General features: G+C 46.0%; 2 protein-coding genes across 3 annotated transcripts; one reads left to right on the top strand and one right to left on the bottom strand.

The window, feature by feature from the left end:
• Window positions 1-22,811: 22,811 nt before the first annotated feature.
• On the top strand, window positions 22,812-30,237 carry LOC111157200 (A-kinase anchor protein 17B). The gene is made up of 4 exons (XM_022518493.1): window positions 22,812-23,564; window positions 24,974-25,101; window positions 26,563-26,830; window positions 28,596-30,237. Exons 1-4 carry the CDS (start codon window positions 22,812-22,814, stop codon window positions 30,207-30,209), a joined length of 2,763 nt encoding a protein of 920 aa, XP_022374201.1. The 3' UTR covers window positions 30,210-30,237.
• Window positions 30,238-35,374: 5,137 nt separating this feature from the next.
• On the bottom strand, window positions 35,375-44,208 carry LOC111157251 (progesterone receptor membrane component 1). Of its 2 annotated transcripts, XM_022518526.1 has the most exons (3): window positions 43,773-44,208; window positions 39,779-39,934; window positions 35,375-36,713 (listed from the first exon to the last, which is right to left on the bottom strand). In XM_022518526.1, exons 1-3 carry the CDS (start codon window positions 44,098-44,100, stop codon window positions 36,610-36,612), a joined length of 588 nt encoding a protein of 195 aa, XP_022374234.1. In that variant the 5' UTR covers window positions 44,101-44,208; the 3' UTR covers window positions 35,375-36,609. The 2 variants fall into 2 exon arrangements, with proteins under 2 accessions (XP_022374234.1, XP_022374235.1); XM_022518527.1 differs by lacking the exon at window positions 39,779-39,934 and having other exon boundaries at window positions 43,773-44,172.
• Between the last annotated feature and the right edge of the window lie 26,843 nt (window positions 44,209-71,051).

Raw genomic sequence — 71,051 nt, 5'->3', positions numbered from 1 at the left:
GCAGGATATTGTGGAAATTTTTTTGGGAATCCAACTCGAGGAAAACCAAAAGAGGATAATTGCTGTTTTAAGCTACTACTACGAAAAGAAAAAAAAAGTGTAAGTGTAATAATGGGGAATCCTAGGGTGTTAGAATGTTAGACCCAAAATAGATTATCTAGCCCAATTCCCCTTCATCTTACAGATGGGAAAACTGAGCCCCAGGGAAGGAAAATACACCCCTGCAGGCCACACAGCTACTAAGGCAGAGTCTGGACTAAATCTGGGTCTCCTGATTCCTCCATCTCTCTGTTTTATAAAACTTCTGAAACCCTTTAAAACCAATTAATTAATCATTGTAAGAACTCGGTGAAGTAGGTTAGCGTTATTTATTCTGACTTTAGAGCCATTTACTGAAAAAATGACAGACGTCCATAATTGAAAACTGATTCTACTGTAATTAAACATGTTTTTAAACACTCCAAAAAGAACAGAAGATTAAGCAGGCTTATCATCTTGGGAATTAGCTTTCTTTTTCTTGCATAACCAGTTTAAAGATCACCACTTCTCACCTGGCAACTTAAATTCCTTTTATATTAGACATAAAGCCTGTCTTTGCTTAGTAAGATTAAGCAAACACGGAGTCATTAGATTAGCTGTATCTCAGTGCTCTCAGCAAATGAGCTAGTGGGGGAGGGGTAGCAGGGCACCCCACGACTTGCATAAATTATTAGAATGCGTCCATTTGTCTGCTGATTTTCCTTCCCAATGATTTCCTTAGGCTGCAGTTTCTTATCTGCCCTTTTGTTATATGGAATAAGCAGGGGGATGCACAATAGGCTTATGGAATTGAGTGTGGTAATTTGTATCTCAATATGATAAAACAGTTCACCAAAGCAGACTTTAATTCAGCTTTACGTAGAACATTCTTTCACCATTAGAGCAAATGAGTTGGAATTTTTTAGCACAAAATTTGAATTGAACTGCTTGCATTAGAGACCCAAGGAATAGGTAAGTTTGGAGTTCAGGGCATCTTGTGGTGACTTTCTCAGATTTTCTTCCTTCTAGTATTCTCTGCTCTCATGCTGGAGGTCTCCTTTCTAAAATGTACCTCTAATGGCCACAGTTATTTCCTGCCACCCTTAAAAAGGCCCAGGGCCCCTGTGTCCTGATCTTGGCCTGTAGGAGGGGAGAGATTATAGAGCTGAAAGAAACCTTGGAAAGCATCTCATTTGATTTTATTGATGGGGAAACTGAGGCCTAGAGTGACCCAGTCTCTTGCCCAAGGTTAAGAGCAGAGCTGGGATTTGAATACCCCGAGGAGTGATTTAACGGAGATGAGTCTCAGCTTCCTCCCCCGTAAAATGGAAATCAAGAGATCTTACTCAGGTTATTCTTTTTTTTAAATAACATTTAAAAAAATTAACATATAATGTATTATTTGCCCCAGGGGTACAGGTCTGTGAATTATCAGTCTTACACAATTCACAGCACTCACCATAGCACATACCCTCCCCAGTGTCCATCTCCCAGCCTCCCCATCCCTCCACCTCCCCTCCCCTCCAGCAACCCTCAGAACTCGGGTTATTCTGAGGATCAAATTTGACAACATAAGTGATACCACTTTGAAAACTGCACCTTCAAACGTTTCTATTGAGCTATGCTGCTTTCCTTATGCTAAATAATTAAAAAATGCTAGCATGTGGCTCTTCCAAGTGGGGTTTGCATTTTGAAAGGGGGGGATCCCCAGGATACATCTCACTCTAGAGGAAAGAAAACAGTGGACAGAGAAGCATTCTGGGTACCCCTCAAATGCCTTAGTCATGTGGAGACAATATTTTCACAGTGAGAGCACAGCCTGCTTCCAGAGGCCGAGGAGCTAAGAAATTTAGCTAAAAAACTGCCCACATAGTAGTTTCTAGCATTAGCGTGGGGTTTGATTAAACTAACTTAAAAGTCCCTTCGAACACTTAAGTTCTGTAATTACATGATTCCAGTGGATTCACTTTTAAAAGCTTTATCTATTTATTTAAGGGGGGAGGGGCAGAGGGAGAGGGTGAGAAAGTCCCAACTGAGCGTGAGTGCAGAGCCCAGCATGGGGCTCCATCTCACAACCCCAAGATCACAACAATGTGTGCTGAAACCAAGAGTCGGACACTTAACCACCTGTACCACCCAGACGTCCCTGGATTCATTTTTATAACATACAGTCAGTCCTGTTCATGTGCTTTCTCTTCGGACCCAGAAACATCAATGCCTACGGTATGTTATAAATTGCTATCCTGATCTGTTTATCTAATTGCTTAAGATATAATTGACCTATAACGTTGCGCAAGTTCAAAGCGCACAGCGTTGGTCTGATTGATCCTGATCTTAAAAAAGAAAAAGGAAGAGGAAAAAGAACCCAACATAGGCAAAAAGCACGGACTCTCTCACACACCGAGCATCTTAACGAGTTGGGGTTTTGTAAGCTAAAGTGAAGGAAATGAAGGAAAACGGCCGTGACCTCTGGCCTTCAAACCGTCAACCTTAATGGAATGAGGCTGACTAGTATTGAATGATACTCTGCAAGGAAGACAATCCCAGTCTCAGCTGCCTGGAGGAATCTGAAGTCCAGTCATTAGAAATAGTTGCGGCGATGGGAATGGAAGCAGAATCATTACCCTCTCCTGGGAAGCACCTGATGAAGGGATCAAGCCAGATTTTTAAAAATCACGTTGTTATACCTCCCTACTCGACACATGTAGGTGCTCAGGGTAGTATTCAGTGAATGAATCAATAGGTCAGGATTAACGGGGTAGGGAGCAGGTTATTCCAGACTTTGTATCAAAGGCATAGAAATGGTTAGAGAGCGCGGCTCATTCGAGAAACAGCAGGAAGTCAGTGGATCTCAAGTATTGAGTGCTCTGTGTTGGAGGTAAACCAGTGAGTAATGAGGCACTGGCGGGTGAGGCCAGATCACTAAGGGTTTCACATGCTCTGTGGGGGTTCTGAAGCTCGTCCTGGAGGCCAAGTGGGGGGTGTGTGTGTGGAAAAGGAGTAGGAAAGGTTTTGAAGCTGTGGGTGGGCTTTTAGGCTGGGTGGGGTGACGGGATTATTTTCGTGTTTTAGAGACCACTGTGGCTTCTGGTGTCAGATGGATGAGGACAGGAGCCCTGGAAGGCACAGGGGGGTACAAGCCGAGGTGTAAGGTGCTCTGTGAGGAGCCTGTTTGGCCGTTCCGCACACAGGGTGAGGGCCTGAGCTTGGCGGTGGGAGCAAGACAAATGGACAGAGAGAAGTACAGTAGGAGCCGGCAAAGAGGTCTTGATAGAAAAGAGTGAAATTAGCACACTCCCCCCCAACAAAACCCAATGACATTTACCAGCTAATCAAGTAGAAAACAGAGCCTTGTGTCAGCAGCAGCAGTGAGAAAGAGCCCTGGGGGGGTTAGCTGACAGTAAATCTAATATTCTTCAGCTATGATATGGCAGTCAGGAAAGCAAATGCCATCCTAGGGAGATGGAGTAGAAAAATCTACCGTCTAGACAAGGGATGTGGCGGTCCGGTCTGCTCTATGCAGAAGGGTCTGTGTCCTGGGGTTTGGCGGTTGGGGGGCCCGGGAGAGACTTCTTTCCCAGCTTCTGCTTTTGAAAGATAATAAAGGAAGTGGCGTAAACTCAAAGAAGAGCCTTGAACTCAGTTCTTTGGAGCAACAGAGCCTGGAAGAACTGTGGGGCCAGATTTGTCTTCAAATTGTTGGCCCCTTGTGGGAAGAGGGGCAAAGCTGGCTTTGTGTGGATTCAAGGGGGCGGAAATTATCAGGGGGCCGGTTTCACTAAGCCTCGTGCTACCCAAGGGGCTGTTCAAGGTGTCAGTGAGTCTTTGTCACGGGAAGTCGTCCAGCCTAGAGGGCAGAGCCCCTGTACACAGGACAAACAACAACAACAAAACGCAAACCAAACACGCAGCATTGCGGGGACAGAGTCAGTGGATGACCTTCGAGATTCCTGCTGACCCTGTGATGTGCAAGTACTGGCCAGGCGCGCGTACGTTTTGCGGCAGCCCTGCTGGGGAATGAGAAGGACAACAGTACCTCTCTCATTAGCTTTTGAAATACTCACTTATTCAAAAGAACAGGTCGCGTGGGGGGTCGGCAGAGCAGGTGAGCTGCAGCCTTGAAATCACTGTAACTTCGTGCGGGGGGGGGGGGGGGGGCGGGGGGAGCCTGGGCACAGCCTCGCCATCGTCAGGAGCAACCGCGCAGTGGGATAAACTTTGGCTGCAGCTTTGCCGCACGAGAGGGGCGGCGTTACTTGAACGGGTCCTCAGGAGCAGGAGATTGGCCCCGGGGGAATCGAGGGGGCGGGACTAGCCCATTGTTGCCATTGGTCCTGCGGGCCAGTTGAGGGATGGCAGCGAGGGGGCGGAGCCGGCCAGAGGAGGCAATTGGTTTGGCGAGAGCCCACCAAGGGGAGCGGGCGGGCGGGCGATTCCGCAGCTAGGAGCCGGGAGCCCGGGGCCGGGAAGCCGCCGCGGCCAGCCCGCTAGGGCCGCAGCGGGGCGAGGGGTGCACGGGGCGTTGGCACGGGGGCACGCGCGTGCGTCGCTGACTTGGATGCGGCGGGGACGCTTGTGCGCGGGGTGCGCTCGACGCGAGCCATTCAACAGCTGGCCTCGCGGGCCACAGTCGCAGGGAGCGACCGGGAGCGTTGGCGGTTGCGACTGCGGCGGCTGGAGAGAGGCGGCGGGAGTTCCGCCACCCCAGCGGGGACCCGAGTGGAGACGCGGCGGCTCCTTAGACTCCCGGTAAATGTTCCCCGCTCGGCTCGAGGCAGGCAGGCGGCCACGTCCCGCTGCGTCTCGGCCCGCTGGGCGCCCCGGCCTAGGGGAGCTGCGGTCCCTTGCAGCCAGAGCCACGCGGGGCCCTCGGTGGGGACAGGGGAGGGGATGCGCGGGAGACCCGGGCCACCCCAGCTGCCCCTGCAGCGTCAGGTTTTCTGGAGATGTGCTTGGGCTGTTCCCCTGGTCCTTTCCCTGCTCCCTCAGACCGTGCCGCACCTCCTCAGGCCCTGGCGCCGCACTAGGGGGCGCTCTCGCACCCTCTCCGGGGCTCCCTTGGGCCCCTCTTCCAGCAGAGGTCACTTGAGGCACTCCTCTGGGGTACGCTGTCTGTGGCATCCCGCTTATGGGAACTGAAGGTGCCCTCTCCTGTTCGATCCACATGCCGGGGGCCAGGGCTTCCTCCCCCTGCTAGGCCGGCACTCATTCAATTAATCATTAGCAGGGCTCCTCCCCCTCTGCCTCGCTGAAGACCCGGTCCATGGCTTCAGGGACTTGACAAGAGTATCGTTTGAGGTTTTGGTACAGGTGGAATAATACCATTTCCAGTCTGACTGGGAGAGCAGGACTCACCCACAAGGCTCGAAGCACCGGGTCCTGAGCTTGGGTTGGGGGTCAGCGGGGCGAGGGGAAGAAGCAAGTTGGAGAGGCCCAAGCTGTAGGGGAAACTACCATTCTCCAACTGGGGGGTGGTGCGGTGGCGGGGGGGGGGGGGGGTGGGGGAATTGGGGGTAGTCTTGGGCCTTGGGACCCGCGTCTTCACATTTGTTCTCCTGCCTTTTCTGCGTTTTTTTTTTTTTTTTTTTGAAGCCAACCATTACTGGAGAACTTTCCAGCGCGGCTAACGCTGAGGCATGACTTACTTGTGTTGGGAACACTGGCTTCTTATCTTTCAGGTCTCTTCATTTTCCCTGTGTCTTTTCTAGTTTGAGAATAGGGTCTCAAAGATCATGCCCACGTTGTGCTTTTTTCCCTGCCTACCTCTGCTCATAACTTTGCAACTTCCTGCTGTGGAAGTAGTGCGAACTTGTACACCATGATCCACGGAGCTCAGTCCTCAGGCTGAGGAAGCCACTCCTTGGGATCCTCTGGTTGGGACCTCTCAAGGGTTTTTGGGCGTTTGTTTGTTTTTTGGTTGCTTTTTAAAGAACTCGGCCTTCCAGGAGTCACATTTTTCTGTGCCCTGTTTTTGTTTGTTTCGGAGGGAGTCACTCAAAGCCCTGGTAACTGGAAACATGGGCTAAATTGCACAAAGGTGTTTTTACTCCAATTCTTGTTAAGCCCAGAGAAAAGTGAAAAGTGACAAGTGGGATAAGCCCGCAGGCACCGGGGCCCAGGAGATCCCAGCCATGGTGCTTGTTGGAGGATGAATGGGCCTGACTGGAGGTGGAGTCACACTGGGGGTGGGAGACAGGACCTGCAGAAGCCATCCCGGCTCCCGTTGTGAGCCACGGGCTTTCCATTTAATCCCAGCCAAAGTGACACTTGCTGTGTGGCCCATTTGTCCAGGGTTACCCCCATCGTACACTCGTGTGAAGAGAGTGCACCCTGACTGGATTCGTGTCTCATCTCCAGCATCAGAAGGAAAGGTGAGGCGCTGAGAGCAGGGACTGTGAAGGTGGTGGTGTGGGGGAAGGGGAGAGGCTGTTTCTCTCTGTCACTGGCTCTGGCTCCGTGTGGCTCTTCCCAGCATGCATTTCTGCTGCTGCTCGAGAGGGGGACTTCTACGGAGTCGTTTCAGAGCCAGGGTCGTGTTACTTGTGCAACTCTCGGATGTGGTGTCCGCTTGGGCCTCTGTGAGTTCTAGGTTATAGCCAACATGCTCCTGGAACGTTAAGAAGCGTTAAAGCCAAGCTGGGAACTGAGGTAGACCAACGCCGGGGCTCAGCCTGAGCAAATGGGGGCCGTGTGGAATCCACTGGTGCTTTGCCCAGAAGAGACAGTGTAAGGCTGCAACACTTAGAGGAGGAGGGGGAGGTCGACCATAATAGGAAGAAGGGCTCACAACAGCTTAAGGATGTTATTTGTATCGTTTGCCTAATCCTTCCCGATTTCCGGAAGGTAGGCACTATGATGAACCATCTTTGGAAGCTCAGAGAAGTTTGGTAAATCATCCAGGGGCTTGAGGGCAGAGCCTGGATTTGAACCCGGGCCTCCTTGACATGAGCCCTTGAGCTCAGAAGCACTGTCCTGTTTCTTGCAACAAAGGCTTCCTAAAGGAGGCGGGAGGTGAGCCAGGCTTTGAAGGGTGGGTGGGATTTATATACCCAGAGAGAGAACGTCTGGCTGAGGGGTTCACTGGTTTTGAGTTTGGAGGAGCTCAAAGAAGGCTGGCCCAACTAGAATGGGGAAGGAACGCAGGAAGACGATGAACTGTAAGGCTGCTGAGGTGGAGGGGAGGGGGGAGCTTCTGTTTTGGAGAGCCTGGCCAGGAACTTGGGATTTGATGTCGTAGGAATTAGGGAGTTGCTGGGAGTTTTTCACCAAGGAAGAGCACAACGAAACCAGTGTCAGTCCCTGGGCGGGCCCTCCTTGGGTCCCTGAGCCTATCCCCCATCCCACTGTTTCTTAAGAAACTTGCCCGGTTGTCAACATATTTAACTCTTGTTTTTGAATTTCCTGAACCCTCAGGGAGTACCAGTTGCCTGCAACCAAACAGATTCCAGGGTTCAGTGTTTAGAAGGAGCAAGCTAGGAAAGGGGCCCCAGGTCAGCCTCAGATGGGTGTGCCTCAGCCTGCACAATATTTTTAAAAAATATTTATTTATTTATTTGAAAGAGTAAGAGTGAGAGAGATCACACAGGGAGAGGGAGAAGCAGGGTTCCCATTGAGCAGGGAGCCTGACACGGGGCTCGATCCCAAGACTCTGGGATCACGACCTGAGCCGAAGGCAGACGCTTAACCTAAGCTACCCAGATGCCCCCAGTCTGCACAATATTTTAAAAAGCCATTGAATTAGGGGTCCACACTGAAAAACCACAAGACTGGCTCAGTCAGTGGAGCGTGCAACTCTTGATCTCAGGGTCGTGAGTTTGAGCCCCACGTGGTGGGTAGAGAGCTCAATAAAAATTGGGATTTCCAGTTTCTCTAGAAATATCAGAAGGCTTGATCCACGTTCTAGCTGCAGGGGGCAGAGCTGTACGCGGCAGATTCCCTCAGCTGGGGCCCAGTCCTGGGACACCCGCCCCCCACCGCTGTGGGCCCCAGACCACTGCTCTAGGGAAACAGGCCCCCGCTCAGGAAAACTGATTCAAGGTAAGCTTCTGGTCTTACTAATCACTGAACATGTAGTAGAGCCGACTCTGGAATGGGAATAAAGGCTCCCACATAGGGAGGTCGGTGTCTTTGGGGACGGTCTGGTCTGCTGGCCAGGGCCTGAACATTACCCACAAGGGTAACAGGCTGGGGCTTTGAAGCCCATGATGCGAGGGCCCCAAGGAGACATTTCGGCAGGCCTTGCTGTTCCCGTTCTCATCCTTCACTTGAGCTCAGGTTTTCTTTCTGCTGCCTACCTGGTGGGTAGAGCGGGTAGGTGGAAATGGTAAAAAGAATTCGGGGGGAGAAAAACAAGTCAGGAACAATGACCTAGAGACTAGCGTGTTCAGCATGTTAATCCCCAAGTCCCCGGGGGTGCTCCCTGCGTGCTGGAGGGACAGGCATAAGCCGTTTCCCCACCCTGGCGTTTGGGTGGCGGGCTCTTCATTGTGCGGAGGACGCTTAGCACCTCTGGCCCCCAGCCGACCACGTGGCAGCGGTGTCCTTCCGTCTTCCAGCTCCTGGGACAACCTGTACAACCCCCTGTTGCTACACACGTCTGGCGGTCTTGAAGCGGGCGGTACTAGCCCTTTGGAAAAGCATAGAAGCATATTCCTGGGGCCTCCGACACCCCTTTCGCGTGAAAGGATATTCACACCCTTTTCACTTCCCTGTGGCCCAGAAGTATCCTCTGCGTGTCATGGCACTGGCCATTTTATTCCTCACGTTCCGGTTTGTCTTCATTTCTTTTTTTTTTTTTTTTTTTTTAAAGTTTTTTTTTTTTTTTTTTTCAGAGAGAGAGAGGGAGAGAGAGCGAGCACAGGCAGACAGAATGGCAGGCAGAGGCAGAGGGAGAAGCAGGCTCCCTGACGAGCAAGGAGCCCGATGTGGGACTCGATCCCAGGACGCCGGGATCATGACCTGAGCCGAAGGCAGCTGCTTAACCAACTGAGCCACCCAGGCGTCCCTGTCTTCATTTCTTTTTTTCTCCAGACTCCATTCTTTGGGGGTGACTCCTCCCCATAGCCCCCCCCCCCCCCCCCCCCCGCCCCGCCAAAGGGTCTTCAACGGAGTAGTTGCTCCGGAGGTCCACTGGGTGGCTCTTGACGACATTCCTTCCCTGATGACCATGGATAGCTCCAGGAGCCTGAAGGAGCATTTCGCCGTTCAGCTCTAGGCGCTGTCATTGGTATTTTCAATACAGAAGTAACACCATCGAAATGTAGCAGACGTGCCTCGTCTCCGAGGTAATGGTTAGCCTTACGAAGTTCCCGCCACGTGCCAGAACCCCAGACATGGTTCTAGGCTCTGAAGATGAGCTGGTGACCCAGACCAATGCCGTCCCCGCCCTCAGGGAAATTCCAGACTGGGGATGAGGGCTGGGCAGGTGCATGGGACAGGCCACGTTAACAAGCACACGTGATACTTGAGCCTGTCGCTGTTACAGTGGAAATAAGATGGGTGCTCTGCTCCATCGGGGTTGGGGGTGAGGCAGGGGGGCTGGGCTATTTAAGATAGTGCTCAGGGAAGGCTTCTCTGAGGAGGTGATGTTTAAGCCAGAGATCCGGAACAGTGGAGGAGAAGGGTACAAAGTGAGTAGAAGCAAGTGAGCAGGGCCTGGCTGTTGAGGGTGAGCAGTTTGAATGGTGTTCGGAGCATGATGAGAAGCCATTGGAGGGTTTTGAACAGAGTGACATGATCTGATTTGAGGTTTTTAAAAAAAATCATTTTACCTGTCACTTAGCAGAGACTCTGTGGGGGCGGGATAGCAGGAGAGACTAGTTGGGAGGCTGTGGCAGTAAGCCACATTCCAGATGGTGCAGGCTTGCACCCCAGCTGGGTGTGGGGGCAGCTGCAGTGGTGGATGTGGCCTTGGAATGTGGCAAAGCTGGGGTCAGGAGGACTCAGCTCAGAGGTCGAATGTGAGGGGAAGGGAGGGACAGCTCCTGGTCTCGAACCTGAGCGCCTGGGAGGAGGGTGGCTCTGGTTAGGGACATGGGAATCACTGGGTCGGGGTGGGGGGAGGCAAGTGAGGGCAGAGAGCAGGTTGCGGGGCCATGGAACTTAAGAGTTCTGTTGTACTTATTAGCTTGGGAGGTGAATGGGACCTTCAGCTTGGGGACATCGAACAGGCTGTGGATTATCAACATGGGCTGGGATCCAACCTTTGATTTCTATTTAAAAGCATAAAAAATGAAGTGCAAACTCAAGTCATTTCAGGTGGGCCCTTTAATACTGCTGATGTCATGATAAAGTGCCATCATCTTTCACAGGATCAGTTGGCCAATCTGTCATGAGCTATGTAAGCCCATTCATGCCCTTCGACGTGGTGACATGTTTTGAGGAAACGATGTGTTAAGAGACGTGAACAAAGAAGTTCGTAGTGGTCCCCTTTCCCATGGCGGTAGAATTAAGTAGCAGTGGTACCCCTTTGGAAGGAGTGCTCTTTCAGTCAAAAAGAATAATTGGGGGGCGCCCGGGTGGCTCAGTTGGTTAAGCAACTGCCTTCAGTTCAGGTCATGATCCCAGGGTCCTGGGATCAAGCCCTGCATCGGGCTCCCTGCTCTGTGGGAAGCCTGCTTCTCCCTCCCCCACTCTCCTTGCTTGTGTACCCTCTCTTGCTGTGTCTCTGTCAAATAAATAATTAAAATCTTAAAAAAAAGGAATAATTGGAAAATGCAAATCCCCAGAGATGGGGAATTAGCGAACCAAATACACAGCAAGTCTCTCTAGTACTTCCATATAGAGCTTCTCCCTATATAGAATTTCCACGGGAATTTGTGGTGGCCATGGAAAAGGAGAAGCACATTGACCATGTTGCTATTAAACAGGTACAAAAGCGAGATCGTGATGGTCTGTAAGCGCAGCTGTAAATCTCAGTGCTCTCTGTGCCCAAAGTCATCAAAATCCAGGTGCCTTATTTTTTCAGACCATTTCACCTGCTTTTGACTCCATTCCCCTTTCTCTCTGACAGTGTCCCCGCGGTTCAGATGCCACGACGTAGCAGGCTACCGTGATGAGTTCCCACGAACTGTGGCTTCTCCAGTCGGTCCTTCCTTGATCACATTTCCACCAGAAGGTATTGGGGAATATCGTCTTCTGTAGGACTTGTGGTCAAATAAGTTCGCCTTGGGATTATGAAAAGGTTGGGAGATAACTGCAGCTCTCAGGAATTGCTCAGTTGTGCAAAGCCCCGTCCCATGTAAGGCTTGCTTTTCCCCTGTAGGGGGCGACGGGCGGGCGGGGATTTTGCTGGTCATTTTCAGATGGGAAGGGTAACCCGGAGAAGGAAAACACTGGTGATGTCATGAGACGCACGGGATAGGCAAAACCTGTCCCGTGCCTGTCACGGGATAGCAGGAGAGACTCATGTGCATGTACATGCACACACACACACGCACACACACACACACACAGGAATACTACTCAGCCATAAAAAAGAATGAGATCTTGCCATTTTTAACAACGTGGATGGACCTGGAGGATATTATGCTCAGTGAAATAAGTCAGAAGGAGAAAGACAAATACCCTTTGATACCACTTATAAGTCGAATCTAAAAACCAAGCCACACGAAGACAAGCAGAATAAAACAAAGCAAAACCAAATTCCTAGATACGGAGAACAGATGAGCGGTTACGAGAGGGGAAGGGGGATGGGAGAGGAGCAAAAGGGGTACAGGGGGCCAAGTATAGGGTGATGGATGGTAATAAGATTTTTGGGAGCCGTCACTTTGTAGTGCGAACAGATGTCAAATGACAGGGTCATATACCTGAAACTTAATAATTTAAAAAAATGTTCCAACTGAACTCTCCCTTAGAGCAGATCTTCGTTGAGAGTCTCCCTCAGCAGGACTCCAGAATCCTGTGGTCATCACTAATTTATCATTGCTATGTGGCTGTGGGTCCCCAGAAGTCCCTTTCTGTCTGTCCCCAAAGCCCCCAGTGCCCCTCTAAGCCCGCTGGGACCATCTTGATTTGCAGTCATTTGATGGACCCCGTGTGGTCTCTGTTTCTGCTATTGCGACACTGAGTGCCACTCATTTTAATGATGTGATCTTTGATTATGTCAAGATCAGAGCATACGGTCAGCCTCAGTTTGAAAATTGTGGTTTGGGTTAATGATGCGTCAGACACATGAATGTTTATCCGTGACCTCTTGACTAGAGAGCTAGGGAATATTTCTCTTTGTTCAGGGGTCCCTGTGATTCTGTACTGGCCGGGAAACTGGAAAGTGGCCAGGAGGCTTTGACCTGAATACATTTTGGCTGCCCCACTGACTATAAATACATTGATATAATCTTATCCATCTTACATGTGTTCAAAATGACTAACTTTAAAGTTCAGAGGCCTGGAAGGAAACAGAAAGAGGATATGCAGTTGTGCAGATTGTCCATTTCCTCCCCCCCCGCCACTGTTTTTAAAAAAGCACGCCTCGTTGACGCGGCCTTTCTAGCACTCTGATAGCAAATATTTATGAGCATGAGGAAAAGCAAGAGAGGGTGAATGACACATCCTTAGCTTATGATTGAAATGCTTTTAAGGTTGTAAAGTTATACTTCTGATCTAGAAGCCCCAAGACATGGGGCGCCTGGGTGGCTCAGTCGTTAAGCGTCTGCCTTCGGCTCAGGTCATGATCTTGGGGTCCTGAGATCGAGCCCTGCGTGGGGCTCTCTGCTCAGTGGGGAGCCTGCTTCTCCCTCTCCCACTCCCCCTTCTTGTGTTCCCTCTCTCGCTGTCTCTCTTTCTGTCAAATAAAATGAATAAAAATCTTAAAAAAAAAAAAAGCCTGAGGCAGAATAGAGGACTCTCTCTGAGTATCTTCTGAAGAGAAAGAAGGTGTCAGAGTGGCTTTGGATGCAGACCTGGCAGAATTTCTGTAATATTCACTGCTGGTCAAAAGAACCTTTTTACACTTGTGGAGACATCTCAGGACCAGTTTCTTTTTTCTATTCTCTTATCCTATGCTGTTTGGTCAGTTTTGCCACTAGGTATGGAGACAAGGAGGATGAGGCAGATGGGTGACTAGAGAAAGCAGTCTTTTTCTCTGCGAATCTGCTAGAAACATTCTGGCATTGGGAGCAGGCTGAGTGAAATGCCTGTGTACACAAGATACGGCTGGAATGCATACTGTGTAAACGTTACTGAATGACTATCATTTTTGAAGGTTGGAGGAGCTCTTGTTTGACCCTGCAAAGCTGTTAAAGAGTAAGCTTCCTCAGAAGTGTTGCTTTTATTTATTTTTTTTAGATTTTATTTATTTATTTGACAGAGAGAGATCACAGGTAGGCAGAGAATCAGGCAGAGAGAGAGAGGAGGAAGCAGGCTCCCTTCTGAGCAGAGAGCCTGATGCGGGGCTCGATCCCAGGACCCTGAGATCATGACCTGAGCCGAAGGCAGAGGCTTTACCCCACTGAGCCACCCAGGCGCCCCAGAAGTGTTGCTTTTAATCACAGGACTAGAAGAAAGGTGTGGGCATGGGGTGGGGTAGAGGGGGAGATTGGGGAGGTCATGGTGGAACACAAGGGAATGTGAGAAGAGTTAAAATTACTATTAAAATTCAGCTTTCAAAATCTGTGGAGGCCTAATTATGGCGTTCCTTGCCATCTGGGCTTGGTTGATACAAAGCTCTCAAACCTTTGTCGAATAAAGTGATCCGGGCTGCTGACAGCGATGGGTGCAAATGATGGGAAAATTGTCAGTGAATTCTACCGTCACTGTCAGTGGAAGCACAGATATATGAAAGGGGAATTTAAAGCCAATTAGGTTGTGCTAGAGAACCAATTTTGTCATGGCCTAACAACTTGATCTCAGTGATTCCATCTATTTTAATTAGATATAGTTATATTCCTGTGTATAAATATGCATACAGTATAGAGCTATATTCTATTTATTCTACTAAATAATTGTCTCATTTAGAACAGATTGTCTTCTGAATGTTTATTTGGTTTAAACAGGGTCAAAGACAGGTATTGTATGGGGGAAAGCATAAGCCTTCTTAGATCTATTTTTCAAGAGCGAAGTAGGGCCCTGTACAGCTTTTAAAAACATTTTTAAATTTAAATTCAATTTAGTTAACATACAGTATATTATTAGTTTCAGGGGTAGAATTTAGGGATTCGTCAGTTGCATACAACACCCTTGCTCAGCCCAGCAAGTGGCCTCCTTCCTGCGCATCACTCAGCGACCCCAGCCCCCCAGCACCCATGGGCCCTCTGCAGTTTTAACTAGATTCAGGGACTTGGCACATTGAAACTTGGAGTTGAGAAACTATCGTGACTTCGAAGAAAGCATCTGTTAGTTGAGTGCTACATGTAACTCTGAATGTTTTCCAGAAACATCCGTGTGCTTTTGCTCTAAAATAAGCCAGTTGTGACTTAAACATTCTGCAGCCAGATCGGTGGTTGCTGGGGGCAGGGGAAGGGTTATGAAGGGGCACGAGGAACTACTGGGGGTTGGCGAGCATTTTCACTGTCTTGATTGTGGTGATGGTTCCGTAGGTTTGTGAACCTAGGTCAAAACTCATCAAAGTGTTTTGGTACAAGTGCAGTGTGTTATGTTATGAAACATGGCCAAGTGCTTCCTCGTTATCCGATGTTCTAATCTTCCAGGCTTCGGTCATAACCCACATAGACTTTGGTTGTGGGCGCGGGTGTCTGTGGGCCTTTCCGGTGATGGCAGATGGAGGGGTGTCTCCGACTGGAGAAGTGAGATGCTGTTTCATGACTGTTTTGATCCTTTCTGGGCAAGTTTAGATCAGCAGCTGTGAACTGCTTACTTTTCATTGTTTATCATCATGTGAGTTTCCTCTTTTTCATAAACAATTTTAATATTAGCCGTGGGCACTGGGCTGGCTCAGTCAGTAGAGCATGTGACTCTTAATCTCAGGGTTGTGAGTTCAAGCCCCACATGGGGTATGGAACCTACTTAAAAATTTTTTTAAAAACCCAAAACACAAAACAGCTTTAATACAAAATGAACACATGCTTTTTGCAAGTACCGCAAAATCAAAGCAATAAGTGTACAGAGTGTAAAGGGCAAACCCATTCCTTTCCTCTACTGTCAGTTCATTTCCCAGGGGAAATAGTGTTCACAATGGGATGTCCCTCTTCACAGACTTCATGTGTAGAAGGCATGGACACACCCATACATGTGTACTGATATTTCATTACTTTATTATATTACTTTTAAGAAACAAGATCACATTGTACATTATTATCCTGCAAATTGTTTTTTTTTTAAGATTTTATTTATTTATTTGAGAGAAAGAGCATGAGCAGGGGGAGGGGCAGAGGGAGGAGCAGACTCCTCGCGGGACTCCGTCCCAGGATCCCGGGACCATGACCTGAGCGGAAGGCAGACGCTTCACCGACTGAGCCACCCAGGCTCCCAGTCTTGTAACCTGCTTTTAGTTTTTCCCTGTAATAAGTATCATCGGCATCCTTCCATGTTAGGAAGTACAGAAGTAGTCCTCCCTCCCTTTCTTCCTTTCTTCTTTCTTCCCTCTTCTTCTCCCTTCTCCTTCTTCCTCCTCCCTCTGTCTCTCCTTCTTGTCTTCATGGTGGCAATCCTCCTCTTCTCCCTTTGTTTTTTGTTAGTTTTTGGCTGAGGTCTCCTTAAGGAAAAAGCATCACAACAGGAATTATTGGGCACCTATAAGCTAGGCACTGTCTAGTTAATTTTTAGTGATCTGTCAGAAGTTGCCAGTGATATCACTATAGCATTGAAGCCATTGAATCCATGACATACATAAAAAGCCTACTTCTTGGTACAGACTAGGTCCTATATAGATATATCTATAGTTGAGAGATGGGCGCAGAGGGAGAGGGAGAGAGAGAATCTCAAACAGGTGCCACACCCAGTGTGGAGCCTGATACGGGGCTCGATCTCATGACCCTGAGATCATGACCTGAGCGCTGAAATCAAGAGTCAGACACTTAACTGACTGTACCACCTGGTCGCACCCCTCCACCCCCCACCCCGCATGCGCACGTGTTCTCGCTCTCTCTATATATTCTACAAGTTTTTAATTGTAGTGTGATTAACATACCATGCTATATTAGCTTCAGGTATACAACATATCGATTCACCACTTTTCTATGTTACTCAGTGCTCAGAACAACAAGTATTGTCCCCGTCTGTCACCAAGGAACGTATGCTGTCATCCCATCCTGGGATTTTATCCTAGGGCAATAGTTAACAGAAGTCTGACTCTAGATTCACAAAGATACGTATTAATAATAATAATAATAATGGCCCATATTTATTAAGTGCTTACTGTGTGCCAGGCACCATTTTAAGCACATTACAATTAGTCCTTGCATCAGCTAAATTACACGCTGTGATTGTGGTACTTGTACTAAAATGAACACACCGAAGTACAGAGGACTTACACAGTTTGCCTCGAATCACAGAGCTAGTAAGTGATAAGAGTTGGGGCTTAAATCCCAGCAGTGCTGTTCTGGAACCCACAGTATTATCCCTATGCTGGGTACTACCTCAGCGTTCACGCTGGCAGTGTCCACAAGAGAAACAAAGTGAAAATAACCCAGACCCTCCACGAGAGGAGCGGTTCTAGAAATTATGGTAAGACCCTTCATAAACAAAACATTTCTAGAACAGTATTTCCAATTCTTGGCATCATCCCCCAAAATTCTGACTCAGGAGGCCTGAGGCGAGACCCTGGAATTTTTATTTAAGACAAGCCTATCTGGGGGGCCCTGGGTGGCTCAGTCATTAAGCGTCTGCCTTTGGCTCAGGTCATGATCTCAGGGTCCTGGGATCAAGCCCCGCATTGGGCTCCCGTCTCGGTGGGAAGCCTGCTTCTCCCTCTCCCACTCCCCTTTGCTTGCGTTCCTGCTCTCGCTGTCTCTCTGTCAAATAAATAAATTAAAAAAAAAAGACAAGCCTATTTGGATGCAGGTGATTCACACGACTGTATTTTGTGAAACACAGCAACAGACCATAAAGTGCTTGAGGTCAGACAATCCTTCTTAAAACCCCAGCACCGAAGGAAGCACATAGAGCAGAAGACATGCTCATCTGTCTTGAGCTGAACACCTCTGAGTCTCTTTCCCCACTCTCTAAATGAGGGTGTTCCCCAGGGCTGTGTCCCTGGCCATCTTCTTTCTGGATTTCTCTTTACATGTACATAGCAAGTTACAATCCAAATCACTTTCTCATACAGTATATCCCCTGATCCTTAAAGCCTCAACTGACCCTATAACATGCTCCTAATATTGCCCCCTTTCTTTCTCTCTCCTTCTTTTTTTCCTTTTTTTTTTTTTTAAATAGTGAGCTCTCTGCCCAATGTGGGGCTTGAACTCACAACCCCGAGATCAAGAGTCCCATGCTCTTCTGACTAAGCCAGCCAGGCACTCTTGCTCCATTTCCTAAAATCATAATCCACACACTCTCCCTGCTTCTCTACTTCTTTTTAAAACTTCAACTTACTATAATTTGGGTTTTTGCCCAAATTACAGCCTCTATGCTGCAAAATTCAGTGGACACTTCTTGGGGTACCTGGCCGGCTCGGTCGGTGGAGCATGTGGCCCTTGATCTCAGGGTTGTGAGTTCGAGTCCCATGTTGGGTGTAGGGACTACTTGAAAATAAATTTAAAAAAATTCAGTGGATGTTTCTCTATTCTCATCTTACTTGGCCTCTTAGGAATAGTTAATACCATTGACTAACCCCCTTTCTTCACTCCGACGTGTCTGGCTGCTCCTGTCTTCTTGCCGAGGCCTCCTCTGCTAGTGACTGCCAAATGTTGACTTTCCATGGTGATTGGTTCTTTGTTTTCTCATCCCAAGGAGAGCTCATCTACACCTGCCATAGAATTTGACTCATTTCTCTCCAAATTTGATAAGAGCCTTTTTGACATTGCAGGAAAATGGAGACATCTGGCTAAAATATAGACACTTGCTTTAGTCTGTAGAAATCACCCTTGTGAGGGACATGAGGCATACAGTAAATCTCAAAAGTGATGATTTTTAGTAGTCTTTGTGAATTTAATTTTAAGCAGAAGAACTTTTTATTTTTATTTTTTTAAAGATTTTATTTATTTATTTGACAGAAAGAGACAGTGAGAGAGGGAATACAAGTGGGGAGTGGGAGAGGGAGAAGCAGAATCCCCGAAGAGCAGGGAGCCCGATGTGGGGCTCGATCCCAGGACCCTGGGATCATGACCTGAGCTGAAGGCAGCCGCTCAACGACTGAGCTACCCAGGCGCCCCTGAAGCAGAAGAACTTTTTAAATAAGATCCATTTATACTTTGAAATGAGTGACTAAAAACGCATCAGTTGAAAGTTGGATTACATTAGCAGAACGTTTTATTAAAACTACTATACAAAAAGTCATAACAATTTCTGGACTTTATTCCCATATATACATGGTTTGGACAAAATTATATCCAAATGACACTGTAATAAGCAGCTTTGAGCATTTTTTTAAAGATTTTATTTATTTGCCAGAGAGAGAGAGAGAGAGAGAGTACACACAAGCAGGCAGAGAGGCAGGCAGAGCCAGCGAGAGAAGCAGGCTCCCTGCCGAGCAAGGAGCCCGATGCGGGGCTCAATCCCAGAACCCTGGGATCATGACCTGAGCCAAAGGCAGAGGCTTTAACCCACTGAGCCACCCAGGCGTCCCAGCATTTTTTTTTTTTTTTAGCTTTGAGCATTTTGTTTTTTAAAGTAGGCTCCACGCCCAACATGGGGCTTGAAATCACACCCCTGAGATCTAGAGTCACACGCTTTACCTACTAAGCCAGCCAGGTGCCCCATGTTTTTTTCTTATTTTTGATTATTTCTCTAGGATGAGTTTCTAGAGCAGGTTTCTTGATCCGAGGAGATGAGCCTTTTTATGAGTCTTGGTTTGTTTTGCTAAATTATTCTAGGAAAGAATGATGTACATTATCTCAAGCAAGACATGAAAGTGCCTGTGTTTTTCTCCCCAAAACTCTCCCAGAAATTGGTTTTTATTATTTGTATTCATTTGTGTAAAAACTATTAAGTGGAATTGTGTATCTTGAAATTAATTAATTAAGAGCTAGATGTTTGTATCAGTTAGCTATTGTGTAATAAACCAGCCCCAAACTTAGTGGCTTAAATAGTAGTGATTTATTATTTCTCCCAGGTCTATAGGTTGGCTGGACTGTTGGGCTCGCTCAGGGGTTCATGGTCAGGTGGTGGGTTGGCCAGGGTCTGGCTTGATGAGGATGTCTCATCAGCCACCAGGGGGCTCTTTTCCATTTGGTCCAGAATCCTCCAGCAGGCCAGCTCAGGCATGTGCTCCTGGCATGGCAGGGTTCCAGGAGATTAAGGGCCGCTTGAGACCTAGGCCTAGAACTGGCGTTCTGTCACTTTTGCCACATTCTAGTGGTGTGTGTGTGGGGAAAGCCAACTTACATTCAAAACCTGGGGGGAAATAGATTCTATCTCTCAGCAGCGATGGCTTGAAGTCACATTGCAGAGTGTGGCTATAGGGCTGGGTGGTAACCTGGGATTATTTTTGTAACTGTTCTACCGTGACATCCAAATGAATGTTGTCCTTCAGAGGTGTCATCTTTCAAAGCTCTAAACTCATTCAACGATGTATGAACAAATTAAAAAAGAAAGAATTAGAGCCTTTATTAGAATCTCCTTTTGGGGGGGGTGGTTATAAGGCAATTAAGAAAATCAGTTTTTTTTTAAGATTTTATTTATTTATTTGAGAGAGAGAGAGAGAGAAATCAGGAGGAGGGGAAGATCAGAGGGAGAAGCAGACTCCCTGCTGAGTGGGGAGCCGGACGTGGGACTTGATCCGGAGACTCCGGGTTCATGACCTGAGCCAAAGGCAGATGCTTGACTGACTGAGCCACCCAGGTGCCCAGAAAATCCGTTTGCTTTTTATAGTTACCCATTTTATGCAACATTCTTGATTCTAGGTAATTGTTGACAATTTCTAAATATCAAAGCCATGAAAAAAAGAATTTCCAAATTGACATCCATCAAGACTATTTAAAAGACGTAACCCAGACTTTGAAATCCATCCGAAAGGAAACATTTTGAGATGTTTAACACAGAGGCAATAGCGCTGGAATAAGTGGGAAGAGCATGACAAACCTGATTACTTTGAAGTGGTCAACTACTTTGTGTTTATTTTTTTCTGGAATGTTTTTTTAAAAGCTGTTGCTTTAAGGGCGCCTGGGTGGCTCAGTCGGTTAAGCGTCTGCCTTCGGCTTCGGGTCATGATCCTGGGGTCCCAGGGTCTAGTCTTTCAGCAGGGGACTCTGCTTCTCCCTCTGGCCCTCCCCTATCTCTTGGCTCTCTCACTTTCCCTCTCTCAAATAAATAAATAAAATCTTTTTTTAAAAAAAAGCCGTTGCTTTAAATTAGGTTGTATAAGCAAATACCTATTGACTATAGATAAATTTTGGAGTTCAGTATACCGTAGTTGGATATCAAATTAATTTTTCTCCTAAAGGAGCTTAGTGTTAACTCTTATTTAGGTTGCAAATTGCAGCAAACTAACTGAATTTTCTTCTTCGGTTTGCTATTTCGATAATGTTTTTGGAGAAAGAAAACATGCTTGTTTTCATAACATCCCAGTTCAGTGTTGCTATCATAAGAATTCTTAGTACCTTAGTATCTTAGATACAGCCTTTGGAGGCCTTTAAAAAAAACCAGCTTATACAAACTCAAGGAAATTGATATGGCTTGTCCTTTATGGACAGTTATTTTGTAAATGGATTATTATATGCAACTGATGAATCACTAAATTCTACCCCTGAAACTAATAATACACTATATATGAACTAAATTGAATTTAAATAAAAAAATTTTTAAAAATTATGCACCTATAAAGTTAACTAAGATTTATTAGTAAATTTTGTGTTAGAATTTCCATCAGCTACCAGCATATGTTTGAGTCTAAACCTCTCTGAAGTTGACATTAGTGAGAAGGTCGGGTTATATGGACTCTGAATGTATACACTTTAGGAAGAACTCCTTTATTGGGAAGTGCTCTTTGAAGTCAGCAAATAGGAGCAGAAATCCTCAATTCCCAGTATTAGGGATCTTACTCACCTCGGGGCAGCTTGAGAAAGTTTGTTAATAGGAAATGCCAGGTAGCACTCATGTTTGGAAGGTTTTCCAGTCCCAGAATAGAGGGCAAATTCATTTGGTCACTCATTAGAGGAGGTTGTCTCTCCTGTACTTGAACTTAGAGTTCAGTTTAGTTCATGTCAATAGACTGGAGGCATCCGAGCCGATGTGTCCACGTACGACCTAGAATGCAAAGTCAGGTGTGTGTTCGTGAATGCCCTGTTTCTGTAGCACCCCCAGCCAGTTCTTATGGGATTCTGCCTTTGAGAGCAGTCACTCAACAGGCTTGGCATCCTGCGGTCTCAATGTGTGGGCAAGTCATTTCATTTTCCGGAATCTGTGTGAATTTCCCCATCTGTAAAAACAGGCATGACAGTGCCCACTCACAGGTTGCTTCACGAACCAGATGAGATAAAGTGAGACTATTGCCACGAATAAATAACCAACATAGCTTGTGTTTATTGAGAAATTCCTGTGTGCCAGGCGCTATTCTAAGGATTTCACATATACTTGCTCAACAAATCCTCTTGGAAATCCTAGAATCTCTATTTTTCAGTGAAGGAAGCTGAACCTCAGTACAGTTGATCCTTGGAAACAGCATGAGTTTGAACTGCATGGGTCCATTTATATGTGGGTTTTTTTTTTCGATAAATACAATGGTGTAAATGTATTTTTCCTTATGATTTTTTTAAAAAAGTGATCTCTACCCCCAACGTGGGGTTCAAACTCACGACGCTGAGGTCAAGAGTGACACACTCCACCGACAAAGCCAGCCAGGCACCCCCATTTTTCTTGCGTTTCCTTATGGTTTTCTTAATAACATGTTCTTTTCTGGGATGCCTGGGTGGCTTAGTTGGTTAAGCGACTGCCTTCGGCTTGGGTCATGATCCTGGAGTCCCGGGATCGAGTCCCATATCGGGCTCCCTGCTCGGCAGGGAGTCTGCTTTTCCTTGCTGACCCTCCCACTTCTTTTTTTTTTTTTTTTAAAGATTTTATTTATTTATTTGTCAGAGAGAGAGAGGGGGAGAGAGAGCAAGCACAGGCAGACAGAATGGCAGGCAGAGGCAGAGGGAGAAGCAGGCTCCCTGCTGAGCAAGGAGCCTGATGTGGGACTCGATCCCAGGACACTGGGATCATGACCTGAGCCGAAGGCAGCTGCTTAACCAACTGAGCCACCCAGGCATCCCTGACCCTCCCACTTCTCATGTTCATTCTCTCTCACACTCTCTCTCTCAAATAAATAAATAAAATCTTTAGGAACCCCCCCCCAAAAAAAACATGTTCTTTTCTCTCGCTTACTTCATTGTAAGAATACCGAATAGCATGCGTGTAACATACCCAGTGGCTGGTAAGGCTTCTGGTCCATAGCAGGCTATTAGGAGTTAAATTTTGGGGGGAGTCACAAGTTATACATGGATTTTGGAATGCACAGGGGTGGGGGGTGGATGCCCCTTGCCCCCGTACTGTTCAAGAGTCCACTTTATATGGAAACTCTTGGAAAGTTCTGAAACCCAGTAAGCAAACGGATGCTATTGTCTCAGTTCTCCCCAGAGTACTCTTTCCCTTACTGAGTGAGCGGAAGTCCGGGAGTGCTAGTACCATTCAAGATCCAAGTCCGTGTTTTGCACCATCTGTATGAAAATGTTCTCTTTGGCCCTCTCAGGTTTCCGGGGGCTACCATGACGGTCACTGTGGTGTACGATAACTCCGAGGCCACGGAGCTGTGTGCCGCTCAGCACCTCTACCTCAAGCCCATCGCAAAACTGATGATCAGTGTCTTGCTCCCAGAAAGCTCAGAGCCGACGAGGCCCTTCTCCAACTGGGAAGTTCTGGACCAGCTGAAGAGCCTGATTTGCCCTGACCAGTTCACCACCGTTCGGCTCTCCAAGAGCACAAAGGACTTCATCCGATTCGAGGGCGAGGCCGAGACGCGCAGTCTGGTTCAGATCTTGAAGGCCAAGTTACACGGGAAGATCATCAAGTTGAATGGCTTGAAAACAGACTTAAAAGTCGTGGCTACAGATGCCCAGGGAGAGTGGGAACGCTTCCCCAGGGAAAAGGAGGCCTCGGTGAGCGATGGGGCCGAAGAGCAGGACCAGGATAAGAGCCCGGATTCTATCTATTTTGCTGGCTTGCCCTGCAAATGGTTTGCGCCCAAAGGTTCCAGTGGGGAGAAGCCCTGTGAAGAGATCCTTAGGGTGGTTTTTGAGAGCTTTGGAAAGATCAAGAATGTGGACATCCCTATGCTGGACCCCTACAGGGAAGTGATGACCGGTGGAAACTTCGGGGGTTTCAGCTTCGGCTTGCAGACATTTGAGGCCTTCGTACAGTACCAGGAGTCAACGGACTTCGCGAAAGCCATGGAGTCCCTTCGAGGGATGAAGCTGATGCTGAAAGGAGATGATGGGAAAGCTCTGGCCTGTAACATCAAGGTAAGAAGGAGCCAGGATTTCTTTCATTTCCTACTGTTCAGGTGGTCCTGAGCAAAAGCTGGAAGGAAGCCTCTAGAACAAATTTCCTTAGGACTCCCCCCCGCATTAGGCTCTGAGTGATGGCTGATGTAGAGATTTGTGTTGTCATTCAGAAACGGATGTTTAAGAAGAAAACTAATCCTGATGTGGACATTCTTCTGCCGACTGTGGTTTGGAAGGGTTGGTTCTGTGGGGCTCTGTGCCAACTTCTTGGGGCGCTGAGGAATTCTTCTGACCCTTATGGAGCTATCTCCTAGGATTGTTCCACCTGAGTTGCTGAGAGAGGGAGGATCCATGCAGTTTGACCCCACAGGAGAGCAGTTTACCCCCTTTACTCTTGGGGGCAACAGGTTGCATTTTTAGGAATGTCTGTCAGGTGAATTGCTGGAACATAAGCTCAGGAAACTGGGATCCTTTCCTTTTGAGATTGTCCTGTCTCTCCAGTCAGGCCACCCCATCTCCTTTGTGACCTCTTACTCCAGCAGAGGAAAAGATGTGGCTAAACATTCCTTATTCTCTCACTTAGCCTTGAGCATGAATTTGGACTTTCGCCTTCAATAGCTTCCTATGTGTGCGTGTGTGTCTGTTTGTGTGTGAGATGTGTGAAACTACTTATGTTAAAATATATCTTTTTTTAAATTATGAGCTATTCAGCCAGACAAAAGATAAAACACATGCTCTGGTGACCACCCAGGTACCCACTGGCTGGAAAACATCCCCTGTTACATTAGATACCATCTCCCTCCCTCCCCACAGAGGTGGCTATGATTGTGAATTTGGTGTTTAGCCTTCTTGTGCACATTTAAAGGGCTATTTTTCCTCCTTTTATTTTTCAAGCAAATTCTCTTGGAGTGCCTTGAGAGGACTTTTACTTTATTTTGGGGATTTGCAAAGTAGCTCAGTAATCACTACAGTCCAATCTCAGATCCCAGTAGGTCAGTTCTCTTGAATCTTTGCTTTCCCAATCCTTCCTCTACCCCCACCCCCGACATTTAAAATTATTTATTTATTTATTTATTTATTTATTGCCTTTTGTTTTTGTCTCTGGTGACTAAAATACCTGAACTCAGTTGATTTTTATAACAAGCCCGAGGTAATTAATTCACATCCCTCACAGCCTGTGCCCATAATGACTCGGTGATGGGGCCACGTGAGAGCTCCTGAAAGGTTCTGCCAAAGACGGTTCTAGAACCCACAGGGCTGTTGGGCAGGTCCCTAGGAAACAGCAGAACAGTAATGGGAAGAGGACATTTTGAATTCATGGAGTTTTGAATTGTTTAGTACACACTGGTTTTATTTTGCTGGCCTGGGACAACACCCAGGCCCCGGGCAGACTTTCCTAATGAGAGTCTGAATTGTTTTGTGCACAGGTTATGTTTGACACAACCAAACATTTCAGCGAAGGGGCTATCAGGAGGAGAAATCAAGAAAGGCTGAAGTTACAAGAGCTGGAGGAAGAAAGGAAAAAAGTAAAGCGAGATGAGGAAGAGGCTGCAAGGTGAGGCAACTGACGTTGACCAAGGCGGGTTTTCACTTCTGACGTGTGGGCTTATCCCTTTGGGTGAATGGCTGCCTCAGATGGGTGACATTGAGGTGGGAGTGGCCAGAATTGGTACAGTCTTCCGGCTGTGCTGTTACAAGACCAAAATGTGGTTGAAAGACGAGAAACTTAAAAAACAACTTCTCAGGGACAATAAGTAACGAGCTAGATCAAGATACCTGGGAAGAAATGATTTTAAAAAATAAATAAATAAAGGGATCCCGGCTTTTACAGTGAAAATCCTAGCCCACCCAATTAAAAAGTTGACCTGTTCACCCCCAATTTGCCCAAGTTTACCTTGCCTATTAATTTAAAGTGGAAAAAAAAATACTTTTTAGGTTGGGGAGAGATTTTCTTCCACAAAATGGTCGACAGTCAAACCAGCGCCTCAGCGGGAAGGCATGGATTTCTTGGCCTTCTGTTTCTTATTGGCTTAAGTTCTTTTGGAGAATTTGAGGAGCCTCCATGTTGACTTCTTTGAGCTTATCCTTGTTTTCTAATTTAGGGTCTTGAGCCTAGAAAGGGCAATTGGATTGCCAAAGGTTTGCCAAGAAGTACAAATGGGCTCTCAAAACCAGTTTGGCCTCTTGGCCCTTCCCCTCACGTGTTTATTCTTTCAGTCTTTCGTGTAAATTATAGTTATTCAAAAAAGGAGATAAAGAGTCCCCTACCGTGTGCCTTTCATTTTTTTTGGCTGGTGGGGTGAATAGGAGTTGCTTGAGATCATGTCTGTGAAACTCGGCCAGAGTTTGAGCCCGGTCAAGGCAACTCTTCTCCCAAATTTCCAGACTAAACATGTAGTTGAGATAATCTTCCAGCTTCTGGCGAAGTCCTCACTCAGGTAATTGTCCCTTCCTTCCCCTTCGCCATGGTTCATAAGGGCCCAAGCAAAACAGTTGAATTTTTGGGACAACAGCCCATATTCTTCCATGCTAGGTCCTGTGTTAGGTCATAGGTACCAAGGACCAGTACTCAGCCGTGAGAGTTTCTGAGTACCTTGACTTCCCTTTATTATTCCTTTATTAAGTCTATAGAAAGTCAACTCCATGGAAGCTTTTTGATCTCGAGAGAAATGAAATGACGGCTGTGATGGCTAAATCCACAAGCTGGACTGCTGGTGGTCTGACAAAGTGGGGACTTCGAGAAACCCCTTCTTTGAATTCTGTAGCCTTCTTTTCATATACTCTCTCCTGTACGTGCTTCTAACTGACCAGCTCAGTTTTGGGTCCTTCCCCTTTGACTGATGCGCCCATGGTGTCTTAGTCCCTAAGTTGTCCATGTCAGACCCCGGGGTTAGCACTGTGTGATTCCGGGAAACCTAACCCATCCACCCTCCCTGCAGCAGTGGGGAAGGAGCTGGAAGGAGAGCTGGTGCCTAATCCATGCCTTCTGAATGACTGACTTTTAATTGTTGTCCAGAAAAAGAAAAGAGGAGGAGAGGAGAGCCCAGGAAAAGAGGAAGAAGGCCAGGGTGAGGAGACGAGGCCCGAAAGAGAGAGACAGACGCCGGCACAGGAAACCAAAGGCCCGAGCCCCCGCGGACAGCGCCCGGGAGCCCGACTCTTCAGAGGAGTGGGAGGAGAGGAAGTACCTGCTGGCCCAGAGGCGGGTGGAGGCCCTCCGGCTGCTGCGGGTACTCTTGAGGAAAATTGCTGTAAGGCTCTTGCTCCGTCCATCTTCACTGTTGGTAGGTACCGGATCGCTTAGAGACACACTTTGATGCTGACGCTGCGGCCCATTTGAAATTGACTCCGTGTAAGATCGTTTGCCTTCTTTGGGGTTTGTCTTCAACAGGCTGTCTCAGCCCTGTGGTCTTGGGACAGTGCATCCCAGAGCAGGATAGCTAGTGAATCTATCCTTCTAGGCCCCTCATGCCCCGGGGAGGGGCGGGGGACGGATGGCATGGGTGTGGGGTTGGTAGGAGTCTTCCATTAACTCGACTTGTCCATTCATCTGCAACGGGTCTGGATGGGAAGGAAGAGCCTTGGACAGAGACCTTTGTGTAGCGAGCTCCCGTTAGTCTGGTCTTCAACTATTTGCTAAGGAATTTCTGACATCACAGAGCAATTTGTTTGGTTTGGAGAGTTTCCATTTTTGGAGTTTCAGGGTTGTTTTTTTTTTTTTATTGTTGTTTGTTTGGTTTTTTTGCCCCACTTTACTGACCTCCTAAAGATAATCAGACTCCGCAGATGGCCTGGAGGAAAGGCCAGAAAGGTTCCCAGGCGGTTCATTTAAAAATGCATCTTCAGGGTTTTCAAATATGCAGAGTAAGTGACATCAGGATCAGATAGAGGGACTTAGTGGCTATCAGCATTTCCGGCCTTTCTCTCATGAGTGTGGACAGCCAGACTTAGTGAAGTCAGGGTCAGAAGAATTTCACATTTACACTCACAATAAGTCTCACTGGATCTTTTAATTTACTGTAATGGCCTCTGGGGGTGACTTCTTTCTTTCTATCTTTCTTTCTTTAAATTGGCCACTTAAACCATTTTTTAAAAGATTTTATTTATTTATTTGAGAGAGAGAGAGAGAGGGCATGAGAGGGGAGAGGTCAGAGGGAGAAGCAGACTCCCCGCTGAGCAGGGAGCCCAATGTGGGACTAGATCCCAGGACCCTGGGGATCATGACCTCAGCTAAAGGCAGATGCTTAACCAACTGAGCCATCCAGGCACCCAGGGTGACTCCTTTCTATGAATTTGTCTCCTTAAATGTATGTGGTGCCTAACTAACTCTTGCCTCCCATTGATGGGGACTAACATTGATGACACAGCCCCCAGGTTCAAATCCCGGGTCACGGGTAGGCACTGTCCCAAGGTGCGCCCCTGTGTCAGCGAGAGCACGGTGTGATTGCTCCCAGTGGGGTGGGGCCCGTGGGCCACCTTTTACCTGCCTGCGGTTCTGCAGAGCAGACAGCATAGGCAGACCCATTGCCATGGCCACACTTTCTACCTGCAGCCTCTCTTCCAACTGAAGCAGAAGAAGAGGGGCCAGCTCAGGGACATCCTTTCCAGCTAACCCATGGGAAGAGACTGGGCTGACAAACAGGCAGGCTCTCTTGTAAGCCAGCTGATTCCCTTTGAGACACACATTTCCTGTTCTAGGATTTTCTGGGAAGGCTGTAGAGCATTTCTTATTCCTCTCACTATCCCCAGCCCCTAGCCTAAGACCTGGAACCAGAAGTCCTCACCAGTTTGTGAACAGATTAAAAAAAAAGTGGTCATGTGCTTTGAAGGTACGTAAATCATGCACACAGACCTCAGAAACACCGCTCACGTTCGTCTGAGAGATCGAATCCCGTACCTCCTCTTTCCTCTGGGCAATATCGTTCCTAATTTGGATCTACCTTACATGTTAGAAACCTCTTCGGAACCATGCCAGAAAGCCCCGTCTTCTTTGAGATTGTTGCACTGTGAGGTTTTTCATGTTGAGATTTTTGACCTTTCTCTTTAAAGGGATCCACACAGTTTAACCCACAGTGGGTAGATGATGCAAGCCCCAAAGTGAACCAGGCTCCAGGGAACACGCTGGAAATGCTGAAGCAAGAAGAGTTAAATACCCAGTATCTTCAAAATCAGGAGGAAATGCCAAAATATCAGGTTGCCAAGTCAGACAATAAAGGAAAACAAAAAATGAAGAAAAGAACTAGGGCTCACTTACGTAAATCTTCCCACCACCTTGGGAGAAAAAAAATAAGATACTCAGCTAGAAAAGAGAGAACTGGAAAATTATTAACTGAGGGCTACGGTCACAGTTTGGTCTCTGACCAGAATTCTTTGCAGAATGTGATGATTCAAGATCAGTCTCTTGAGGGGGAAGACCAGTGCAGTTCTAACAAATCCAATGCTTCTAGATTATCTGAGCCAGGCCATGGCAAGAAACAGAAGATCTATGAAACAGATGAATTTATTGATTACCTATTAAACTATTATCAAACTCCAGAGTATGCTCGCATCTGCCTAGAACCAAGTCATCTAGCAAGCCCATGTCAGTGGCAGAGGGCTGTCCGTGCTAAGGGAGATGGGTTTCAGATCAATCTGAGAAAACGGAAGTATCACTCCACCAGTCCGAGCCAAATGCAAAACCTGGCAGCAAGAGAACGGGTTCAAGAAGAGGTTTGTACTCAGGATCCTGAGCTTAAACCACAAAAGAGAGGAAAAGTGGATTATGCCAAAGAATGTACCGAGGAGTTGAAAAATCATTATAAGGACACAGCCGGTGGTGCTGGTGATCACCAGTCCCCAGCTGATGGAAAGAGCCATCTGTTAGAAAAGATGCAAGCTCACCAGCTCAGAGATTCTAACTACCCAAGTCACAGCCAAGTTTCCTCACCTAGGAGGTCAGCCGACTTAGATCTGGAGTTGACAGATTTCTTAGAGGAAATCAGTAGTGATTCCGAATGCTTCAGTGAAACCCTTAGTGTAAACAAAGAGGAGGAAGAGAGGTCTGTGGCCACATATGATAGCTCCCCAGAAAAAAGATCTCTTGATGATGACGACCTCACCACTAGTGATCGAGAAATTAGGGCAAGTCCGCAGGCCTTGTATTCAAAGTGGAGCCGCCATGGGGAGCACAGCTCCTCCAAACCCAAGCTGGGGAAACCAGGCGAGAGGTCCAAGTATGAACGGAGATGTTCGTGGCTTGAGGGCAAAAACCATTCCATTAGGGATGAGAAGAGCACCGCCAAAAGGAGGGCAACAGCAGTCCCCAAATACTTGCTCGGCGGATCGGGTCCTGGAGGTCTGTTAGACTACATCACAAGGAAGAGGAGGAGGCTCGGCGACAGCACATCTGGCTGGCAGGCAAACTACGGGTCCGCTCGTGTGCCCGTAGCATCAGCAAAAAGTGGTCACGTTTTCTACATGGGGAATTTGCCCCAAAGAAGAGAGACCCCGTGGAAGTCAGAATATAACCAGGAGGTCAGAAGGTTTAAAAGACATGAGCGTTCTAGAGATCCCACGCTGAATTCTGGTAATTATTATATTAGACATGACAGTCAGGAGCACCTCAACTATGGAAGCTATTTTGGAAATGGCTACACTAGTTCTTTGTATTTTCAGATGTTTTAAAGGCCTCATAGATCAGAAACACCCTCATTCTTAGCAAACAATGTGCAGGATAGAACACTTAAAACCAAATACAGCTAATGTAGTTAGGAACTACAGAGCAAGAGAGCAGCACTTAAAAGTTTGGGCAAGGTCAAAGGCAAAACCTTGTTTCCCTCGCCAAAATATAAAGCATAAATGACTGCAGGTGTGTTGGCAAACTTTGGAAATAAGAAACCTCCAGATACCAAGGGTTGGTAAAACCACATGCCTGTACAGCTTGATCCAAGGACAGACTTTCCTCCAGTTCGGCTGCAACCTGAGACCGGTGCCAGCCAGAAAGCAAATGAACATGGCGTGGAGTCAGTAGTCCCCTTGCGGCTCTCTAGCTGTTAGAACACCATCATTTAGTGTCAGTTACCTTCAAAGGGGCCAACGGCAGCTGAACTAGGATCTTTTCACACATGCTTGGATTTGGCCAGAAAAGCTAGGTGCGGCCACAAAACTTGCCTTTTATCCAGACATAACGGCAGGTAGCAGAAGACATGACAGCTAGGACACATCACAGACTCGTTTGTGACACTGATGGTTTCATGACCGTCCACCAGGAGGAATTAATTTCATCAGTGTGTTCACAGTACTCTAAAGAATTGTCCTTTGTGAAACAAAACTCGGAACAATCCACGGAAAGGGCCTCGGATTGTCTCTTGAGGCTTAAACAGATAGCGGACCATTCACAGAGCTGTTTTTAGAAGCATCCCATGTCATTCCATCCTAGAAAAGCAAGAGCATTGAAGCAAAATAACCAGTGGGATTCGCAAAAGGCAAGATGGAAAGATCCCGGGGTGCCATGAATGTCTCTTCGGAAGCTGGGACATGGCAGTAATCCATTTCAGGTTCTGTAATCCTTTCACTCAGGGTTGGGTGACATCAGTTTGTAAAAAGCCACTGACTATCCCCAAACTGACTCTTATCAAACACGAACAAGTGCCTCCTCGATCCTCTGTAATGCCATGGAGTTAGGAGGAGTCAAGGGCAAAGCCCTAGTTTTCTAGCTGGGGAAAAAATGGGTATGTGTGTAGGATTTGTAATCTCTTAACAGAAGCAATTTATCTTTTTACCTACTGGTTTTGGACTTCTTGAATATGTTTTTAAATGGAGATATTTTATAGATTCGTAAAGACTTACATCTCAATGCAGCGCATGTTCTCTTGAAAGCTCGGCTGATTCCTTCTGCCTTATATAGGATTTAGGACCCCAGAGGCAGTAGATGACCTTCTTTTTTTTTTTTTTCCCAACAAAGCTTATACCTGACTCGGCAGTGGAAGAATCAATGAGGTTAGACTCGCTGCGGCAGGAGGAGATTTCCATTCACAGAAGTAGTGGAGGGCCACGTTTTCATAGGGCGTGGTTCGTTTCAGTCTTAACTTGACGTTCTGTAGAAAAGTACCAGCCTTTAGGGCCAAGGGTGGGATGCCGGTCAGTGGGGTTGCCCTGAATGACGAGGCACGTCCTGTGCTCAGAACCAGCCCCTTGAGCAGCCTGATAGCTGAAGGGGCCACGCAATCTTCTAATTCACTGAAAGTAAGAACCGCACGTTGTTTCATTGATCTCTTCTAATCGCATTTAATAGAGATACGCTAGTTCATGCAGAAGTTCGAAAAAATGAATGTAACGTAGCAGGTCATGCTTATTATTAACGAGACAGTAACCAACGAATGATTTGTGGGCTTCCTCGTGTTCAGTTCCACTTCAAGCTAGTGACTCTACCATCACCACTAGGCTTGGCTTGTCACATCTGAAAAATGGCTCGTGGGGTGAGTGCCTTTTCTCCTCTGAGGACTAGCAAGGACTGTTAATGTTCAAAGTACTGTTGCCCAGAGTAGCCTTTTAAAGTGCTAAGAGCTTGTGTTTTGTCAGACAACTTTTCGTAACTAGGTATTTTTTTCTCCTCTGGTGAGACCCTTGTTCCTTATTTTTTTTCATGTTTCATGCCACTGAAACAAAGAACATTATGAGTTTGTAATGGAAAGCAGTTGTGCTTGTTTTGAAAACAAATCTTCATTTCTTCTGCCATTCGATAATTTTTCTTTACAGAGATTTTTGGGCATGAAAACAATTTGCTTCCCAGTAACCAGACATAAAAAAAATAAATTACGGAATACAGCATGTGCAATTTTTTGGGGGGGGTGGGGTGGATAATAGAACCGGTGCTAAGTCACTTCTATCTAATATTTTGTCTGGTTTTGTTTGTTTGCTAAATACCATCATGGGGCTAGAAGTAAGTAAAAATACTGGTTTCATGTTTACGTTCTGTACAACTTTGGATTTTTATATGTGTTGTGGTAATGCGTTTTAGATTTGAATAAACCTTTTGTGTGTGTGTGTGTGTGTGTGTAGGCCTTAAATGAGGAAGAGAACAATTTATCCTGTACTTTTCAGTGGAATGAGTGGCTTAGTAAGAAATGAAATAGAACCGAAAATATTGTGATCCCTTTCTATTAATTAACATTGTTCTTCTTCATTGTGCTGTTCTTTAAGTGGTGCAAGAGTATTTTCTCATCTTTTTTCTATGACCTATTAAGTAAGTAAGGGCCTGAACTTTAAACTCTGTCTTTTTAAATAGGTGTTTTCTTGTGTTTCCCTTGTATGTGCTGCTAATAGTGCTTCAAGAAAACTAAAAACCTGTTGATGTCTTTTTGTTCAATTTGTTTGAATTTCTCAGGTAGAAAGCCACATAACCTGGTAATTTTGAAAGTAAGAACCAAATAAATGTATTTTTATTTGTTGCGAGACTGTCTAAAACGTTTTAAATAAATGCTAATAATTCCACGGGGTGGGGGGTGAGTTTCTACTTGTAGTAAGCTGCTTTGCATTCCTGATGCCAACCCTTTGTCTCATTTGCATTGTTAGAGAAATAGTACATATTTAATTTTCAGATATATTAAAAATAAAATGGTCAAGGTGACTAGAGCCTGTTCATTTGCCACGCACGCTGGCTAGGATGTCCCACATCTCCAGCATTTTCCATGAAAATAGACACACACATCCGGTTTTGATATGGCCTCTACATGACTTTTCCCTCCACGATGCCGAGGTCTGGGAACGGACTATGTCAGAGCTCATGCACCTGGAGATCACGGTTTTATCCTCATTTTGGATAAATTGAAATAACGGTATTTGGACTGAAGACTATACTCCCTTCGGCAAAGGTTTCATCAATAATCTTAGAAGGCAGCGAAATGGGCCCAGTGGCCTTTCCCTTCACCCCTGTAGCACCTGGTGGAGGTGTTCGAGTTCTACAGTCTCCTGATGTCAGCGAAGGTGTGGGGTGGGGCGGGGGTTCTAGTCAGAGAAGCTAAGGGTTTCACTGCTTGGTCCCTGATCAGTCCAGAGTTACTGCGTTTTGACGTGACGCGCGCAGCAAGCTGCCTCCTAGTGTTCTATAAGAAAGGCTGTACCTTAGTTCCATCTGGTTCCCTTACAACTGAAAGGGTCCTTGTTGGCGGGGAAGGCAGGATGGTCGCAGAGTGCTCTCCAAAACAGCAAGGGCTGTCCTGATGCTTGTTCTAGATCTTGGATTAGCCTCTTTGGCCCTCTGAGGTAGTAAGGTGAATGTGGCATGCACAGCCAGATTTGGGAGGTATGCAAACCATGGAGAGAACACAGTGCCTCTGTGGGGGGGGGGGTGCTGGATAGAAGTAGGAGAACAAACCCGTGGGGTTCACCTGCCACCACCCCCGCTGGCTGGGTGCCTGTAACCACCACGCCCCCCCCATCTTAAATGGTGCCTTTTATGTAATGTGGTTTCTCAATATGCCGGCTAGATTTGAAAAGTTTTTAGACCCAAGTCCTGCCTTACTGTAATATCGTTTTACGTGTAATCGATACAATGTTGATTTCACTCTGAATGGCGGGGAGTTGGGCTATTTGAGATCGAAGCTTTAACCAGGCTCTGGATGGTTTCCTCTTGGCATCAAACCTGTTTTAACTCAGAAAAAGGAGTAGCCCAATCTTTGCATCTGAATGAGATTTCAGGCTGCAAGGTGGCCCAGCCTCTGTCTTCCACCCCTTCCCCGGAAGCACACGGTGTAACAGGATACTTGGCACGAAAGGGGAAACTTGATTAGTTGAATGAAACCTAGTGGGGGTGGGGACAGGGCCCTTTTAAAAACAGAAAGAGGCAACGGTTCGGGAACATAAAAAGCAGAAAGCTGCGAGCCCTCTCCGGGTCGGAGTACATCCCCTTGTAAGAAAACTTGATGGAGGGATGTCTTCAGCTCAGGTCATGATCTCAGAGTCTTGGGATGGAGTCCTACATCTGGCTTTCTGCTCAGCAGGGAGCCTGCCTCTGCCTCTGCCCTCCCCCTGCTTGTGTGCCTTTTCTCTCTCTCAAATAAACAAAATCTTTAAAAAAAAAAAACAAAACTCTGCCGATTTGAACATTAGAATGGCAAAACACTAATATTCTGAGAAGTTGTGCTGACACAACGAACTGCATACGCAAATCTGACCTTTTGACAGGAGGCGAATTAACTTTGCTAGCATATAAGAATTTCCGAATGCCTTCCTGATCAGATGGTATCTGAAAACAGAAACAGCCAAACCTGCCAAGGCACTTTTAATGTCCTTAGTAAAGTTAGCCCTTGATAACCTTGCTATGGACCTCAAGGAAGAGGTGGCTTTGAGTTTAGAAAGTTCTGATTTAAGGGGCAGAGATTGACAAGTCACAAAAATAAATTCACTAACTTCTTAAAAATGACAGTTTGCACATTTTTATGAGTGCAGTTTAGCTAATCTCAACTCACTGTTTTTAAAAAATATTTATTTACTTGAGAGCCTGCACGTGGAGGGGAGGGGCAGAGGGCGAGGCAGGCTCCCCGCTGAGCAGGGAGCCCAGCGCAGCACCATCCCAGGACCCTGGGATCAGGACCTGAGCCCTAGGCAGACACTTAATGACTGAGCCACCCAGGCGTCTCAGTTCACCATTTCTTAACAGGACAAGCTTGTATTTGGTTTGTGGTATGAGGCCTCTGAAGTTTTGCCCCTTTACTGGTTTCTTTTGGAATACACACACACACACACACACACACACGAAGCTGAGTATTAAGCTAAAATAAAATGATTGAATCTGGTTTCTTAGGTTAAGGTTTAAAGAACATTAAAGGGTTTAAAAACCCACCACGCTGTACTGGGTAAAACCATTTTTTATTAACTGACCAAAGCACTTCATTTTGTTTTCTGATTTGAGGTAAAACCATTAAACACAGTTCACAAGAAAATACAAGGACTATTCAACTACAATTACAAGAGTTTGAAACCTCACTAGTTCATATAATACTTTTACAAATTCATACAACTGTACAGTCTACTTAAGCGAAGTTTATTGTTAACCAAAAGACCAATATCAAAGACCTAGACACTTGGCCTACTTCTCTTGCAGTGGCTATGGTTTTGTAACAGAAGAATAACTGTTACCTTAAGGAATATACTTTAAAAAACCCCTTGGCTAGTGATATATACTTTCTTCACTCCTGGGGGGTGGCGGGGGAGGGTATGAAGGCTCTCCGGAGAGTAAAGGCATACCCTCCCACTCCCGGCAAACTGTGAAATCACTCTTGTCCCACCGTGAACGTGGGGATGGGGGAGATAGTTCTATGTTTTTTCCTGTATTTAAGTTTCTCGGCAAGCCAGTGGATTTCTTCCAAAGCTTTCTTTTGAATGTTCAGATCCTGTTTTAAGCCTTACTGTACATTGCTGTGTTAGTGGAGGCATCTGAGTGTCCAGAGGACAAAAAGAATGATGTAGTCTACAAACACAGTGAATGTATTTTTCCCGACCAGGCCCAGCTTTGAGATTTCTTTTTTTTTTTTTTAATTTTTTTTTTTTTCTGGGCAGCTCTCTTTTGTCAATACCAAAGAGGCTTTGGAACACTGCAGATTTGCTTTAGAGGTAGATAAAACAGAAATCATGCAGTTAAGTCAATTGAGAAATAAGGGATTTGCTATCTTGAGGACATGGGGACAAGAAGTTGATCCTTGGTTCTCAGGGCTAGGACTTTGCCCAGTTAACTTGTTTTTTCTTAAACCTGTTTGGGGGAAATACCCAAGTCTTACCTGTGTCGCTCAAGGAAAAAAAACCAATTTAAAAGCAGCTGGCACTAACCACAGACAGAAGGGGAGAGTCCTGATGTTTGGTTACAGCACTGCAGTTCACGGTCTGGATTTGTGACACACAAACACGCCATGCACTTAAAAGACGGAAGAGTTAATTGGTTCAGTGTCACTAGTGATGTTAATTACAAAAACTTAACAGCAAGTTCGAAACTGCTCTAAATATTGAAATCACCATGTTTTAAAGACAGACTGGAATGTTACAAATGATTCTGCAAAATACAAAAATAGATATGCTTCCACTGGTTGCTTTAATCATTTTTCTGAGCATTCCCGTCTTTTGGTTCTTCCTCATCAGAGTACACAGTGGGCTCCTCCCCCTCCTTCAGCAGTTTGCCCACATGATGATACTTGACTGGAGGGAGAGAAGAAAACACAAATGAGCACTGTCATGCTTCACCTGAAAGCATCCGCTGCAGGCCTGCGGGCTGGGCTTCCCGAAAAGCTGTCAATCGCCCGGGACTCCCCCCATCCCCCAACCGTCCTCGCCAACGGGGAGTTAAGAATTAAGAGTTTCGTTTGGAAGAAACAGTGAACAGGTAGCGATTTCGGGCACGGAGTAGGCAAGGGAAGGTCCAAGTGAGTCATGTCTGTGTGCAGGGGGGCGGTGAGAAGAGCAAGGGCTCCGGAGGAGTTGTTAGGGGGACTTCTGAACACCTGACAAAGGCGGCTGTGTGTTGGACAATGCACGGAAGGACCTGAGGCAAGAGGGGGTTCCAGAAAATGACAATGCCATGTACAAAGGCAGGCCGGTGAGGCCAAACAGATCTGGGGAGCAAGCTGACAGCGACAGGGTGGGAGTGAGGGTGGAGAAGCCAGTGTAGCATAAAGGTTGTGGAAAGCCAGCCTGAAGAGTCTGGACTTGATCCTATAGGTCGCAAGGGTTTAAGACAAAGGAAGCCAGTGCTCTGGCATACACGGGGTGGCAGGGGCGTTACCGGGCGGATTCTGGCAAGGAGAGCAGGTGCAGGCTGCCCAGGAGGCCAGCGGGTAGGTCTGCGTGTGAAGGAACAAGAGCCGGTACTGGGGTGTCCATGGGAACGGAAAGGCGAGGGTATGAGCTACTTTAAAGGAAAACTGGAAGCGTGAGTTAAGTTAAAACTGGAGCTCCCACGGACCGACCCGGGGACTCTGGAGACGGAGACCCTCGGCAGGGGTGGGGTGGGGAGGGCACGCGACAGGAAATCCAAGGCAAGGGCTGGACAAGTCAGGTTACTGCTGGCAAGAAACAGGTCCCTGGAAAGCTCTGAGAAGGAGCAGCCCAGTGGAATCGTGGGGCTGGAAACGGCAGCAGGAGTTAAGGAGGTGCGGGGAGGAAAGGAAGCAGCGGTTCGGGGCGAGCACTGCGCAGGCAGCTGATGGTGGGGGGAAGGGGTGAGGAGTCTGGTGGACGGAGGAAAGCAGGAGACCCCTGTCTTTTTTCCCCGACTCAAGGAAAAAGCTATGCATAGCAGTTAAAGCGAGTGGTTAAGGAGGCAGGAGAGCACGGGAGGAAACAGATCTGAGAGCACAGACCACAAACCCAGCCATCGAAAAGAACAACACCTTGCCATTCGCAATGACGCGGGTAGAACTACAGGGTACTAGGCTAAGCGAAATCAGTCAGAGAAAGACGAATACCACGTGATTTCTTATGTGCAATTTAAGAAACAAAACAGGTGGACATAGGGGAAGGGGAGGACAAATAAAATAAGGCGAAAACAGGGAGGCCAAGTGTAAGAGACTCTGAACTGCAAAGAACAAACTGACAGCTGCTGGAGGGGAACCGGGCGGGGAGCATGAAGGAGGGCACGTGATGGGGTGAGCACTCGGTAAGGTGCAGCTGATGAACCACTGAACTCTACCTCTGAAACTACTGTACTACGGTACAGGTCAACTAAACTGAATTGAAATAAAACATTTTTCAAAAAGAGGTGAGAAGGCGCAGAGCCAACAGACTGGCCCCCCCACCCCCAGCCGGCTGGCTGCATTCTTGGGGCCCACCTAATGCGGGGTTAATCCTATCGCTGTCCCAGGCCAAAAGAGTCTCCCCTTTCTGCGTATGGGTAGGAATTAGAGAGGAGTAACTAACCCGTCTAACCAGGTAGCCAGACCTGCTTTTGTGCAAAATAATCACCGAGAACAATGGGAACTTCCCTATTGGAACATGTTATAAAAGGTCCCCAGGGTGCTCGGGACCGCACAACAAACACAGGGCAGGCAGCGCCGGGCAACCTGCTTTAAGGGGCTCCACGCCAGGCTTGAGTGGAGCTCAAAGGGCACCATGGGATCTGGGGGTGTCTTGGTTTAAGGGGAAGAATGTTCTGACCCAGGCTTCACCTCCTTGACAAAGGCAAGCTCTAGAAGAGAGAGCTGTGTAAGTTAGAAATTACAACGGGCTGGTCCCACACAGAAGAATCTGTATTTACAAAGGCATCCTTAGGATACCCCCCACCAAAAAAAATCAGGGGTGATGTTAGGTAGCTGAATTATGTTTTTGAAGTAAAAAGACCTGCCTCTAGACTTGAAAGCTCTACTTCTGTCTGCTTGGGACCCAGAACCTAAAGGTGGAACCGCAGCTGGCTAATGATCAACCCAGAAACTCTGAAGTCAGCAGTATTTTCAAAGAAGATGGTGGGGTTTAGCCAAAAGAGTCAGTAATATTTAACTGGCTATAGAGAAGAGCAAATAGAGAAGATGCACTGTAAAATAACAAATCTGTAAGCACGGGTCATGGTCTTTATATACCATCAAAGCTGGGAAAGATTAGTCAAATTCTTAGTGCAGCGTCACTAAAGTGGTCATTAGACACTTCGCTTTCACCAAAGCCAATTCCTCAAGCCTCAAGGTTGGAACTTAACCCCCATCCTCATTCCCCTCCTCCTCCCAAAGACCTCAGCCTTGGAGCATAAGCCGGGAAACAAGGGGCTCCTTTTTTCTTCTCTTTTTAAAAATGCAGACACCATTGTTGCTGGGCAGATTATAAGCATCATTTGTAGATGAGGCCTATAGTTAGGCTCAGTTAGATTCAGAGAGAAGCTGTTTGGTAGCAGAACACAAGTCTCCCATTCTTCAATGGAAATGTGGGCTGCTTTTAAAACAACAAGACTTCTGCCAGTCCCTCTCTCTGTACCCTACAGAGCCTTTCCCCTACACACCAAGCACCAAATCCTAGTGTGGAATCCAGGCGAAACTGTCGAAAGACTTAAAGAACAGAAACCCAAGTTCCCATAGAGAACTCGCTCAAAATTGGAGGCAAGCACAGCAAGTGACTCAGCATTGCTGCAATTACTCCAAGCCATGAACTTGATCCGTCCAAGATTCAGGAGCCTATCAAAATGCTCCCCAGTTTCAGGCTGCTTAGTAATAACTATTGTACTGCTGTGAATCCCATTACTGGTAGAAATTTGATCCAGGCACAATTTGTTAAAAAATGCTTACAAGTGAACTGAGAGTCCCAGTCACTCAGGGTCTCCTGCTGGGCAGGAGTGAGGTCAGAAAGGTCATCGTACTCGTCCTTCAGTGCTTCCTTATCCAGGCAAAACGTGGCAAGGCCCCGGGATGCATCTCTTCCAGCAAAGACCCCGTATGGCCCCTCTTAAAAAACAAACAAAACCAAAGACCAATTCTTTATTAGACAGTCAATTTCTCCGTGGTTCATACCCAGAAAATGGCTTCCTTCCCCATCAACAAAGACCACCCCCTTTGGCAGTGTCAAATTCCGTGTGGAAACCAGAAGTGATGTTGATGCTTTCCCCATTATGTGATGGATCCCAAAGGACCTGTTGTCATCAGACTCTTACGAATCAATATGCTATACGTTATCATCTGTTTCCTGTAATTCTCAAATAGCTAATAAAACGAGCCACAAATGATTATCTGCTGGGGTGGGATGCGGGGTGGGGTGGTGGGAAATCATCCAAGATAATACTGAATCCAAGGGTCAGAATTCACTGAGGATGTTGAACCCAGAGCCTGTCTCGGCTCTAGGCATTTGGGCTATATCAGTGAAAGTTATGGCTCCTTAAGATAGTAGGTACTGAGGCATAAATGAAAACACTTCCTTATGAAATGATACTGATATGTTTAAATGAGTCAAAAGTATCTCGTAGTGATCTTTGGTTGTGAGACTGTGTTAAACATGTGGCATCTGTAGCAGTAATCATTTGATAAGAGTGGTCCAGAAATCTATCCCCATGTTAACATCATCAAAACTGTCAGTAAAGGGGTGCCTGGGTGGCTCAGTGGGTTAAAGCCTCTGCCTTCGGCTCAGGTCATGATCTCAGGGTCCTGGGATCGAGCCCCATATCGGGCTCTCTGCTCAGCGGGGAGCCTGCTTCCTCCTCTCTCTCTGCCTGCCACTCTGCCTACTTGTGCTCTCTGTCTGTCAGAAAAATAAAATCTTAAAAAAAAAACCAAACTGTCAGTAAAGAGGTAGCAGAGGAGATCAGCTCCATCACTCCGGTGAGTGTGAAGACTCAAAACACTTTAGACTTTCATGGGGGGGGAAAAAAAAGACTGAATCAATATCCCCAAATCCCCAAACAACTTTATAATTTATATAAAACATTAGAATCCCATTATATATAATATTATACTGAACTTTTGTCTAAGAGAGTGGTGAATTATTCTGTAGGTACTTAAAGCGGATGTGTAGACTTATTTAAATATTGCACAAGTAAAGGAAAAGAAGCCAGTGTACTTTCAACTGTGTGCTGTTCCCCCCAGGTAGACTGGGTAGCAACTCTGACATTAAAGTTTGTAGGTAACCATAATGCCAAGTATGACATCAAGTTTCAATACGGCCTGATCACTGGAAACCTCAATCCCCTAGGAATTTTTTTTTTAACAAATTACACAAAATGTATGATCAACTTTTTTTTTAAAGATTTTATTTATTTATTTGAGAGACAGAGATCACAAGTAGGCAGAGAGGCAGGCAGAGAGAGAGGAGGAAGCAGGCTCCCCGCTGAGCAGAGAACCCGATGAGGGGCTCGATCCCAGGACCCTGAGATCATGACCTGAGCTGAAGGCAGAGGCTTTAACCCACTGAGCCACCCAGGTGCCCCTGTATGATCAACTTTTAAATGCAAATAAGGTTCGAAAGAAAACCGGTTGCTTGCGATCTTCATGGTATGCTATCGAGTCTAAAGAAGGTTAAAAAAAAAAAAAGAACCCATCTCACGGTTGTCACAAATGTGTGTGTATATAAATAGATATACTTCTAGTGGACATGGTAGCATCTAGTACTTGAAACCAGGCCAATTGTTCTGGTTTGGACTGTGCTACTCTGGAGATTATGGTCACAGAACACTAAAAAATGGCTCAAGGGGAGCACTAAACGTCTTTGGAGAATAGAGATTATTCACCAGAATGTATCTTCACTAGAATGTAAGCTCCATGAGCACAGATGTGTGTCTGTTTTGCTCACAGCTGTATACCCAGTATCCACAAAAGCGCCGTGCTTGGAATGATGGGCACCGGAATGAGTAATTTTTAAGAATCCTCTATAATATGAACGATCATTTGCACGTGATGTCACATATTCACGGGCTCACGGGATGATACCACAGGTCAGAGACTGAGGAGATCGCACGATGGGGGGCCATCCTTAGCATTTTTCAGAGGGACAACTAAGGCCCAGAGAGGGAACAATGCTTTGCACCAGGTCACACAGCTAGTCAGTAATCCAACCAGGATTAGAACTCAGGTCGCCTGACTCCCCGGAGTTTTGTGTTTCTGTGCACAGGCCTGCATTCCTCACAATGACTTTGCAAATTACAATCCTAGGATGTTACCCCACGCACAGGGTTGAAGTCCTTGATGGAGTAGCTCGGAGGGACAGCTATTTACAGGATTATGTAAAGTGGAAGTGACAGGGGAAGTGACAACAACCAAGGTGTGGTTCCCACATTCTTTGGACAGTTACATGGCCTACAGAAAGTAGGTCTTCTAAATCAGCCACAAGGAAAAACCGGTAAGGGGGACCAGTTCCTGAAGAACCTTCACCCATCTGATTTTGATTAGTTGGGCTGGGCGGGTAAAACAAAGCAGGAGCGAAGATGACAGAGATCACAGCCTTCTATCCTTTTCACTCTCTCCAGACCAGTAGGGAAGAGGGCCCTCAATATGGACACACTCCCTGAGCTCCTTGTTTTTAGGAGTCCGTATTAGAGGAGCTAAAATCTCTTCCTCCCCCTCTCCGGAATAGTCTACGGGGCGCGACTTTCCAAACCCTGCCGCTTCTCAAATGCGCCTGGGGGGCGCTGCTTAAAATGCAGATTGCTGGACCTCCCCCACAGAGCCTCCTCCACCGTGGCTGCGATTAAGCCGGGAATCGGTGTTTTTTTTCTCCAGCGCATCAGGTGATTCTGATCCGCAACCAGGCTTAGAAAGCCTCATCCATAAGGCCCTCCAAGCCTGCCCCCCTCCAACGGCTCAGCAGTCATCCACCCTCATTTCCCCTCTGCTTGGCTCTTCCTGAAATCCCCACACCCAGCAGCCCTCACAGCCCTACCCCTTTTGTTTCCCAGGATCCTCCCACTTCTCCCTCCCTCCATTTTTAATTTTTTTTTTTTTTTTTTGGCTTCTAGTCCTTTCTCTCCCGCTATAGATTAAAATGCTCTATTACCTTCTCATCTCGCCACGTTCCCATAGTCCGCTACGTTAAGCCTCCTCCCTCCCTCCATCAGCTCGCCCCCTCTCCCCCCACCGAGCCTCCCCGTTCACCTTCCAGCTTTTCTGTCGGCCACACACAGCACGCGCACACACATACCAAACACATGCCACACACATACCTGACACATGCCACATTCCGAGCGCGCGCACGCACGCACACTCGCGCCGGGCCAGCCACAGCCACGGACTACGCACTCACACACCGCCCGCGGGCACGCACTCGGCTGCTACCTGCCGCTCATCCCACCCCCGCTCTCGCGCTCCCACACCTTCACACACACCGCGGCCCCTCCCGGCGGCAGCGGCCTTCGCCTCCTCTCCCAGGCTGGACCTGCCCCCCCTCGCCCCCGCTTCCCTCGAGACACCCTCGTTTCCCTTCTCCAGCCCGACACCAACCCCTCCTTCGAGGAACCCCCCAAACCCCATGCCCTCGAAGCTCCCTCAACACTGCGCGCGGCCGTGCCCCCTCTTCCAGGCCGGCGAGCTCGCCCACCCCTCAGGGCCCCCTCCAGCAGCCGCCCCCCCCTCCAGCCCGGGCGCTCCAGCCTCCTCTCCGTCCCCCCCACCCGCCCATCCCGGCGCTGGCGGCGTCCCCCACCGGCCGCAGCCCTTCTAGAGCGCGCCTCGTCCATTGCCTCCGGGGGGCCGCCATTCCTCTCCTCCGGGGTGGCCCGCTCCCCCCTCGCCTTCCCCCGGCCCCAGCCCCGGGCCAGGGCCCCTTCTTTTGTCTCCGCGTCCCCTGGGCGGCCGCAGTTACCGGGCCCGTAGAACTTGCGACCTTTGGTCACGTCGAACACCTTGCCGTTGATGGCCATGAGTATGCGCGGGTCCTGGACGCCGTCGAAGCGCCGCAGCTCCGCAGGGGTGAAGTCGCGCCGCTTAAGGCGGGGCAGCGGGGGCGGTTCGTCGTCGTCGCTGTCGTTGCTGGCCGCCGGCTGGTCCCCGCGCACGATCTTGTACAGCAGGAACACGCAGAGGCCGAGCAGCAGCAGGTTGAGCGGCGACGTGAAAATCTCGTGCAGCAGCCCGCCACTCTCCAGCTCGCTCGGGTCGGCGCCGGTCGCCGCCACATCCTCGGCAGCCATGATCTCTGGAGCAAAGGTTGGGCCGGGCTAGGGAGGGCTCCGGAACTGGCGGCTTTCTCCTCCCTCTCAGCGAGCTAGTGGCGCGCGGGGCTCCGCGGACAACGACTAGCCAGCGGAGGAGGCGGGGCGGGGCGGGGCCTGGGCGGAGCCTCCAGGCCCCGCCTCCCCCGCTGCCACCCGGGCGCAGCGCGGGGTCCGACTCCGGCCCCCCACCCGGCCTCCGGACGGTCCTTCCCCTCCCCCCGGCCCCCGGCCGGATCCCGCCTCCCCTGCGGCGGCGGGAGCAGCCCCCGCCTCGGCCCTACCTCCGAGGCCGCGGCCCCAGCCTCACGCCATCCCAGCTCCAGCCTCTAGCTGAGCGCGACGCGGCGCGCACCCCTCCTCCGCACCCTCCCGGGCTTCTTGCACCGGGACCCGCTCCGAGAGCCTCGGCTCTGCAGACCTCTGGCCGAGGCCCGCTCGGCCACCTGATGCGCGCCACGCACGACTCCATTCCTCTTGCTTAGCTTCTCCCTCGCCTTCCATTCTGAAGCCTCACCTTTCCCCGCCCATAGCCCCGGGACCGCGAGGCTCCCTTGGGGGAACAGCAAGGAAACTCTCTCCACCTTGGAGGCCCAGACTACCCATTTCCACCTTGGGAACCCGCTTTCACTCTCCTTAACGACCTTCTCCAATCCTCCCCGCTAGAGGCTGTGGTGTAGACACCCCCGTGTAGCTCAAGTCCGTCCACAGCCACCCCTCCCCCGCCCACGCCTGACACCTCTCCCAATATTTGGGGGAGACAGATCTGCTTGCCGGATCAAATTGGTTCATTGTCGGAAATCTAAACCCTTTCGCAATCACAGATTTGCTCAGTCCCAACGCATCAGCAAGCAACTCTGTTGTTGCGCCTTTTTTTTCCTTTTTCTTTTTTGGCTCAGAATAATGACCGAAGTTTCTTTGTTGGCAGTGTTCTTTTATTTGTAGTCTGTCGAGCTACCCTTGGCAGGCTCAATGACCCTGTGCTGTATCCCAGATGAAGGCGGGAGTTGGTCCACTGGCCATCGATGGGCTAACCGTCTGTGCAGGAACAGGCCTTACGGAGGAAGGGCTGTCTCTATCCTTCAGAACCCTAATCCTGCCGGCCTCTTCACCGTCACGGGCGTGGGGGGCGGGGTGGGTAGCGGAAGAAAGGATAGAGAGAAGGGGGGAAAATAATTAAAACCAAGTCCTGCACACATCTGCAGCCCAGAGCAGTACTTTTCCACCAAGAGTTCTGTTCACTTGCACGTAATTTACTCCGCCTCTCAACACGCAAGAGATTTGAGAGAATTGGCGTCTTACCTCAGAATTCTAAAAATTTCTGGCACCAACTGCTTCCATCCCTGCCCCCACCCCATCTTCTTAAATCATTTAAAAGTGCATAGGAGCAGAATAATCCTTAAATCGGGCCCACGCATTTTTTTCTTCACAGATCTAAATTTAGGATTCGCTGAAATGGCCCTAACAGAGCTTTTGTCAAACCTTCTCCATGTAATCAAGGGAAAACAGGCTTAAAATGAGAGCCCAAGGCCTTAGTTAGACTCCAGTTACCTTTTTTTTCAAAAGTCTATGGCCAAGATATTTTTAAAAACCAAACACAAAACCAAAAGCAAACTTTTGAAATATATTTTAATTTACATCTAACGACAGAGAAACGGTTAATACTTGTAAGAGCTTATTTTAATTGATAAGAAAATCCAGAAGATGCTAGTCAATAAATAGGCAAAAGATGGAAATAGGTAGTCCACAGAAGTGGGGATACCAATGGTGAATAAGCATATGAAAAATGTTCAGTCTTACCTGTACCCCTGAAACAAATAATACATTATATGTTTAAAAAAATAAAAATAAAAAATAAAATGGTGTCGGCCCACAACATAAAAAAAAAAAAAGAAAAATGTTCAGTCTTGCTGGCAATGAAAAATGGAGATACCACGGTCACCTACCACTTTCCTGTCAAAAAGATACAATGAAAAAAAGGATGATCTACAAGGCTGGCATGAGAGTAATGAGACTCTCGTACACTGTTGGGAGTAGAAATTGATATAATCTTTTGTCATTCATAAAAACACTTTCTATCCATTAATCCCACTTCTAGAAATCTACTGTTTGGTCCAGTACTTTGACCTCTAGGAATCCATGCCAAGGAAACACTTGGAAATGCAAAAAAATCTTATACTAAGATGCTTATCAGAAAACCTTTTTTTTTTTTTTTGAGTAGTAAGCTCTTTGCCCAATGTGGGGCTCAAACTCCTAACCTCAAGATCAAGAGTTGCATGCTCTACTGACTGAGCCAGCCAAGCACCCCGGAAAATCACTCTGAATATGAGAAAACTGGAAACAACCTAAATGTTAAACTCTGAGAAATAGCTAATTAATCCATTTGAAATGTGACAAACCCACAAAACATTATTATGACATGCATGACATGGGAAAATGCTTATGTCTTAATCTTAAGAGAGAAAAACAAGATACAAAACTATGCAGTATGAAAACTCAACTCTGTAAAAAAAAAAAAAATGCATTAAAAGGAAGCCTAAAAGGAAACATGCTAAAATGTTAACTGTTGTGATTGTTAGTTTCTTTGTACTTTTCTATGTTTTCCACAATGAGCACATGTCACTTCTAGCCTCAGGAGGGAAAAAATGATTTATTATTACTTTTGTGGAAAAAAAAAAGTAGCACAGTAACACATGCTCATTGTAACAAACTTAAGCAATACTTAAGTGCATAAAAGAAAAAATGAGATTCATTCTCTCTCTCCCAGCTCCCCAGACAATCTTTGAATGGGGCCCACACATTAGCAATTTGGTTTATATTCTTGCAGACAGGTGAAACACACATACACACACCTATACACACACACAGGTTTTGTTTTACAAAACTAGGGAAATTTAAAAATTATAAATGGTTTACCAGGGGTCTTTTTCCTAACAGAGATAAGAAGTAAAAAAAGTAAGAATAAATCATTAGTTCCCACCCAGATAACCCTTGTTGAAAATTTTTTTTAAAGATTTTATTCACCCATTTGACAGAGAGAGATCACAAGTAGGCAGAGAGGCAGGCAGAGAGACAAGGGGGGAAGCAGGCTCCTCACTGAGCAGAGAGCCTGATGTGGGGCTTGATCCCAGGACCCTGAGATCACGACCTGAGCTGAAGGCAGAGGCCCAGCCCACTGAGCCACCCAGGTGCCCCTGAAATTTTTTTAAAGTCATATTTGTTTAAGGTCGTAAAATTCAAACTATGGAAAGACACAAAAAGTATATTAAAGCCCTTCTTTCAGCCTTGATTCTCTCTCCTCAAAAATAAGTACTATTGAAAGTGGGGGCAGTGTCAGACACAGAAGGACAATACTGTATGATACATCTTATATGTGGAATCTAAAAACAGACAACAGAACTAAAACAAAAAAACAAAAAACAGTGGAATGATGGTGACCAAGTGCTAGGAGTGGGGAAGGGAAGAGAAGTTGTTTAAGGCTACATACTTACAACCAGTAGATAAGTAAGTCCTGAGGAGCTAACGTATAGTACAGTCATTCTAGACAGCAAATTCTAGACAGCAAAACCGTATCTTAAACAGTAAACTTCCTAAGAGACTAGATCTTAATTGTGCCCACCACTAGAAGGAATTAAAATTAAGTGATGACACAGGTGTTAGCTAACGCTACAATAACAATTGTATTACAATATAAATGTATCAAATCAGTGTGTTGGACACCTTAAACTTACACAATGCTATATGTTATCTCACTTATGTTATATATATATATATATTTTGTAGTTGAAAGAATGGGGGATGGAGAGCCGAGGGAGAGGGAGAGAGAGAATCTCAAACAGACTCCCCGCTGAGCCTAGAGCCTGATGTGGGTCTCAATCCCACAACCCTGAGCTCATGATCCAAGCTGAAATCAAGAGTCAGACACTTAACCCACTGAGCCACCCAGGCACCCCTATATTTTATCTTAATAAAAATTGGGAGAAATACCTTTAGGGAGGGCTGGGCTTATTTATAATTTTCATTTATCACAGTACAGTGCCCTTTCTATTACATCTCTGTATTCCCCTGGATAATTGAAGGAAGTCTTGCCTCACACAGAGGGTAAAAAAGTTGTGCAACTTAAAACCTTGAGCAATGACAGCTTGAAAATATAAATGCTCTCAAAGCAGATTTGATATTAATGTGGGCTCTTAAGTAACACTGGGAACACTGGGATGTTGAGATTGTTGGGGAAAAGCACCCCCCCCCCTTCTAATTTATAGTCGGTGGAAAGGTCTTGTCCAGAGTTCTTAAATTCTGTGGAAATAGGAAGGGAGCTCCTGACTAAAGAGCCCTCTCCAGAACAGGAGTGTTGCATTATACGTGCTCTTTGGCTTCAGATCAATTTCTAAAGCTTATGTACTTGACCTGAGCACTACTTCTTTCCCAAGATATATATTAAATCTGCTGACGTTTCCAAACTTCCTGCCTTCTTTAAATTATTTTCAAAGGTTTTCAAAAGCTTTTAAAGAAAAATAGGACAATTGGCTGATTAGCTAAAAAATGTGTGGGAAGTAATTCAACTTCACTAGTAATCAAATCCACAAGAACATAATAACAATGGACCACTTTTCATCATTCAAATTACGGGAGCATTCTCTTTTGCCTTTTGTTTCTTGAAGCTTCTTAAGAATGGTAATACTTGGTGTTGCCAAGCATACAATAAAGGCAGGCACTCTGACACAACGCTGGCAAGAGTGAAATTGCTAGAATGAAAGATTCATTTTGTTCACAAGTGTATTTCAAGTCCCTTGACCATGTCTATCTCAATAAAGTACTAGGCACTCAATATTGTTGAACTAAATTATATTTTGAGTGAGTATAGACTTTCTGGAAAGCCCTTTTAGCAATATGCAGCAAGAGCCTCAAATTATTCCTAACCTGTGACCCAAGAATTTAACTTCTAGAGCTTTTTCTTAGGGAAGTGCTCAAAGATGTGAACAGAGATTTATATAGAAAAAATCACAGGAGTGCCTAAGTGGCTCAGTCAGTTAAGCATCTGCCTTGGGCTCAGGTCATGATCCCAGGGTCCTGGGTTGGAGCCCCACGTTGGGCTCCCTGCTCAGCTGGTGAATCTGCTTCTCCCTCTCCTCCCCGCTTGTGCTCTCTCTCGCTATCTCTGCCTCTTTCTCACTCAAATAAATAAATAAACTCTTAAAAGAAAAAAAAAACAGAAAAAAATCACAAAGCATGATAGATGGTAGCAAAAACTGGAAACAACCTAAGTTTTCAAAGATGCTCCCCATCTCACTCAGAGTAAAAGCCAAAGTCCTTACAGCAGCTTACAGGGACCCACAGGATTCACACCACCTACCCTACCCTTACTTTTAGGATGTTAACACCTCATTTCCCAATTCCTCCCCTGGTCACTCAACTTCCAGCTGCAGTCATCGCCTTGCTGGCCTGGGAACAACTAGGCATGTTTCAAATTCAGGGACCCTGTACTTGTGATTCCTTTTGCTGGAATGTTCTTGCCCAAATATGGAAAACTGGTCCTAAACCAGCGAGTGGTGAGAGCCCCTTCATGAAAACTGTCTCCTCTGGCCTGTTGAACTTGCCTGGCATTACCCAGGGTCTGCAAAGCTGCCCACTTTTACCAGATTTTTAATTTTTTCTTTCAAGAAATTTCTCCAATCCATGTGGACTTGAACTCACAACCCCAAGATCAAGAGTTGCTGGCTCCAGGGCCTAAGCCAGCCAGGCGCCCCCACCATACTTTGTTCAAGGTCTCTACTGAGCTGGAAGACTTTTCATGGTTTTCCTATTAAGGGACAAAATCCAAAAGAAAGCCTCTAATTCTGTAGTCTTAGACTCTTGGCCATGGGTCCCTTTACCAAATGGTTTTATGTTACCGGGTTGCATTCAGTGGCAACAGATTTGATCTCTGATGTTGACCTGTCCGCCCCAAAACACCACACTTCCAGGAATATGGAAAATTAAGAAAAAAAATGGATAGAAGGGGCGCCTGGGTGGCACAGTGGGTTAAAGCCTCTGCCTTCGGCTCAGGTCATGATTCCAGGATCCTGGGATTGAGCCCCGCATCGGGCTCTCTGGTTGGCAGGGAGCCTGCTTCCTCCTCTCTCTCTGCCTGCCTGTCTGCCTACTTGTCATCTCTGCCTGTCAAATAAATAAATAAAATCTTTAAAAAAATTGATAGTAGATTCATGGTCTACACTGGGGCCTGGAGTTCTTATTTAAACATTTTTAAGTTTGCAGAAGATAAAATGTAATAAATGGGGTTTTGCTGTGTCATACAGCTTTGTTCTAAATTAGTACCTGTTTGACAACTGACTTTGTTTTCTGTGTTGAGTTCTCATCCCCAAAGGCAAACTTAGGGTCGGAGGGAACTTCCTCAATTGGTGGTTGCCAAAGTAAGCCTTAGACTGTCCCAGGGAGACCCCCGGCTTCTGTGCTTTATATATCAGGACTTGAAAAGTTTTGACTGTACGCATTTTTCAAAAGGTGTGTTTTACGTAAAGTTACCAAAAAAGGGTTCATGCATCCGACTGAGGCAATTTCAGAGTGATCTCGGGAATGGACTGGGTTTCAAAAGAGCTCAAGGATCAAGAGAACACTTAACCAGAACAACCAGGAATTGCTTCCCTCGGGAAATGTGGGTTGGCCAACTCTCATATTGGAGCCTGCCTTGTTTTTCTCCGATTGTGCTTACTGCGTTTCAGAGCCTTGAGAGTGAGCTGATGGCCTCTCCAGAGAAGGGGTCTACAGAATTTATTTTGCCTTTGTAAGGCACAAGGTGATTTCTCTAACATATGTGAGCTCTTGCTCATTTAAACTGTTAGTCTAAGATAATTTCCCCCTACATAAGTGAAATTTTTTTCATCGAGTAATAGAGCATCTCCCAACTTCCACTCGAGTCTGCAGAAGTTGGGGCTGGAGTACCTCAGTGTGAATGCCTTTCACATTATGTTAAGTATAGGATTCCTCATTAAGTTCAAGCTGATTATTTGGATTCTTAAGAGTCGCGTCTAGTTGTATGTGTTTAGGAAAGAACAATTTGCAAATGTCTAATGAGGACATATTCTTCGTTTTAAAATTTTCTTTTACGCCATCGTTTGAATGAATGTACTTTATAATTTCGTAATAAAATGTAACTCAGATTTCTGTAGGCCTTAAAGCAAACAGTGGTTTCAGCTTGAATTGTTGGACCAAGTTTTCATTGTCTCTGCCCATTACCTCACCTAGAAAGAGGGACATTGTAATGCTTAAAAAAGAAAAAGTTAATGATAACTAGTATTTTTCTTAAGATTTTTATTTATTTATTTATTTGGCAGACAGAGATCACAAGTAGGCAGAGAGGCAGGCAGAGAGAGGGGTGGGGGAAGCAGGCTCCCTGCCGAAAAGAGAGCCCGATGCGGGGCTCGATCCCAGGACCCTGGGATCATGACCTGAGCCTAAGGCGGAGGCTCAACCCACTGAGCCACCCAGGTGCCCCTGATAACTAGTATGTTAACTATAGTGGACTTAAAATGTAAAAAAGTTGATGACAACTACATCTGGGTTGCGACATTATAGATAATTTTTGCTTTCTTTTTTGTACAGTGAGCATTAATTACTTTTATTATTGTAAAAAGTCGTACAAAGTTCAAACTATGAAAAGGATGAAAACCAAAACTTCAAAGTTGCTGACTGTGTCTTACATAATAGAAGTATACAGATTCCAAAACAAACAACCAGGTATAGGGACTCTACATTTTCAATTTCAGAGATCACAGTAGGCAGAGTTTGGTCCTGAGATTTTAAAGAGACCCAAAAGGGACCTGTCCATCTGTATTCACTTGACCTTGAGGACCTCTTGAGACTCTTCTCTGAGCTAGGTTCTGTGGCAGCTACTAAGTATGCAAAATTTTTGCCCGTCAAGGAAGGAGCTCACTGTCCAGCAACGGGAGACAGACAGTCAAAAGGTTATAGACGCTGTGATCGTGGTCTGCACACGGAAAGGAGGAGGTAAAGAAAGGAGGAATTGGGGGTCTGGTCTAGGAAGATTTCATGCAAGAGGTGACTTTGGGCTGAGCCTTAAAAATGTTCACCCAGGGGGCGCCTGGGTGGCTCAGTGGGTTAAAACCTCTGCCTTCAGCTCGGGTCATGATCCCAGGGTCCTGGGATCAAGCCCCGCATCGGGCTCTCTGCTTAGCAGGGAGCCTGCTTCTCTCTCTCTCTCTCTGCCTGCCTCTGCCTGCCTTGTGATCTCTGTCTGTCAAATAAATAAATACAATCTTTAAAAAAAAATGTTCACCCAGTGGACAAGGAAACAATGAGTTTTCTAGGGAAACTGGTAGTTCTCACACTTTAGTGAGGATCAGAATAATCTGGAGCAGGGGGAGGGCACTTATTAAAATGTCTATTCCTAGGATCAGCCCTGAAGATTCTGATCCAGTAGGTCTAAGGTAAGGCCCGAGAATCTACGTCTTTAGTCATGCCTAACATCACTGGAGCACTTCCCATGTGCTAGACAATCTTCTAAGCCCTTTGTATGGAGTGACTTATGTACTCTTTTTTATTGACATATATTTGACCTATGATATTGTGTAAATTTCAGGTATACAACATGTGAATGATACATTTCTGTATTGCAATAGGATTGCCATTGTAGTGAGCATCAACGCCTCAATCATACCACATCATTAGCATTTCTTTTTACTGGTTGGATAACTCCGTACTCTTCACAAAACAAGGTGAGGCAGGTAGTCTGCGGGCCCGACTCTGTGGGGCCATCCCAGTCTCAGAGCTCCCTGTGGGATCAACTGAGGCTGCATTCTGATTGCTCTCTGGACCCTGCTTCTTTGCCTTACCCTTCAGGCATAGATGCCAAGAGCGTCTTCTGATAAACTAACTAACTTCTGATAAGCTAACTAGCAACTTCTGATAAACTAATTCCCATCATAGAGTCCATTTTTCCAGGGAACCTGACTGAACACTCTAACCTTCCATGATCTGGCCTCAGCCTACCTGTCTAGCTTGATCTCTTTCTACTTCCTTCTTACCTTTAACAACTATACTACAGCTAGGAGTGATGTGGCCAAGATCACAGCTGAGGTGTGTAGAGTGCTACAAACACTTTCCATACGTTAACTCATTCATCTCTCATGAGTTAGATTCTATTATCATCCTCTTTTCATAGATGAGGAAACTGACACACCGAGGTTAAGTTATTTGCCCAAAGTTGCAAGGCTAGTCAGAGGCAGAGCTGGGATTTAAACCCCAAATTCTGGCTCCAGAGTCCAGGCTTTGCATGAGGTCATTTTTCTTTGTAGAAGTATTATGCTGGTAGTATTATGCTGAGGATGCATTGAAGGCTTGGATATTAGAGCAGGAACACCAATGAGGAGACTTACCTGGGGAGGAAATGGGAACATAAATCCAGGCTGTGCTAGTGAGAACCTAAAACCCAGGGATGGATGTGACAGATGCCAAGGAGTTGGATGGAACAGGGCTTAGGAGTCCTCTCCTACTTTTCCCATTCTGTCTACAGCAAAGTTTTGCCCCAAGCCCTTGCTTGAGTGAGTGGGTAGATGGTGTGTCTTCCACCAAGAGGAGGTATACAGGGGAAAGAGCATACTTGCAGAAAGGACCTTGTGTTCAGATGGAGGTTGTGTCTTAAAGTGTGATTCATGGACCAGCAAGGGAGGCATTAGCTGGGAGCTTGTTAGAAATGCCCCATCTTTGGGGCTCTGGGGTAGCTCAGTCAGTTAAACATCTGCCTTTGCTCAGGTCATGATCCTGGAGTCCTGGGATCAGGCCCTGCATGGGAAGGCCCCCTGCTCCATGGGGGGTGGGGAGGATGGGGTGGTGAGGGGTGGGGAGCCTGCTTCGCCTTCTCCCTCTGCCCTTCCCCACCCCCGCCCCCCGCACTCCTGCTCATGCTCTCTTGTGCTCTCTCTCTCTCTCTCAAATAAATAAATAAAATCTTAAAAAAAGAAAGAAAGAAAGAAATGGCCCATTTCAGGCAGTATCCCAGAATTACTGAATCAGAGTCTCCAATTTTAACAAGAAGCCGATATGAGTGCCACGCGCATTCATGTTTAAAAAGCACAAGCGTGGGGCGCCTGGGTGGCTCAGTGGGTTAGGCCGCTGCCTTCGGCTCGGGTCATGATCTCAGGGTCCTGGGATCGAGTCCCGCGTCGGGCTCTCTGCTCAGCGGGGAGCCTGCTTCCCTCTCTCTCTCTCTCTCTCTCTCTGCCTGACTCTCCGTCTACTTGTGATCTCTCTCTGTCAAATAAATAAATAAAATCTTTAAAAAAAATAAAAAAAAATAAAAAGCACAAGCATAAGGAATATCTCTGTGGACATATCGTTAATGTGTCCAGCTGGATATCTGGGTGCTTAATGTGGGGCTCGATCCCAGGGCTCTGGGAACATGACCTGAGCTGAAGGCAGATGCTTAAGGACTGAGCCACCCAGGCGCCCCAAGGGTTACTGTTTCTTAAAAAAGGGGGGGAGGTGATATTTCTTTGTGCAGTACTGTGCACCCATCATCTTCGCATTACGCATTCACATTACTTGACTGGCGTCTGTAGGGGGTTAGCGGGTTGTGGAGAGAAAAAGAGGGCGAGGATCCAATCTCGGGGAAGATTACCATTGTAAGGATAGGTGGAGAAAGAGGAACCCACCAAAGAGATTGAGAATGAAGCCTGGAAGAATGTGGTCAGAACGAAGCAAAGAGAGGAGAGGCTCACAGTGTTGAGTGCTGCTGAGTCAGCAAGCAGACTAAGGAGTAAGTGGGCCAAGGCCATTAACAAACCCTGGGCTACCTAAGCCAGAGCCCTTTTAGTGTTGAGTCAGGTGGGTGGAAGCCTGGTTCCAGTGGCCTCAGGAACGGGTGGGCTGTGAGGGTCGGGAGATCTAGCTCTAAAACAATAAGCTTTAGGAGCTCGCCTGCAGGGAGCGGGAGGGAAGACAGGGGAAGTTGGATTTCTGGGTTTGATTTGTTTTTCCCTAATTGTAATAGACTTGGGCCAGCAGCGCCCATGGCCAGCTCCCCTCCCCCACCATGCTCAGAGGCTGAAAATACAAGACAGGGCGGATATTCACCTTCATATTTATGGCAGAAAGTGAGACATGAGACCTTGAAATCAAAAGGACAGGCACAGAGATGTGCCTTCTCCTTTAAAAGGGGAGGGAGAGATGTGGGGACCTCAAGGTTGAGGGAATTTACACCTGATAGCCTCAGTGTTTTCCGAGAAGTAGGAGAGCAAGGTCAACCGCTGGGGGAATCGAGGGGCGAGGGGGAAGGGAAGAACAGGGACTTGAGTGCCGGCCAAGGTTAATATTTTCTCCATTCCCTCCATAGGGGCTTTCAGAGACAGGAAGAAACAGGAGAAATACAGGCATTATGTTGCCTAGGAAACTCAGTGGTTTGCTAAAGCAACAGTAGGGTTGTTTTTAATCCCATTAACCCATTCTTATCCATTGTCACATAAAAGAGGACTGGTGAATAGAGGCAGAAACAGGGCTCACAGAGGCATCCCTCTTCAGCCTAGAGAAAATGTGGGGGCATGAGTACCTCCGGGACAAGAGACTTAAATAAAATGGGAGGAATTATCAAATAGATGGCAAGTGTAGGGTATCAAAGACAAATTTCCCATATTTCCTTTTGCTTGTGTATAAACACACACACACACGGAGACTCCATGCCTCAACATGTATATACATGTGATCTCACTATCCCACTTGGAAATTGATTTTTCTCTCCCTTACTCCATCTTGCCAGAAAGGGTGTCCAGGGCTGGTGACAAGGCGGTCTGGACTTGAATTGCCCAAGGAGGAGAGTAAAGAGGACTTGGTTTCCCTTCAGTCTGGGTTCAGGAGAGCTTGCGGCTGGATTGGCTAAGAGTGAAGGCCTCTTAGGGTAGAAGAGGTGGTGTGTGAGCCAGCTCAGGCCAGTGCTCGACCCCCTAACTTTAAGTGCATATTAGGGAGGGGGCAGAGTCCCAGAATGTCTGAGATTTACACCCTGGGCCCTTCCACCCTCTAGAAGCCTAGAACAGGAGGTGTATACATTCTACTGAGGGAGCCATTTCCTTCAGACTCAGTTGTCCCCCTCAAGTTCAACATTCTTGGTGACTTTAATGTCCACATGGACGACCCATTCTATACCCTGGCCTTCTACTTCCTTGATGGTCTTCAACCCCAACCAGCTTTTCCATCTACCATCCATTGGCCACCTTCCCTCTTGGTCACACACTAGACCTTTTCAAAAACCTAACCCTGGTGAAACCCAGCTGTTCCCCTATTCCCCAATTACACATAAACCGTTGAACATGGTAGCAGGAAGTACCATACCCTACTGGCTGGTCTCACTTGGAAAAAAGTTATATATTTTTTAGAAGAAGTAAAACTTTTGTTCATGGATTCCATGCTCATTTATATAAGAAATCTGATAGCTTCTAGAAAGAAGCTACTAGAGCTAATGAATGAATTTAGCAAGGTTGAAGGAGACAGAGTTGGCACAGAAGTATCAATTTTAGTTCTAGATAATAGCAATGAATGGTCAGAAATTGAAATGAAAAGGATGCCATTTCCTGTAGCATCAAAAATATGAAAGATTTAGGGACCAAAAGGTGCACATGATACATGATTCCATTGATATGAATCTCCAGAAAATGCAATCTAATCTATGGTGACAGAAAACAGATCAGTGGTGACCTGGGAATGGGATGGAGAAGGACTCACTTGAAACTCTTTCAGCATAAGTCTCAAATGGACAATGCATCCCACAATGATACCGTATAACCACAGTCCATCCTTCCACCCTCTCTCATGCTTTATGACACCACCTCCCTGCTTTGCAGACCTCCTATATCCCCTCTCTGTTTTCATTCACAACAGATGACCTTGCATTTTATTTCATTGGGAAAATAAAAGCAATAAGATGGAAACTCCCTTATCTCCCCCCCCCCCCCCCCCCACCACCCTCTCTGTGTGTCTCCATTCTCTGTTTTCCTTTTTGGTGCAATGCGGAGAACATCCTTCCTCGTGTCCATGGTGTCCCCCTTGGGCTTTGCACCTGTTTGCCTTGCGTACCGTCAAGACCTCTGTGCCCACAGTTGTGTGTCATCTCTCTTGCATATTAATATCATCCTGTCTGCTTGATCATGCCAATGTGCAATACACCTGCTCTACTATTTTTTCTCCTTTAACGTGACCTTCCCCCCGCCCACCACTGGACCTCAGATCTTCCTTCTAGCTACCCCTCCATTTAACTGCTTCCTTTATCTCCATACTTCTCAGAAGGCTTGTCTATCTGCACACACTGTCCTTATATCCTTGACTCCCTCCCTCTCCTCCACTTGCTCCATGGGGCTTTGCTCCGTCCCCCCTCCCCACCTCCATCACTCCTTCAGGAACATTCTTGTCTATGTTCCCAATCCCACGGATATTTTTATAACCTTGTCTCTGTTTCTCAGCAGCATTTGACATAGTTCATTCGTGCACCTTGAGTTACTTCCCTCATTGGGTTTCTGAGATACATATTCTGATATTTTTTTCCTTTTCTCACAGGCTACTCCTTCTCAGCTTGGTTTCCCATTCCTACCTCTTTTTATCAAACTTCTAAGTGTTGGGCTGCCCCGGGCATGTCCCGGGCCAGGATCTGTTCCCACTCTCTAGCTAGGGGATTTCATCTGTTCTTATGGATTAAAATGTTCTTCATATGCTTATGACTCATATATTTAAACAACTTACCCTTGACCTACGCCTAGATTTCAGACTCCCCTGTACGGTTAGGCACACCCGATGTCAAAAGGCATTAGCATCTTTACGTGTCCCAGGCAGACCTTTTTAGTTCATCCCTGTATTAGCGTTCAGTGGTAAGAAACAGAAATCGTTTAGTACTTTTGAAAAAGGAATTTAACACAAGGAATTACGTGCTTGCAAAATCACTGAAAGAACTGGAGGAGCAAGACTTCAGGAATGACTCCCAGGGCTCTACCATTAAAGAGGCCATCTGGAAGCTTCTATTGGGATCGTCCATTTTAAGAACATATCACCGCAGCTGCTATCTGGGGAAGCTGAACCACTTCCACCGCCCCATAAACTGCTTTCCAAAATTCATGAAACTTTTGCAAAGATAGAGGAGCATGGAGTTGGGTGAACAGCATATGGCAACTGTCTTTTATTTTATTTTTTTTTAAGATTTTATTTATTTATTTGACAGACAGAGATCACAAGTAGGCAGAGAGGCAGACAGAGAGAGAAGAGGAAGCAGGCTCCCTACTGAGCAGAGAGCCCAATGCGGGACTTGATCCCAGGACCCTGAGATCATGACCTGAGCCAAAGGCAGAGGCTTTAACCCACTGAGACACCCAGGTGCTCTGGCAACTGTCTTTGATCACCACTTCTCTCTCTCTCTCTCTCTCCTCAAATGTGCATGTATGCACATGCACGCCAGCTCATACATAACACTTTGTATGTGCGAGGCACTATTCTAAGTTCTGTTGTTATGTTATCCCCATTGTACAGACGAGTGAACTAAGATAGAGGTTCAGCAAGTTGCCAAAGATGATATCACTGGTGCGTTGTACATGCGGTCATCTGCCCTGCTTTTATCTTCAAACGTTCCTGTCAGTTTGTCTTGCACGGGAAACGTACTCTCAAGACCTTGGTGCTCACAGCTGTTTGACCTCCCATGTTAATATCATCCTCACTACCTGAGCAATTTTAGATATATCTAAAATTCTTCATAAACATCATTTTAAGGACTGCATAATACCATCATGTGCATTAACCAATCATAATTTATTTAATCATTCCCATATTTGCATATTTAGGCTTATTTCCATTTTTTAAAAATGATAACTGCAACAAGTGCTACGTATACAAGTTATTGTTTATTTCTGATTATTTCCTTAGGACAAACTCCTTAAAATTCAACTCCTAGGTCAAAGGCTGTAATGATTTCTAAAAATAGAATTATTGGGTTAGAGGCTGTGAATATTTTTTTAACATTTAAAAAATTTTAATTCAATTAATTAACATATAATTTATTATTGGTTTCAGAGATTGAGGTCAGTGATTCATCAGTCTTATGTAATAGCCAGTGCTCATGACATCATCTGCCCTCCTTAATGTCCATAACCCAGTTCCCTCATCCCCCACTCCCTTCCCTTCCAGCAACCCTCAGTTTGTTTCCTGAGATTAGGAGTCTCTTATGGTTTGTCTCCCTCTCTGGTTTCATCTTGTTTTGTTTTTTTCCTTTCTTCCCCTATGATCCTCTGTTTTGTTCCTTAAATTCCACATATCAGTGAGATCATATGATAACTGTCTTTCTCCGATTGACTTAGTTCGCTTAGCATAATACTCTCTAGTTCCACCCATGTCATTGCAAACAGAGGTTGTGAATATTTTTTTAAAAGATTTTTAAAAATTTATTTATTTGACAGAGACAGAAGAGAGAGAGAGAGAGCACAAGCAGGGGGAGCAGCCGGCAGAGGGAGAAGCAGGCTCCCTGCTAGGCAGGGAGCCTGATTCGGGGCTTGATCCCAGGGACCCTGAGATCATGACCTGAGCCAAAGGCAGAGGCTTAACCCACTGAGCCACCCAGGCGCCCCAAGATGAGTGTACTCTTAATCCCCATCACTGATTTCTTCCATCCCCCACCCACCTCCCCTCTGGTAACCATCTGTTTGTTCTCTAGACTTAAGAGTGTGCTTCTCGGTTTGTCTCTCTGTCTGCCCCCCCCAACTTTGCTTGTTTGTTTTGTTTCTTAAATTCCACATATGAGTGAAATCATAAGGTATTTGTCTTTCTCTGACATACTTATTTCGCTTAGCATTCTATCGTCTAGCTCCGTCCATGGCAAGATTTCGTTCTTTTTTTAATGGCTGCATGATATTCCATTGTATGGGTATAGACACCACATCTTCTTATCCATTCCTCTATGGATGGACCCTTGAGTTGTTTCCATAATTTGGCTTTTGTAGATAATGCTGTAATAAATATAGGGGTGCATGTATCCACTTGAATTCGTGTTTCTGTATTTTGGGGTAAATACCCAGTAGCACAATGACCGGATCACACAGTAGTTCTAATTTGAACTCTTTGAGGAACTGCCATACTGTTTTCCCCAATGGCTGTCCCAGTTTGATTCCCGTGAGGTACCCTGATGAAACATTATTTCTGGGTGTGTCTGCGAGGGTATTTCTAGATGAGATCAGTATTTGAATCCATGGACTCACCACCTCCCTGCCTGCTTGCTGGAGCTGGGACAATGATCTCTTCCTGTCCTTGGACTGGCATTTATGCCATTATCGCTCCGGGTTCTCAGTCTTGGGACTCCAGCTGTCCTGCAGATGGCAGACTGTGGGACATCAGCCTCCACAACTGTGTGATCCAATTCCTGTAATATCTTCTTTTATATATTTCTCCTACTGGTTCTGTTTCCCTGGAGACATCTGACTAATACACTTTTACTAATAAAACCAACAATGTATGAGAGTGCTTGTCTCCCTATGCCCTCCTCACTTAAACTAGGCGTGATTGGCTTTTCAAGTTTTTGCTGTATGTCCCGTGCAATATTTGCATATTTATACTAAAAAAAAAACATTCAAGGGCGCCTGGCTGGCTCAGTCAGTAGAGCATGTGACTCTTGATCTTGGGGTTGTGAGTTCGAGCCCCATGTTGGGTGTACACTTAAAAATAAAATCTTGTAAAAAAGCATTCATTTCCCCCTTGAAATTTGCATTCAACTGGGTGTCCTGTATTTTGCCTGGCAACCCTCCCTGAGACGGATATCTGAACTCTCTCTCTCTCTTTTTTTAAGATTTAAAAGTTTTTTTTAAGTAATCTCTACACCCAACATGGGGCTCAAACTTACAACCCTGAGCTCTACTAACTGAGCCAGCCAGATGCCCCTACACCTTCTTTTTTAGGCAATTCTTCACTGTGAATCTGGAAGGCAAGGCCTCACCTCCCACCACGAACACCAAGGGAAGCACATAAGTGTCTTCACATGCCCTGGGCAGTTAGGACACCACTAGGGGACCCAGGGTCTCACCAAAGACTTCAAATCTTGAGAGACTTATACAACAGGTGGCAGTGTTTGAGTTCATTCCATTCATAGAAACTGCATGGAGCAGAGACCGCAGCAGCTAATGTCAGATTAATGGCATCCACAGGCAGTCGTGACTCCTGGTGGTAGTATTCAGAAACAGTAGAGATGGTGACATACTAACCAAACCAGTCCTATGGCATGACCTTCACTGGGGAGTTCCCCCACCCCCTGCTCAGCCTCCCTTGCTTTCTGTCCATTTCCCTAGGCAGGTTCATCTGTCTTCCTGTTGATTTTGTGAAATGCTCTATCACCTGCTTAATTCAGCCCGAGTCAGTTTCTGTTGTTTGTAATCAAGAACATTGACTGATAACTACAAGCCGAGAGAAGCTAGAGAAAAGTCAGAATCATAAGATAGTTCCAGAAAAGTGTTTGTATCCCTAAAAATGGTTCTTATTACTTTCTAAAAGACACTCTCCTGGGGTGCCTAGTGGCTCTGTCAGCAGAGCATGCAACTCTTGATCAAGCCCCACGTTGGGCATAGAGCTTACTTAAAAAAAAATGCTTGTCACGAGTAATAAAAAAATATATATATATTATATATGTATATATACATATACATACACATATGTATGTATAAATATATATTTATGTATAAATATATACATATATGTATATAAACAATATATACATATATGTATATATTTATAAATAAATATATTTATAAAGTATATATATATATATAAAAGAGGGAAACCTGGGTGGCTTAGTCGGTTAAGTCTCTGACTCTTGATCTCAGCTCAGGTCTTGAGCTCAGGGTTGTGAGTTCAAGCCCTGGGTTGGGCTCCACACTGGGCATGGAGCCCACTTGAAAAAAAAAAAAAAAGATACCCTTCCAAACAAGTGATTGCTGCTTGAAGGATAGATTTGGAATTTCCCCAAACAAGCACTAGATAGTGCTAGGAGGTAGCATATTCCTGGTTGTGGCACTTGACCCAATAACAAATAACAAGGTTGAAGATCAAGGGCATGGTCAACAAGAATAGCAAATGTTAATTGAGTGCCTAATAGGTACCAGAAACCTCTATATTATAGTACAAACTCATTCCTTCCATTCAATAAAGCAGGTACTTCCATTACCCATAATTTGCAGAAGAAGAAACGGAAGCACGTTCAGTTTAGGTGACTTGTCTAAGATCAGAAAATTAGCAATGAAGATAAGATTTGAACTCAAGAAGTCTGGCCCCAGAGCCTATCGTCTTCAACCATACGCTTCACCACCTCTCTAGTTGATGGGTCTAGCTGCCACTTACCGATCCCTTACTCTGTGCCAGCTTCCAACCCAGGCATTTTGCACACTGAGATCATTGGCCATTATCACCATTTTATAGACAAGGGAACTGAGGCTCGGAGAGGCTAGGTCAGTCGTTCGTGTTCCACAGACAGAGACAAGTCCAAGAGCATGTAGAAATGTAATTCCATCATGCTACCGATAGAAGTAAATTAAAGAAAAATAATATTTGCTGCTTGAGGGAGTAATTCCACTTTGGAGAGAGGGAAAAATAGACTTTGAAACTGGTTGGCATGGTAGGCTATGCGTCTTCAGTTCAGCTTTTCAGACAGTTGTAGCTCGAATGTCCTCCCTCTTTAGATCCCTCCCTCTGCAAGCTAAAGAGGGCATGAAATCTCACAGCTAACTGACACCTGGTTCATTTTGGCTCTTGCTTTGTTCACTATGAGGATGTTGTCTGATGATCTAAGCAGGTGAAATTTGTAACTTAGATGGGCTCTGGGGGGAGGCCAGCCTTCCTGACAAATTGATGGTCGTATTTATCTGGAAGAGTAGCCAATGGAAAGAACTAAGAAACCTGGAGTCAGAGGAGTAATGCTATCAAGATATATGACAAAACCACAGCATTTAAAACAGCATGGTAGTTCCAGCAACAAGATACAACCTAGAGAAACAGGCCTATAAGACTGAGTATCTCAGAAATGTCCATACTGTCTCTTGGTCCCTCTTGGTTCTGGTCTTCAGTCCTGCATTGGGAGTGGGAACTTGGGTGCCTGGGGACATCTTGCGCAGTCATATGATTCTTTCCCAGGGGCTTGATTTTGCCCTGAGTATTTGGACAACACTCCGTGCCATCCCAGGAAATAAACTGTTTGGCACCAAGACACGGAGCTCTGTGTGTGGACCTCTTTGCATCCACACAGCAGAACCTGGCTTTGTACCGCTAGGAGTCTGAAACTTTGCAGTGCTCCCGGGAGGGGACATCAGAGAAGGACATCCTGAATGTGGCTGGCTTGACACCCTTCTCCAGGGAAGCCCTGTGAACCTGAGCAAAAGGGCTGGTATGTACTTGGTGACTATGTAAGCAAGAGTAGAAGAATGTCTAATGTACAGTGGAAGCTTGTACAGAACAAATATTAGTTTTGAAAAACAGAAGGTAGTATAATAGTGGTGGGATGAGACAAATTGACAGAAGAGAAGAGACAGCCTAGAAAATAAGCAAAATAAAAATATGTGCATATGTACATATGTATACATAAATATACAGGAATTTATCAGGTAAAGGAAACCTCACTAATCTATGGGAAAGGGAAAGGTTATCGAATAAACAGCGGTAGAATGATTTGCGATTTGGGAAAAATAATCATATCTTACACTGAACCAAATTCTGCATCTATGAAAGACAAATTTTTAAAAGGAGAAAAATGAGATTATCCATCTAATTCCTAGAATGGGGAAGTGCTTTCTAGGCAGATATGTTAAAAGAGGTCATTGAGGAAGAAGTTGATTGGTATGCTTACATAAAAACGAAGCCTTCTGGACAGGAAGAAAGAGCAAAAACAAAAGGCAAGTCCCCCACCCCTGAAAATTCTTATAATAAGTATTGAAGACAATGGATAAAGAGATGATATACCTCAATGGGAAAGACACTGGGGCTCCTGGCGGGCTCAGTCAGAAGAGTGTGCAACTCTTGATCTTGGGTCGTGAGTTTGAGCCCCACATTGGGTGTAAAGATTTCCTAAATAGATACACTTCAAAAAATTTGAAAATGGGAAATACACTAAAAGAAAAAGACAAATGGACAAAGAATTGAATGAATAAATCACATACGAAGAAATACAAATGCATAATGAAACAGTACCAAACTTGGATGTCACTCGAAATTTCAAAATGCATGCTAAAACTAAGGTAGCATATTTCACCTATCAAATCAGCAAAGATGTTCTAAAAATCATAAGCCCCAACATTATAAAGCACTCTTATGTGCTGATGAACAAAACAAACTCGTCTCGCCTTTCTGGATAGCAATTTGGCCCAGATGTTTCAAACGCCATCTTTTGTCCAGGAAATTCCATGTCTAGGAATTTATTTTAAGGAAATAGTAATACAGATGAGATTTTTGTACAAAGACATTCATTTCAGTTCTGGGAATAACCTGCAGAGAACCATTAGGAGTATGGTTAAATAAATCATGGGATGCTCATACAATAGAATTTTATGCAGCTATCAAAAATGGTATTTACAAAGGACTTTCAATGGCACAGGGAAATGTACCATAACAAACTAGATGAAATGGACAATTCCTAGAAACACACGTATTGGGGTGCCTGGGTGGCTCAGTGGGTTAAACCTCTGCCTTCGGCTTGGGTCATTGTCTCAGGGTCCTGGGATCGAGCCCCTCATCGGGTTCTCTGCTCAGCGGGGAGCCTGCTTCCTCCTCTCTCTCTGCCTGCCTCTCTGCCTGCTTGTAATCTCTGTCTATCAAATAAATAAATAAAATCTTTAAAAAAAAACACACGTATTACCAAACTGACTCGAGTAGAAACAGAAACATTGAACAGACCTATACCAAGTAAAGAGATTTAATCAATAATTAAAAACCTCCTCATGTCACCCACGTGACTCCTACTCTAGGTCTGCATCTTTAATAAAGAAAAGTCATTTTTCAATAAAACAAGAAGCTATAAATAGCTTGAGGTTCAGGTTCTGAACCAAGGAAACACTGGAGGAGAAAAGGTTTGTTTCCACCTCCCTCTGCATATGCCTTTTTTTTTTTTTTGAGAGAGAGAGAGAGAGAGAGAGAAAGGATGGGCGGTGGAGGGAGAGGTAGACAGATTCCTAAGCAGGCTCCCTGCTGTGCACAGAGCCAACATAGGGCTCGATCCCATGACCCCAAGATCATGACCTGAGCTGAAATCAAGAGTCAGATGCTTAACTGACTGAGCCATCCACACACCCTTTTGTACACTTTTTACCCCCACTTTCCAGTGGCATCATCACTTTCCCCTCTAACAAAATTTTCCCCAAGGCAAAGAACAAGTAAATGAATTTATACTCCGTCCTACTTGGCTGATAACATACTTTCCCTAGGAATATTTGCATCTTGAAAGAGGCCAAAACCTTAGCCAGCAGAATGAATCCCAAAGTGGCCTGACTTTCAAGGCAATTCCCTACCTCTTCTCTGTCTTCTCTCTTACTAACCACCGCTCTTTGCAAGCTGAGTGATGGTCTCCTGCTCTGCCAGCCAAGTGGGTCTCCTGGCTGTATTCCCCCGAGTACCTTATACATGCTCAGTTGTCTCAGGATTTCCGTTTGGAATCCTTGCCTACCTATGTGTTCAATGCTCACCCATCCTTTGGGACCACCTAAATCCCACATCCCTACCTGAATTCTTCCTTCATTTATTCATTAACTCAGCAACCATTTCATGGGCATTTGCTATCTTCCTGGCACCATATCAGGCACACATGGGCCAGGCCTCATGGAACTTAGCTTCCTGGGAATGGCTGACACCAAACAAGTAAACAAACATAGGTGTGACTACAAAGTGTGGTATGTGCATTGAAGGAAAACAACTGGGTGCAGTGAGGGGCACCTGGGTGGCTAAGTTGGTTAAATGGCCGACCCTTGATTTCGGGCTCAGGTCATGATCTTGGGGTTGTGAGATCGAGCCCTGTGTCGGGGCTTAATGCTCAGCGGGGAGTCTCCTTGAGATTCTCTCTCTCCATCTTCTTCTGCCTCTGGCCCCTGCATGCGCCCGCGCTTTCTCTCTCTAAAGTAAATAAATTGGGGCGCCTGGGTGGCTCAGTGGGTTAAGTGTCTGCCTTCAGCTCAGGTTATGATCCCAGGGTCCTGGGATTGAGCCCCACATTGGGCTGCCTGCTCATCAGGGAGACTGCTTCTCCCTCTCCTCCTCACTTGTGTGCTCTCACTCTCTTTGTCTCTCTCTCAAATAAATAAATAAAAATCTAAAAAAATAAGTAAATAAATCTTTTTTTTTTTTAAGAACTGAGTGCAGAGAGAGACTACAATGAAGGCAGGGGAAGCAGCTTCCCTGTGTAGCCCAGCTGTCCCTGACTTCTCCCTAATTCCAGCCCTTAAAGCTTTATTGTGTGAACCACTCTGACACTCACATATGTATATGATATCCTTTATATGCCAGGTCCTGCGCAATCATAATACTAAGTACCACTGACGAGGCAATTATTATATGCCAGGCACTGAGCTGTGCACTTAATCCTTAAAATGATTCTATGAGAGAAGTGCTATTATTATTCCCATTTTCTGGAGGAGATGACTGAGTTGCAGTGTGAATCAATTACTTTCCCGAGATCGTTCATTTAGTGAGGGACAAAGCTGGGTCTCAGACTCAAGTTGTCTGGTTCCTGAGTTCAGCTACTTAACCACAGCCACCTATTGTGCTCTGTGAGATGTGCACATGCGTGTGCTGTGAGTGTGTGTGTTTGTGTGTGTGTGTGTGTGTGTGTGTGTGTGTGTTTGGGGAGGAGACAAAGTTGAAGAGACAGGCCTAGCTGGGGAGTCTGCCATGTCATACTGATCATACTTGCCATACCTTAGTCCTCTCCTTGGTGCACAGGGTAAAGGGAAAGAAATCCAGTCTGTTGGAAGTGGGGGAGCAGGATACATGGGCAATGGGGTTCACAAGATTCAGCAACAGTATTGAGCTCTACCTTGACTGAATTTGGAATTTGTGGAGAAGGGGAAGAGAATGAGAAGCCTCGAGAACAGCCTGCCCAAAGGCAGAGAGGTAGAAAGAACATAATGTGTTTGAGGAATGGACGGTCTGCACTTGACCCTGCTTGGGGCCGGGGACTGGGCAGGAGATGGGGGAGGCTGGGTGATGTTGACTTGTCTTCTTCCTTCCATTTTTGAAAATAAATGTCCTCTCTTCCCAAGGAAGATCCTTCCATTTCTTCATTTTGCAAGGCACAATTTTTCCTTTCACAATGCATTGAGAAAATGCCTGGACATAGAGAAAGCACGGACATAGGAGGCTGCATGCTACCTCTCTGCTTTCCAGAAGGGGAAACACGGTCATTGTAGGAAGCACAATAAAACTATTAAAAGTGCATTCAATCTCTTACCAAAACTGAGAGACACAAGTTATGGTTCTCTTCATTCTGGGGTAGTACGAAAATGGGAAATTTGTCTTCAAGTGAGAAGATGAAAACATCACTAGCAAACCATCTCTGATCTTCTTCAGCTCTTGCAAATCCTTTCAGTGACTTTATCCTAGACAATTGACATAATTTTTGTTCACAGAACCACTGTAGATGGTAGGGAACGTGCTGTCCCATGCCTCTACTGCTTGGTACCACCCACAGTTCCTGGAAGAGTGCTGAGCGAAGGTGAAGTACCTCAGTTTCCCCATTTGTAGGATAGGCATAGTGGTAGCCCCTACCTCATGGCATTGTTGAGAGAATAAGCTGAATTATTGGATGGAAATAAAGTTCCCAGCACAGAGCCTGGTATACCGCAAGCCCCTCCCTCCTTCATGTAAATCTGATCATTGAGATCTATTGATTGCCTGTGGGTTTTTTGTTTTGGTTTGGTTTGGTTTTGTAATGGTAAACGGGAAAAGAGGTATTTGATGGGGGCAAAGGAATCTTTCTCTTTCCCATACTCCTAAATGGAGATGACTTCTAAGGTCCATCCTCCCGGAGTTATTTTAACCATTATTGAACTTAAGAAAATCTCTTAACCAATCACCAAAATAACCCCCATGTCCCTTGGCTTGCTTCTTGATCCAGGACAAACACAAACACCCTTCAAATCACTGGCTTCTTTCTTTGTGGAAATCAGCCTATATAAACTTGAAACGGAATCAGCCACACCTTCTTGCTTCCTGCCCCCTTTCTCATGGCCTCTGGAAGCATCCCACTGATTCTCAATCCTCGTCTCAGCATTAACCCCCTCCTGGCTGCTCTAAGTTGATACACCCCGTTAGCTATGGTTCTATAAACCATAAAATAGCCAAGCTGGAAAGACCCTTGGATAACAATTTGTCACACTCGTCTCCCTCATTTTACAAAGGAAATGTACCAGAAAGGGGGGAGGGGCGTGATTTTGCCAAGGCCACACATTGAATTTGTGGCAGAGCCATGCCTAGGGCCCCAAAGGTACGCACCTACAGCCCTGCCTTGGTTCTTTGGACTCTTGGGGGCGGACCCTAGTGTTGACGGCAGCGTCAAAATGATTGGTCAGACACATTTCCTGGGTATAAATTAAAATGAAGTCATGAGAGTGGCCAAACATGACCGTGAACTAACCCACAGAGACGCTTCAGTGCTCTCCGTTGGACCCAGCAGTGTGGTTATGCAGCCAGGGGGAGGAGATAGCCTCATGGGCCATCTTGTTCTTCTTATGATGCCTTGTGCATGGTGGGCACTCACTTTGAACTGAGTTTCATATAGTTCTAAGGGGAAGTATTCATTGCAGTGTGGATGAGAATGCGTACTGAACCGTGCATTGAAAACACCCACAACAGCACATTCAAAATGAGGAAGGGAATCAAATGTCAGCCAGATGTTGAGGAAGATACATTCATGCCTTGAGTCCCAGGGAAAGGGATGAGCACAGTTCATTCCGATGTCAAGATTTCTCCACGGCACTGCCAAGGCTGATGAAAGCATAGGCTATCTGAAGTGTAAGCACTAATCACTGTCATGTGGTTTGTTGGACTTTTGGTTTTGTTTGGGTGGGTTTTGTTTAGGCTTTTTTTTTTTTTTTTAAAAACCCAGTAGCCTCATCATCTGAGAAAACACCCTTCCACCCACCTACATTTACCCCATCCCTGGGGTTTCTGAGTTTTAGCAAAGGACAATTTAGATAACATAAATGCAATGGTGAGTATTAATAGTCATACCAATTCTTAGGAGCAGTAGGTGAAGGAGATTAAGAGGTACAGTCTTCCAGTTATAAGATAAATAAGTCATGAGATGAAAGTTGCAGTATAAGGAATATAGTCAATGATATAATGATATAGATCAATGGAACAGAATAGAGAGCCCAGAAATAGACCCTCAACTCTATGGTCAACTAATCTTCGACAAAGCAGGAAAGAATGTCCAATGGAAAAAAGACCATCTCTTCAACAAATGGTGTTGGGAAAATTGGACAGCCACATGCAGAAGAATGAAACTGGACCATTTCCTTACACCACACACGAAAACAGACCCAAAATGGATGAAAGACCTCAATGTGAGACAGGAATCCATCAAAATCCTTGAGGGAAACACAGGCAGCAACCTCTTCAACCTCAGCCGCAGCAACTTCTTCCTAGAAACAACACCAAAGGCAAGGGAAGCAAGGGCAAAAATGAACTATTGGGACTTCATCAAGATCAAAAGCTTTTGCACAGCAAAGGAAACAGTCAACAAAACCAAAAGACAACTGACAGAATGGGAGAAGATAATTTGCAAACAACGTATTAGATAAAGGGCTAGTATCCAAAATCTATAAAGAACTTATCAAAGTCAATACCCAAAGAACAAATAATCCAATCAAGAAATGGGCAGAGGATAGGAGCAGACATTTCTGCATAGAAGACATCCAAATGCCCAACAGACACATGAAAAAGTGCTCAACATCACTCAGCATCAGGGAAATACAAATCAAAACCACAATGAGATATCACGTCACACCAGTCAGAATGGCTAAGTTTAACAAGTCAGGAAATGACAAATGTTGGCGAGAATGCAGAGAAAGGGGAACCCTCCTACACTGTTGGTGGGAATGCAAGCTGGTGCAGCCACTCTGGAAAACAGTATGGAGGTTCCTCAAAAAGTTGGAAATAGAGCTACCCTACGACCCAGCAATCGCACTACTGGGTATTTACCCTAAAGATACAAAAGTAGTCATCTGAAGGGGCACGTGCACACCAATGTTTATAGCAGCAATGTTCACAATAGCTGCAATATGGAAAGAGCCTAGATGTCCATTGGCAGATGAATGGATAAAGAAGAAGTGGCATATGTGTGTGTGTGTGTGTGTGTGTGTGTGTGTGTGTGTGTGTGTTTGTATACACATATATATATAAAATGCAGCCATCAAAACCCCCAAAATCTTGCCTTTTGCAATGATGTGGATGGAACTAGAGGGTATTATGCTGAGAGAAATAAGTCAACCAGAGAAAGACAATTATCATATGATCTCCCTGATATGAGGAATTTGAGAAACAAGACAGAGGATCATAGGGGAAGGGAGGGGGAAATGAAATAAGATGAAACCAGAGAGTGAGACAAACCTTAAGAGACTCTTAATCTCAGGAAACAAACTGGAGGGGAGGGGGGTAGGGGAGATGGAGTGTGTTGGGTGATAGACATTGGGGAGTGTAGATGCTATGGTGAGCACTGTGTATTGTGTATGACTGATGGATCACAGATCTGTACCCTGAAACAAATAATACATTATATGTTAATAAAAAAATATTATGATAACATGCTATGGTGACTGATGGTGAGTACACGAGTGTGGCGAGCATGGATTAGTGTATAGAGTTGTGGAATCACTATGTTGTACACCTGAAACTAATATAACTGTATGTCAACTCTCCTTCAGTAATACATTTTTAAA

Source organism: Enhydra lutris, unplaced genomic scaffold, assembly GCF_002288905.1.
Source record: "Enhydra lutris kenyoni isolate GAN:26980312 unplaced genomic scaffold, ASM228890v2 scaffoldscaffold53, whole genome shotgun sequence".
Lineage (NCBI taxonomy): Eukaryota > Metazoa > Chordata > Mammalia > Carnivora > Mustelidae > Enhydra > Enhydra lutris.
Note: the sequence above shows the minus strand (reverse complement) of the source record. Positions and strands in the feature narration are given on the sequence as shown.

Bases quoted from the DNA above. Each gene is read 5' to 3' on its own strand.
- LOC111157200 (XM_022518493.1), top strand. From the start codon at position 22,812: ATGACGGTCACTGTGGTGTACGATAACTCCGAGGCCACGGAGCTGTGT. The intron at 25,102-26,562 runs GTGAGGCAACTG...ATTGTTGTCCAG, and splicing joins GATGAGGAAGAGGCTGCAAG to AAAAAGAAAAGAGGAGGAGA. The intron at 26,831-28,595 runs GTAGGTACCGGA...TTCTCTTTAAAG, and splicing joins TCCGTCCATCTTCACTGTTG to GGATCCACACAGTTTAACCC.
- LOC111157251 (XM_022518526.1), bottom strand. From the start codon at position 44,100: ATGGCTGCCGAGGATGTGGCGGCGACCGGCGCCGACCCGAGCGAGCTG. The intron at 39,935-43,772 runs GTAACTGCGGCC...TTGTTTTTTAAG, and splicing joins TCGCAAGTTCTACGGGCCCG to AGGGGCCATACGGGGTCTTT. The intron at 36,714-39,778 runs GTAAGCATTTTT...CTCTCCCTCCAG, and splicing joins CTGGGACTCTCAGTTCACTT to TCAAGTATCATCATGTGGGC.